Source organism: Mustelus asterias, chromosome 25, assembly GCF_964213995.1.
Source record: "Mustelus asterias chromosome 25, sMusAst1.hap1.1, whole genome shotgun sequence".
NCBI lineage: Eukaryota > Metazoa > Chordata > Chondrichthyes > Carcharhiniformes > Triakidae > Mustelus > Mustelus asterias.
Window position 1 is genome coordinate 57,718,965 of NC_135825.1, and position 72,089 is coordinate 57,791,053.

General features: G+C 45.8%; 1 protein-coding gene across 1 annotated transcript; it reads left to right on the top strand.

The window, feature by feature from the left end:
• The first annotated feature begins 18,294 nt into the window (after positions 1–18,294).
• On the top strand, positions 18,295–40,779 carry LOC144511682 (adenosine receptor A1-like). The gene is made up of 2 exons (XM_078241917.1): positions 18,295–19,169; positions 39,731–40,779. Exons 1-2 carry the CDS (start codon positions 18,820–18,822, stop codon positions 40,371–40,373), a joined length of 993 nt encoding a protein of 330 aa, XP_078098043.1. The 5' UTR covers positions 18,295–18,819; the 3' UTR covers positions 40,374–40,779.
• Positions 40,780–72,089: the final 31,310 nt, after the last annotated feature.

Below are 72,089 nucleotides of genomic sequence, written 5' to 3' on the forward strand. Positions count from 1 at the left end.
AAAGTTCTGCCTGAAATCCTGATCTTATGTTGCATGAAAATGTGAATCCAGATACGATCGTACCATTCTGTTGTGTAGTGATTTGCATTATTTTATTCAGGTGGACCTCAAACAAGATAGTGGGTTGTCGAATTGTGCTGCTTTACACTGTAAAAATAAAACGCATTTGATTGAGAATCCAACACCTTTTTTCTCCCACTCTAACATCTCTAATGGGTTACTCACGCATGAATCTGAAGCTGTTGTTTCCTTTGTCACTATCAGTGATCTCTTACTGAGAAAGCGAGAGCATCAGTCTGCCCTCTCACTGAGCTGGCGCTGAAAATTGAGAAAAAGAATCAATAAATGCGAGAATTCCACCAATAAACAAGTAAATGTGTAACTAGAACATATATGACCCCCAAAGGCACAATTTGACACTGATATCCTCGGTATTGCTGAAAAAAACCATTTTGTCAAAGCTTTTCATCTCACACTTATCAGGCCAATCACCAGAGTACAAATGTCAGGGAAAACATCAACCTTATATTGAATGAGAAGTGAGTACTGATTGGTTGACAAGTGGACTCTGATTGGTAGAGGCGTTGTCATGGGGAATGCCACCAGTTGATGGTGACTGACAGTTACCTGCCAAGCAGGCAGTTTAACTCTGATCAGTCAAAGCTTTGCCCTGAGGAATGAACCAAATAATGGCTGTCAGTTATTTTGTTTAGCTGAAATAGATGCAATGTGTGCACGTGTTCTTTCTGTCTGCAAAGGAGAGGACCCTGTGTATTAATATATCTAGCTTCCAGTACACACAAACACGCTACATTGTGAGCATGACTGGCAATTTTAAATAGCTGATACTCTGAGCAAACTGATGGTTATTCAGCAAATGTTGTCCAATTGTTGAGTCACATCTAATATTAGACACTGTGTTTTGAGTGTTACAAGCACGGGCTGGTTGGGTACTGTCTGTAGGTTGCCTATTGCAAACAGCCAAAGTGACAGGCTATTTGACATGTTCCAACGGTATTTGAGATGTACAGCCTACATAGCTAGCATCACACTAGCACTGAAATCCGTATACCACATTATTTATTTGTGTGATAGGCAGAACTTATTTTTGTTTTGGAGACAGCATCCTGTTAGTGGCCAATACCACTTGCTATTGCATCGTATCAGCGTGAAACAGCGAGTTCCACCTGTTGCTCAGATGTTTCACATACTTTTAGATACTTTACATATTAGAACCAGAGGCACAACCTCAGCTAAAAGGATGATACTTTAAAACAGAGATGAGGAGGAACTTCTTCAGCCAGAGAGTGGTGAATCTGTGGAACTCTTTGCCGCAGAAGGCTGTGGACGCCAGGTCATTGAGTGTCTTTAAAACAGAGATAGATAGGTTCTTGATTAATAAGGGGATCAGGGGTTATGGGGAAAAGGCAGGAGAATGGGGATGAGAAAAATATCAGTCAAGATTGAATGGCGGAGCAGACTCGATGGGCCGAGTGGCCTCATTCTGCTCCAACACATCTTATGGTCTTATGGTCTTTGCTGTTCGATATGAGCAGCACAGTGACACATGGGTGGCATGGTGGCACAGTGGTTAGCATTGCTGCCTCACAGCGCCAGGGACCCAGGTTCAATCCTGGTTTCGGGTGACTGCCTCTGTGGAGTTTTCACATTATCCCCGTGTCTGCGTGGACTTCCGCTGGGTGCTCCGGTTTCCTCCCACAGTTACAAAGTCGTGCAGGATAGGTTGATTGGCCATGCTAAATTGCCTTTAGTGCCAGGGGGATTAGCAGGGTAAATACCTGTGAATATGGGGATAGGCCCTAGGTGGGATTGTTGTTGGTTTAGGCTTGATGGGCTGAATGGCCTCCTTCTGCACTGTAGAGATTCTAAAAGAGTAATCTAAGGTAAACTGGACACTTTTCAGATCCACGTGCAATGACCTTAGATCCAGTCATGAGTTTGTATGATACACAATGCGAAATGATCTGATCAACGAAGCCGTTATCCCACAGGATGCCTTTGATGTGCCCCATTGCAGCATCAACGTTGCATGGTGAACAAATGTGGTGTGTGAAGCTGCTAGAATCTGAACACATGTATTGAGCAGTGAAAGTCAGCTTGCTGTAGACTGTGGTACAGAACCCCTGGCAGATTTCTGACACTGACACATCAAGGAAGCGGAGTTCATATGGCAGCTCCCTTTCAATGGTGAATTTCAGTACAGGATGGAACCCATTGAGACATGTGAGGGATCTATCGCATACCACTACGGATTTAAATATAGGAAACTGTTGTGGTCAAAGATTGAAATCACTCAAATTGGATCCCCAAAACCAACCCACTCGTGACAGTATTCCTGACCTCTGACCTGTCCTTGCAGCCACTGTGTTTCTGTGATGAGTCCAGTTGAGTTTCTGGTCAAGGATGTTGACAGTGGGGGATTCAGTGATAGTAACAGCATGCCAAGGGGTGGTGGTTCGATTGCCTCTCACTGGTGATCATTGCCTGGCATCTGTGTGGGTGAATCTTACTTGCCGGTCCTCTGCTCTCAGCATCCAATCCGATGCCGGTGTCCAACGTTGTGAGGATCCTGCCGATTGTGCCAAACTCTTGTGGTGAAAGAGTGAAACCACTCAAGACTCTGGGTTGCAGTAGCACAGACTTTTTGTACAAACATGCTTGGGAGACACAACCTGCTCCAACATGGGGTGGAATTTTACGAGATGTTTTCCAAGTGTCCAGCCGGCATGAAAATGGGAGAGTTTCTGATCCATTTTTTGGGCGAGTTTTCACTCCCAATCTTATGCATTCTGTCTCTGAAATTTTGGGCTAGACTATTTCTAGCCACTGGAGGCAGTGGGCGGGGCTAAACTCGCCAGACAGTCGGCAGCTCAGATCGGAGCCTCAAACTGCACATGCGCAGGAAAAGTGAAAAATAAAGCCGCTGTCCTGGCAGATCCCTCTCGGGCCAGATACAGCCTCCCCCTCTCCACCATGGACATCGGAGCCCCTCCCAACATGACTGACCCCCACACCCCACCACACACTCCACTGGACCCCTTTGCACATGGCCCCCTCATCAGCCCCCTGCCCTGCTGGCTGACTGATATGACCCTCTCTCTCCCCTACCCCCGATCATCACAGAGGCACAAATCTGACCCCCCCCTCCCCATTTCCCCTCCCCCCCCTCCCCATTCCCTCCCCCCCCCCCCTCCCCCCACCCCCCCCACCCCCACCGCCCATCAGCACACTAAGTGCTGACTTGGCTTCTGCTCCACGGTAACAAGGCAAACTGCATTGAACTTGCTGGAACGCTCTAACGGGTGCGTGACTCGCCCAAACTGCCTGCAGCTGATCTGCCCGAACAAGGGAGAGCTCCATAAAACCCCCAAGGATGGACAGACAGGCAGTGCAGGAAGAAATGGCCTCCAGGAGGACAGCTCCCCGTTTTTCAGATGCTGACCTGGCCAGGTCGCTGGAGGCGATGGAGGCAAGGTGGGACACCCTCTTCCCCCCAGCAGGAGGTTGTCCCAGGGGAAGGGATGGAAACGCAGCCTGGGAGTCGGTGGCAGCGTGGGTTAGTGCCAGGACTCTGGCCAGGAGAACCGGGAAGCAGTGCCGCAAAAAACTGAATGACCTCATCCGGGCAGCAAGGGTGAGTGTTTCACCGCATCGAGCATCTTCCCCCTCAATGACCCCCAGATTCCCCCACCCCCAGCACCCTGCATCCTTCCAGCCCCTGAGCCCCCAAGCACCTCCCTTCTCCCGCCCAAGTGTATCACAACCCTTGCCCTCTGGGAGCCACCCACTGATACCCCGCAGGACTCATGCCATCCGATTTTTTATGCCGCCTTCTGTCCCCACAGGAGAAGAATGCCCATAATCACCGGGAGAGGGTGAAGACAGAGGGTGCTGAGCCTCACCCCCTTTGGGGAGTGGCCGCTGGAGCTTGTGGGAGACAAGGGGATTTGTACCATTACTGACAGCATCATTGGGCTGGAGCAGAGAAGTGTGCACCTACCAATCCTCCGCTCGTTGGAGAAATCTCAAGTAAATTGCATGCAGCCTAGATTCCTCTCCCTCCCTTGCACTGAACCTCGTGCCCTGTGTTGCAGGAAGGGTCCCTGACGTGCCCGGACCATCTGGCATTGCGATTCCCACTGCCGCTCCCGTCCATCCTGCCCCTGACAGCTCGGAGGACTCCACGGAGGAAGCTGGTGAAGGGACCTCCGAGGCCGGCTCCAGTTTTGTGTCAGCCTCCACATCGCAATTCACTATCCCAAAGACTCTGACATCAGTGGGTCAAGTTAGTGGCGAGGCTTCTGGGTCACTCTCTGGTGCACACGACACATCTGCTGATATACATCGAGTGGAGGAGGGAACGTCCGAGGCCTCTGGCATGCGGGGGCCTGCCGGCAGCGTGGACTCAGCTGGCCCCAGGCTACATGCTGGGCCTCTGAGATCACTTCTCCCTCAGCTGCTTGAGATGCAGCAACAGAGCCAGGGAATGCAGGAGGGGCTGACGGCCACACTGGACCAACTGCGAGGCTGCTGGGAGGAGTCCCAAAGCTTTCAGGCGGACCAGCTATTGCCTGTCGTGCGTGCTTCCCAGGCCAACACTGCAAGGGTGGCGTCTGCAGTGGAAAGCCTGGGGCAGGGAATCCTCACCATGAGTGCAGGCTCCAAACAATGGCCGAGTTATAGCAGGCCACAGCAGAGTCCCAGAGGGCCACGGCTGAGTCACGGCAGACCACAGCAAAGGGACTCAACAGGATTCTCAAGATTCTGCGGCCAATGGCTGAGAGGCTCGAGAGCTTGCAGAAGACCCAGCGGGACAGCGCTCAGACACAGTGGGCTACGGCAGCAGCCCGTGAGAACGTGGCCTAGTCTCAGAGGGCCCCAGCTGAGGGGTTGCAGAGTGTGGCCCAGTCTCAGAGGGTACTTGCTGCGGACATTGAGAGGCGGCCATCACAGAGGGCTCGACCACCATGGAGGACCACCTGCGTCCTATCCAGGACTGGCAGCGCCAGGTGACGCTGGAGCTTCTGGAGCTCACTGCAGAAGCACCGCCCTCCCATGGAGTGACCCAGGGGCCCACAGGAACCCCAAGGGAGGAGGAAGAGTTCGAGCCCACGACGGGGCCTTCCAGCCAGGAGACTGTGGCTGTGGCTCCACCTTCTGACTCCCCCCTTCTTGACACTGGGGCATCTCAGGGGTAGGCGGATGAAGATGTGTCATGGATATGTCCCAGTGTGGTAAACCACTGTTAGCTCATTGCCTGTGTGTGTGTGACATGCCTGGACATGCCTCTGCCGGCCCTGCCTGGGACTCCTCCCCCCCCCGGTCCAGGTATAAAGGTGACTGCTCCCAACCCCCCTGCCTCAGTCACCGGACCAGTTCATCGGCATGGGTGTGCTCCAAGTCTTTTGCGAATAAAAGCCTATTTGTTCTTGCATACAAACTAGTCTTTGCTTGATTGATCGTGCATCACCCAGGCACCTGGAAGCCAGCCAGGGCCTTCAAATTCCAGACCCTCCGGAGTGCGATTGCCAAGGGCATCACAGGTAATGGGGCACAGTTGGCAGCTGGCTCCCTCCACCTCCAATGTACATCCTGGGGAGACACTGAGATGTAGCAGTAGGCCGTGTAAAGTTAAGAAGCTGTAGTGACACTAAGATAGCACGGGTGAAGGGCAGCACGAGGGCGATAGAATATTTAGGCCCTTTGAAGTCTCATGTTTACATGTTTTTATATTATCACTTATCATTAAGGCACATTTATTGACACCAATAAATGTTATTTCACCACCAACCTGTGACTAATTTGTCTCTGTTTAGCCTCTAACAAGAATGTATTTACCCCGATGGTCGCTGGAGGGACCCTGCATGTTGATATCAGCAGGGGAGGCCCCTCAACACTCGGTCATTGAGAAAATGAAGGCACTCAAATAAATCACTGACTACAGTGGGTAGCATGCATTGGCAGCAACTTACATCATCTGTCGTGGCATCCCCAGAACCCACAAGAGAATCCCTCCACCCCTCCCACCCCAGCCACCCTGGGCCCTGCATGGGGGTTTAGTGATCCCTTATCCAACACCCAGACGTGGGCCCAGGTGCCAGTGTGCATGTGGAGCTTTCGTCGGAGTCAGACTAGTTTGCACCGAGGCATCACATAATGGTGCATAGCGAGTCGTCATCACCCTCCTGCCTGCCAAAGAAACTCACCAACACAGCGTAGCCAGGCCCACCACTCTGGCAATGTTGCAGGAGATTGTAGGACTCCAGAGCCAAGGGGCGGTGGAGGGGGGGAGAGGGGGGTGGGGCGGGTGTCGGTGGGGGGTGGTGGGGGGGAGTGAGTGGTGCAGCAACACAGGCCCCTAGTCACCACAGTGCTTGGTGATCAGGATCTCCCTTGCTGCCCTCACATGCCTGACCCTTGCTGCTGCCAGTCCTCCAGCACCTGGGAGATGTTGCTTTTCCTCTTCTTCCTCCTCCTCCTCCTGCTGGTCACCCTCCCCAGCAACGCCCCGGCTGGTCAGCCTCCACGTCCTCTCCTCCAAAACGCCTCCTGGCTGCGGTGCCAGGTTGTGTAGGGCACAGCACCACCACAATGCGGGACGATATCAGGGTTCTATATGGTAGGGCCAGAGTGATCCAGGTATCTGAACCGTATTTTGAGGAGCCCTACGCGCCGCTCCACTATCGCGCGGGTGGCTACCTGGGTCTCATTATATCAGGCCTCCGCCTCAGTCTCAGGCCTCCACACAGGCATCACCATCCAAGTCCGAAGCAGGTACCCCCTGTCCCCCACAAGCCATCCCTGCACCTTGGGCTCTTCCTCAAAGACCAGGATTGAACACTATATTCCAAGTGCGGCCTAACTAAGGTTCTGTAAAGCTGCAACATAAGTCTCTGCTTGTTACTTTCCCACACCATCATGTTAAGAAGGGGCTCTAATAACGATTCTTTGAAAGCTGCTGAGGCTCCTAACTCTATCTGCCTACTTTAAAGCTACTGATGTTTAATGTCAAATTATTTTGATTACCCCACTTCAAAACTTATCATCAGAATTTCTGGTGTGCAAGACAAAGAACAAAGAAAATTACAGCACAGGAACAGGCCCTTCGGCCCTTCGCGCCTGTACCGACCATGCTGCCCGAGTAAACTAAAACCCCCTACCCTTCTGGGGACCATATCCCTCAATTCCCATCCTATTCATGTATTTGTCCAGCCGCCCCTTAAAAGTCGCCACGGTATCTGCTTCCACTCCCTCCCCCAGCAGCGGGTTCCAGGCACCCACCACCCTCTGTGTAAAAAAACTTGCCTCATACATCTCCTTTAAACCTTATCCCTCACTGGCCAGGCCAGCATTTATTGCCCATCCCTAATTGGACTGAGTGGCTTGCAAGGCCATATCAGAGGGGCAGATAAGAGTCCCTGCTGTGGGTCTGGAGTTACATGTAGGCCAGACCACGTCAGGATGGCAGATTCCTCCCCTAAAGGACTTTAGTGAACCAGATGGGCTTTTACAACAATCAACAATGGTTCCATGGTTGGGTACTTATTGACTTCAAATTCCACCATCTGCTGTGGTTGGATTTGGGTCCCCAGAACATTCTGCTGGGTCACTGGATTACTAGTCCAGTGACAATACCACTACCTCACCACCATTGTATGTCTGTGAGCAACTCATCTGACCCAGTAAACACAACCCCAATCTCCCATTCACCAATCTCCATCACTGGACAACTATAAACCAAGAAAAGTAAGAGGAATTTACCACAGTAAATCCTGAGAGGCTGAAATGTTCCTGCTTTTTTACACAGTATACAAGCTGCTGACCTCCCAAATTTGGAGGAAAGTTATTTTTGATATTTATTTTCTATGCCCTCTACAATACATCAGCTATTTATGGGTATTATATTCAACAGATAAGTCTCGAAAATACTTGACAAAGGTCACATTTGACGATAAAAATGAATAGGAAGGAAGTGAAATTACGTCATCAACTGTAAAGGAGCAACACGAGCAGATTCTGTTGGGGAAATGCAATAACTTCACGGAGGCGAATGTCCCATCACCAAGTTACTTTATTTACACCATACATCTGTCCACAGCCAGCTCTCCAGTGGCTCTCTGCTGAATGCAGGCTGGGAGTCTGACACACCTGCTTTAAATAGGGAGCATGAGACTCCCTGATTTAACCAGCAATTAGGACTCATCAGGTATTTCTTTTCATACCAACCAAATAAACTAACTCAAATTAACATAGGGGCAAATTAAAAGGGGGCAGCTCCCCAAAAGGAGGGGGAAGACTCCAGCAAGCTAACCTCATTAGCCTGGCTGAAGTCATCACAGGAAAGATGGCCAAAGCAACCAAAAACAGACTAGAAAGTTATGGATTATGTGGAAGCTGTTGTCATTGTTTAGACTACTTGGCCTTTTTCTGTGCAGTAAAGCTCAATGTCTTTATGACTTATGTGGTTCAAAATATTGCACAGTATCCCATTATACATTTGTAGATCTTAGATAGGACTACATAAAACTCCCACTCTATCTGACAAGTTGGATTAATTGCACACCGGGCAGGAGCTTAGTTTGTTTGTCTTATTTTTTTAATTGGTGGGACATGGATGTCGCTGGTTGGCCAGTATTTATTGCCCATCCCTAGTTGCCCTTGAGAAGGTTTACTTTCCCTTCACAGTTGAATGCATCTCAAGGACTTGCTTTTGATCCTTCCTGCAATGTTTATAAACAGTCTTGTTCTGATTGGCAGGCTGGATCAATTACACACTATGCAGGAGGCTCCACCTCTTTTCCAATCACGATGTTTGTAAACAAAGCAAGCACTTAAGACTGGGACTTTTTTCTCTGGAGCGTAGGAGGCTGAGGGATGATCTTATGGAGGTCTATAAAATAATGAGGGGCACAGATCAGCTAGATAGTCAATATCTTTTCCTAAAGGTAAGGGAGTCTAAAACTAGAGGGTATAGGTTTAAGGTGAGAGGAGAGAGATACAAAAGTGTTCAGAGGGACAGTTTTTTCACAGAGGGTGGTGAGTGTCTGGAACAAGCTGCCAGAAGTAGTAGTAGAGGCGGGTATAATTTTGTCTTTTAAAAAGCATTTAGACAGTTACGTGGGTAAGATGGGTATAGAGGGATATGGGCCAAATGCGGGCAATTGGGATTAGCTTAGGGGTTTAAAAAAAAGGGCGGCATGGACAAGTTGGGCCGAAGGGCTTGTTTCCATGCTGTAAACTTCTATGACTCTATGCATTCAAGGGAGAGTCCCAAGGGCGGCACGGTGGCACAGTGGTTAGCACTGCTGTTTCACAGCTCCAGGGACCTAGGTTTGATTCCCAGCTTGGGTCACTGTCTGTGTGGAGTTTGCACATTCTCCTCGTGTCTGTGTGGGTTTCCTCCGGGTGCTCCGGTTTCCTCCCACAGGCCAAAGATCTGCGAGTTAGGTCGATTGGCCGTGCTAAAATTACCCCTTAGTGTCCTGAGATGCGTAGGTTAGAGGGATTAGTGGGTAAATATGTGGGGATGTGGGGATAGGGCCTGGGTGGAATTGTGGTCGGTGCAGACTCGATGGGCCCAATGGCCTCTTTCTGCGCCGTAGGGTTTCTATGATGATGATTCATGGTCAACCTATTTCCCTCCCCCCCCCAGCCCGAGCCCACCCAACACCCTTGGGGAACTCTCCCTCTGCAGCTTGGCAGTGGCAGAGGGGCACATGGGCAAAGCACTTACCTCTTTGCCACCCCCTTGGAGTGAGGAACCAGGGCAGGGTGTCACTGCCAGGGTGACGGGGCAGCGCAAGGTTGGTATTACCAAGGTGCGGGGCCCGAAGGGTGCCTTAGAGGGTGGGGCCTGAGAGTACCCTATCCTGGAATGTTTCTCTCTTGTTGGGGTTGGGGGGTGGGTTGCGTCACCCTCATGACTGTGTGTTTGGAAGGGGGGGGGCATTCTTTTAGTGCTGGGGGGAGGATGTCCCTCTGCACTGAGGAGTTGGGGGGCTGCTCCCCTTGTCAATGGAAGGTTGCCTTGTCGTGGTGGAGGAGGAGGAGGCCTGATTCTGAATGCAAGATGGCGTCTCGACCTCTGTGAAGCCGAGATGGCCGGTGTATTGTGCACTATGTATATTTTTACAGACTAAAAGTGGGTGAATTCCACCTGACACGCACTGCTGACACCAACAGGAAGCATTCTGGTTTTCCTGCTGGCGGGAGCGTTTCCAGTGTAAATGGGAGAATCGCCCTCGCTTCCACCTGCCATATTCTTGTCCTGTTGTTTAACTGTTTCTATCCCTTTGCAGTCTCTTTATGTCATCCTCACAGCTTAGGCCCCCATCAGTATTCTAGGATACACGATATATGTTTGGTAAGGATTATAAATAACTGAGACCCCAGCATTGATCTGACTGCCCTATCAGAAAATGCTACATTTCTTCCCCCTGCCCATGTTTATCTTCAGGCCAGGCTACAATATTACCCCCAAGCTCATCATCTCCTAGTGTGTAAAATAACCTTGTGTAGAACAGTATTGAAACAAAACATTTCATCCCAATAAACACCATCCGGTTGTCAAATTCTGTCCTTTGGTATATTTAGATTTAGGGATCGCTTTTCTAGGAATAAATCATGGTAGTTTTAAAATGATTATGACTTTTCACTCAAGTGGTAAAAGGTTTTCTTTCCTTTCAAGCATGTTTTGAATTTGATCTTTTTCTTGCTCCGTTCCTCTGCACCATCGATGTCAATCATAAAACCAGTTCCTGCTGTACAAATAGATGCTTTTGCAACCATCTAAACTTTGCAAAAACTCAAATCAATCTGAAATGGAATAAAACCCAAAGTACATTAGGAAATGACTCTCAATATTATCTCAAAGGCCATCATTCTGGGGCCTGACTGTCCAGCAGTGACATCAGCCGGGATTGGAACATTGGAGATTTTACAAATATATTTTTTTGATTTTCTTTCTGTCAATTTTACCTCTTTCTCTCTCTCTCAAACCCATCATTATTTTCCTCCTTTTATTTTGCCTTCTGTACATGATTTAACATTAAATTAGCCAGGTTGACATACACTTTGGGTTTAGACTTGATGGACCAGTCCACCAGCTGATGGGAATCCCACTGCGCTGCTCCTGGGTGCCTCAAAGTAATTTCAATCCAACCAGGACTTACTTATCGGCCACCATAACTCCTAGAGGTTTCAGGATAGATGTCTCAGCTCCAATGACTGCCAGCCAATTGGACGGTGGCAGCAGTTCAGTACCAGGAGTGTTACTGTGAATGCTGGGCACTGCTGCTACTGTAGGAGGTCAGGGAGGAAAAACAGTGATGGAGGCCTTGGAATCTGGCTGGGGGTAGGGGCTGCTTCATCAGGGTTGGTCAGGTAAGTGGGTACAGGGCAGCTTGAAGATTGTGGGGGGCAAGGGGGTGGTGCATTTCCATGGGGGTAACCCTTGCCACCAGTGGGGCCTTCCATTGGGCACTAAGTGTGGAATCCAGAAGATGTGCCCAGCCCATAGGCAGGCTGGCATGACATTACCTGGCAGCCTGTCAACCTTGTGTGGCTGCCAGCAATGGTGAGATGAGACTCTTAAGTAGCCATTAATTGGCTGCATTTGGGTTTCAATTGGCCTAAGGGTGAGAAGGCCAACCTCAACATTTTATGCTCTTCACTTAATTGAGGGAAGTTGGAAAGACGATAGGCTCTCAATTCCATGCCATCCCACCCCATTAAGCAGCAAACCCACCAATCAGCCCATATTGTGAGGACATTAAATTCCTGCCAATGTGTCTTACTAAGATTGGTTACAGTGACACGCTGTTACTTGGCCTATTCACATAAGTCTCAGATCTCCTCTAGAGGGTATTTTGCTCTTATAGAATCCTAGAATCCCTACAGTAAAGAAGGAGGCCATTCAGCCCTTCGTGTCTGTACCAGGCCCTATTCCTGTAACCCTCATTTATCCTGCTAATCCTCCTGACACTAGGGTAAATTCAGCATGGCCAATCCACCTAACCAGCACATCTTTGGACTGTGGTAGGAAACCGGAGCACCCGGAGGAAACCCACGCAGACACAGGGAGAATGTGCGAATTCCACACAGACAGTGACCCGAGGCTGGGATTGAACCGAGGTCCCTGGCACAGTGAGGCAACAGTGTTAACCACCTAGAGTTCCCTAATAATTCATGTTCCAGTGGAGAAGCCCACAGAAAGTTTGCGGGAAAGTGTAAGGATAATGAATGACTCGTGCAAAATCTGGGCGAATGCTGTAAACAGAATATAAAAGTAATGAGCAGAAAGACCAAAGGAAATGGATGGATTTCTAGATGTTGGTCACTTTCCAAGATTTAGAAATGATTTTTGGGAGTCCAGATCAAAACATCTAAAATTAAACAGTTATTTATAGAGGAGGATCCAACACAAGTTGCAGGAACATAGGATCAGGAAGAGGCCCTTTACCTCCTTGAGTCTGTTCCAGTATTCAATGAGATCATGGCTGATCTGCAACCCAAATCCACACTTGCCTTTGCCCCATATCCCTTGGCTAATAATGTCTACCAAACACTGCCTTTAATCACCATTTATGGAAGAAAGTTTCAAGATTCTAACACCTTTTGCATGAAGAAATTGTTTTGTACTTTTGCTTTTGAAAAGCCTGGCTATAGGCTTTTTCAACTATACACCCTAGAAACCCTTGAATTAGCGGAAATAGTTTCTACTAATCTCCCTCTCTTTTCCCCATAAACTTCATCCCCTAAATTCTGAATTCGAGGGAATATAGCCTTGGTTTGAGTAGGCTCCCTCATAATCAAGGAGACCAGGTACCATTCTAATAAATTTAAACTGCATTCCCCCCAAGTCCAATATGTCTTTCCCAAAGTATGGTGCCTAGAATTGCCCACAGTACTCCATGTGTGGTCTGACTGGGACTTTGTGTAGCTGAAGTATGCCTTCAATCCCTTGTGTCCTATTCTTCCAGATGTAAAGGCCAACTTTCTTCTTGCCTGTTTGATTATTTTTAGGTACAGTCCGTACAATTTCCAACAAGCAAAAGGATTAATTCATACCAAGATTTATTTAGAATAGCCGCACTCAGTCAATTCAATCCCCGTGGGTCCATGCAATATTAGTTAACCTTGATCAAATATCTCAGGCACTCGCGGTAGGTGTTTGAAGATAATTGTGGTTACAAACTGCAGGTGGCCAGAAGAGTGGCTCTGTCTAATAGGGGTGCAAAATGTGTACTGACAGCTGACTATTGCAGAGAAAAGATTGCTGAGCTTTGATCAGTCAGACTGTGTTCCAATTGACAACTAGCTTTTATCTTTTGGCTGAACTTCATGGCTAAGTGGTTTGAGTGATGCACTTGAACCCATGCAAAACACATACTTAGCTGTCCTGAATCATTAATCAGAACAGATAACCAGAAAGACAGATTGATTGCTCACCCATAGCTCCAATGTCTTTGGCCACTTGATGAATTTTCTGGATTGATAAACTCACTGCAAGGTGAAAACATTCAGCTACAACTATTGGTCTGGTTTGTTTAGTATTAATTCTCTCCTCATGTTCTACCATTGAAAATGTTCATCCTCCCCTGCTCTATGAGGAGGTTTTCTGTAGGAATTTACCAATTTGCTCAATTTTCAGCCATCGAGGATTTCCAGGTGCCATAAATTGTGCTCTTTTATTTTTGTTAATTTTTTTTCAATAAAACAGTTTGACAGTTTTGATAATTCAGCATTTTGTTATTTTCTGGGTTGTTTTAATGAACAAATTCTATTTTTATCACATGGGTTTAACAAGCAGCAATGTATGATTACAGATTGACTCATAGTGATAGGATAATATCACAAAATCACAGAATCTTTACAATGCAGAAGGAGGCCATTTGGCCCATTAAGTTTGCACTGGCTCTTTGAAAGAGCATTCTACATATCATCCAAATCCCCTGCCTTATCCCAGTAGCCAGTATATAATAGGAAGAACAGGGGTCCGAACACTGATCCCTGGGGATCTCCACTACCAACTTTCCCCCAGTCTGAAAAACAATCATTTATCACTGCTCTCCGTTTCCTGTCACTCAGCTAATCCCTTATCCAAGTGCCTTCTTTCCCTTTTATTCCGTGTGCTAGAATTTTGCTCACAAGTCTGTTGCACAGCACTGCATTAAATACCTTCTGAAAATCCATATACATCGCATCAACAGCATTACCCTTAGCAACCTTCCCTGTTACCTCATCAAACAAATCCAGTGAGTTACTTAAGTATGATTTTCCCTTCATGAATACATGCTGGTTTTCCTTAATTATCCTGCATTTGTCTGAATGGCTATTGAATTTGTCCTAAACTACAATTTCGAGAAGGTTCCCTACCACTAAAGCCAAACTCACTGGTCTGTCATTTCTGGCTTTATCTTTGCAGCCTTTTGTCATCACATTTGACAACATTTCCATTCTTCATATCATCTGAAAATTTTGAAATCATGCCCTGAACACCACAATATATGTCAGGAAGAGCAAGGGTCCCAACACTGATCCCTAGTGGGACAGGGACCAATTCTCAGTTTCCACTTGGATTGTCTTTCCATGAACCCAAATGACTGAATAATATTAGTTTTTGGTGCTGCTTCATCCGCATTACTTTTATATTCCAGTAACTTCATGGTTGCCTCCCCTGGAACCCACTGAAAGAACTGCCTTTAAACCCCACCCACCAGTACCTTACTTTATTTCGCAAATTGTTAACACGATGTGGACGTCACTGGCTGGGCCAGCATTTTATTGCCCATCCTGAACTGCCCTCCCTTTCACAGAGCATTTGAGAGTCAACCACTTTGTTTGTGAATCTGGAGTCATGTGTAAGCCAGACTGGGTAAGGATGGTAGATTTTCTTCTCTAAAGGACATTAGTGAACCAGATGGGTTTTTATAAAAATTGACAATGGTTCCAAGGTCATCATTAGACATTTAATTTCAGAATTTTAAAAATTAAACTCAAATTTCACCATCTGCCTTGGTAGGATTTGAATGCCGGTCCCCAGAGCATTACGCTAGGTTCCTCGATTATGAGTCCAGTTACAATACCACTAGGCTACTGCCTCCCCTAAGGGTGGTGATGAAATGCAGCACGTTATTCCCAGTTTCCTCCCTTCAAAATTCAGATGATTCAGGTTACTTTTTTTCTTTACCCTTTCGTGGGTTGTAAGAGTCAGCATTTGTTGCCCATCCTTAATTGTCCTTGAACTGAGGGTCTTGCTAGGCCATTTGAGAGTTAACCATATTGTCATGGGTATACAGTCACAGGTCAGCCAGACGAGGTATGGGTGACAGACTTTCTTCCCTAAAAGACATGAGTGAACCTGACATGTTTTCACAGCAATTGATGATAGATCCATAGAGACTAATTTTCAATTCCAGATTTTGTGAATTGAATTTAAATTCCACCAGCTGCCCTGGTGGGATTGGAACCCATATCACCAGACCATTAGCCTGGGCCTTAGGATTATGAATCCAATGACATTACCACTATGCCACCATCCCCTCCAGCTGCAGAATTTGTCCCCATTCCACATCTACACATTTGTATTTCAATGTGTTCTTTCAGAAAATATTACTTTTTGAGTTCAAGATCTTAGCAGAAAATATATGCATTAAACTAAAAGGTTCAACATTTTCCCTCAACCATTGACTTTCATAGAATCATAGAATATGTGGTCATTCGGCCAATTGCGTGTGCTGCTTCCTTCCAACAGCAATCCAGATAGCACTGTTTATTTTAAGTTTATTTACTAATGTCACAAGTCGGCTTACATTAACACTGCAATGAAGGTACTGTGAAAATCCCTTAGTCGCCACACTCCAGCGCCTGTTCGGGTACAATAAGGGAGAATTTAGCATGGCCAATGCACCTGACCAGCACGTCTTTCAGACTGTGGGAGGAAACTGGAGCACCCATTACTTAGTTAATGGTAGGGCGCTGGGGAGAGGTACAGAACAAAGTGATCTAGGGGTACATGTTCATAGCTCCTTGAAAGTGGAGTCACAGGTGGACAGAGTGGTGAAGAAGGCATTCGGCATGCTTGGTTTCATTGGTCAGAACATTGAATACAGGAGTTGGGACATCTTGTTGAAGTTGTACAAGACATTGGTAAGGCCACACTTGGAATACTGTGTGCAATTCTGGTCAACCTATTATAGAAAGGATATTATTAAACTAGAAAGAGTGCAGAAAAGATTTACTAGGATGCTACCGGGACTTAATGGATTGAGTTATAAGGAGAGGCTGAATAGACTGGGACTTTTTTCGCTGGAGCGTAGGAGGCTGAGGAGTGACCTTATAGAGGTCTATAAAATAATGAGGGACACAGATCAGCTAGATAGTCAATATCTTTTCCCAAAGGTAGGGGAGTCTAAAACTAGAGGGCATAGGTTTAAGGTGAGAGGGGAGAGATACAAAAGTGTCCAGAGGGGCAATTTCTTCACACAGAGGGGGGTGAGTGTCTGGAACGAGCTGCCAGAGGTAGTAGTAGAGGCGGGTAAAATTTTATCTTTGAAAAAGCATTTAGATAGTTACATGGGTACGATGGGTATAGAGGGATATGGGCCAAATGCGGGCAATTGGGATTAGCTTAGGGGTTTAAAAAAAAGGGCGGCATATCCGAGGTAGGTTCTTTACTCAGAGGGTGGTTGGGGTGTGGAATGGACTGCCTGCTGTGATAGTGGAGTCGGACACTTTAGGAACTTTCAAGCGGTTATTGGATAGGCACATGGAGCACACCAGGATGATAGGGAGTGGGATAGCTTGATCTTGGTTTCGGACAAAGCTCGGCACAACATCGAGGGCTAAAGGGCCTGTACTGTGCTGTACCGTTCTATGGACAAGTTGGGCCGAAGGGCCTGTTTCCATGCTGTAAACCTCTCTGACTCTATGACACCCGAAGGAAATCCATGCATAAACAGGGAGAACGTGCAGACTCTGCATAGACAGTGACCCAAGCTGGGAAGTGAATCCAGGTCCCTGATACTGTGAGGCAGCAGTGCTAACCACTGTGCTACTGTGTCACCCCTTCTAACAGAAATCACTGAGAATGTGGCATCAGGATTCAAAACAGCTCCCACCCAGATGGAGGAACACCACAATGTATGTCAGGAAGAGTAAGGGTCCTAACACTGATCTGGTGTAACATTTGCAATTCTCCAGTCGTCTGGCATCACCTCTTTGTCTAAGGAAAACTGGAAGATTATCACTGAATACACTGAAAAAGAGGGATAAGGCAAGTTCCAGAACTTTGAAGACTCTTGCCTTGAGAGATTCAAAAACAACAAACATGTGTTCATTCCTAACCCCACAAAAAAGATCTACTCGGTTTCATTATTGGAAAATTACTCAGCACTTTACTGAGAACTCTGCTTTGAGAACTCTGCCATTTGGACACAGCTCACAGTGATGTCATTTACCCATGCAAATTAAACAACTTCTTTTTTAAAAAATCGAATGAACCTTTTTATCATGGCACGGTGCTGAACGATAATAAAAACCGCAGCTCACAATGTGTGGCGATGACAGTTAACAGAAACCAAATTAATTTGAAAACATATCGATAAAAAATTTAGAACTAGGCAGCATGGTGGCACAGTGGTTAGCACTGCTGCCTCACAGTGCCAGGGACCCGGGTTCGATTCCTGGCTTGGGACACTGTCTGTGTGGAGCCTGCACGTTCCCCCCGTGTCTGCGTGGGTTTCCTGCCACAGTTCAAGATGTGCAGGTTACATGGATTGGCCATGATAAATTGTCCCTCAGGGGGATTAGTGAGGGTAAATGCTAATGCTTATGGGGATAGGGCCTGGGTGGGATTGTAGTTGGTGCAGACTCGATGGGCTGAATGGCCTCCTTCTGCGCTGTCGGGATTCTATGATAGTTTGGTTTCAACTTTAGTTTTTGGAGAATTGGTAGATTTGGAATCCTCCGGTGTTCCCGACAATTACCCCTCCCCTTCTCCCCACCAGCCTCCCTTCAGAACACCATTTATTTCTGTGCAACTTTGCACACAGCGGGGCTGAATTAGATTCATGGAATGACCCCCTTTTGGTAACTGAAGGGATGAAATCTGCGGAACTTTTTTGACGTGATTGTACAATTTTAAAACACCCACTGAATACACTAAACACAGGAACAGCACAAGTCCCTCCCACATGGACTAGAAACCTCACAAGAGAAGTGGAAACAGATGAAGAGGACTCTCTGCCAAAGTGTGAGAGGCACACACACACACACACACACACACAGAAAAGAGCTCCAAACAATCCACCGGCTGGGAAGGAGGCACCTTCTGATGGTGATATTAATTTGGTGATGGTTGCGCTGAGATGTGGCACTCTACAATAAACCTGCCGGTTCAGAGATAAAGACATGAGATCGCAGAGGACATTTCAAGGGAGAGTTTAGAATTTTGCTTCCACACTCGAACGGGGACAACTTGGCTGCTGGTGACACAGGAATCTTCACAGCGAGGAGTGGGAAGCTGCTGGGAATTTACTGGCTCACAGTTGCGAGCATGAATGGGGTAGGATTCTGGAATGCCCCAAATAAAGATGATGGGGTCGTGGGGAAAGTGCGAGTTGTGGAGGTCGCAATGAACACAGCGTTCTGGCCAACCGGGAAATAAATATTAAAATATCACGCTGCAAGAGTGAATAACCGAGTTTATTTCCCCCCAGAGGAGACACCAGTTTCTGTTTGGGGTGGAGTGGTGGGGTGACCAGTTGGAGAGCAGGAAGGGGTAAAGTCTCTGGCAGTATGTCAGACTCGGCTGCCTCCTGGGATGTGCTGGATGTGGTCTACATTGCTGTGGAGGTGCTGATCGCAGTGGCCTCGGTGCTGGGCAATGTGCTGGTGTGCTGGGCAGTCAGGATAAACCGAGCCCTCAGGGACACTACCTTCTGCTTCATCGTGTCCCTGGCCCTGGCTGACATCGGCGTGGGGGCTTTGGCCATCCCCGTGGCCATCACCATCAGCCTGGGTTTGAGGACCCATTTCTACAGCTGCCTCTTTATAACCTGCATCCTAATAACATTGACGCAAAGCTCCATCCTCTCCCTCTTGGCTATTGCTGTGGATCGTTACCTGCGAGCCAGGATCCCTACCAGGTAAAGATTTCATTCCTCCACCTCCTCTGTCAATCACCCTGTCTTTCTGAAAATGGAACATGTCGGTATATCAAATCATCCAACCAGGTTCTAACTGGAACACATACTGTATTTATTCTTTCACTGGATGTGAGTCATAAGAACATAAGAACTAGGAGCAGGAGTGGGCCATCTGTCCCCTCGAGCCTGCTCCGCCATTCAATAAGATCATGGCTGATCTTTTTGTGGACTCAGCTCCACTTACCCGCCCGCTCACCATAACCCTTAATTCCTTTACTGTTCAAAAATTTATCTATCCTTGCCTTAAAAACATTCAATGAGGTAGCCTCAACTGCTTCACTGGGCAGGGAATTCCACAGATTCACAACCCTTTGTGTGAAGAAGTTCCTCCTCAACTCAGTCCTAAATCTGCTTCCCCTTATTTTGAGGCTATGCCCCCTAGTTCTAGTTTCACCCACCAGTGGAAACAACTTTCCTGTTTCTATCTTATCTATTTCCTTCATAATCTTATATGTTTCTATAAGATTTCCCCTCATTCTTCTGAATTCCAATGAGTATAGACCCAGTCTACTCAGTCCCTCCTCATAAGCCAACCCTCTCAACTCCGGAATCAACCTAGTGAATCTCCTCTGCACCCCCTCCAGTGCCAGTATATCCTTTCTCAAGTAAGGAGACCAAAACTGTACACAGTACTCCAGGTGTGGCCTCACCAGCACCTTATACAGCTGCAACATAACCTCGCTGTTTTTAAACTCCATCCCTCTAGCGATGAAGGACAAAATTCCATTTGCTTTCTTAATTACCTGCTGCACCTGCAAACCAACTCCTTGAGATTCCTGCACAAGGACACCCAGGTCCCTCTGCATAACAGCGTGCTGCAATTTTTTACCATTTAAATAATAGGCCATTTTGCTGTTATTCCTACCAAAATGGATGACCTCACATTTACCAACATTGTACTCCATCTGCCAGACCCTCGCCCACTCACTTAGATTATCTATATCCCTTTGCAGACTTTCAGCGTCCTCTGCAAACTTTGCTCTTCCACCCATCTTAGTGTCATCTACGAATTTTGACAAGTATTCCGCTTTGGATGTGGTTGAGAGGGATGACATACCAGTGGTGAGCCGCAGTGGGCAGATCTCCAGCACTGAGTCCCACCCTGTGGCTCGGGAGGGTAAGGGGCAGAGCGGGAGGGCAATAGTTATTGGGGACCCGATAGTTAGAGGGATAGATAGGAGGTTCTGTGGCAGCAAAAGAGACTCACGGATGGTATGTTGCCTACTGGATGCCAGGGGGTCCGTGACGTCTCGGACCGTGTTTTCCGGATTCTTAAGGGGGAGGGGGAACAGTCACAAGTCGTGGTACACATTGGTACCAACGACATAGGTAAGAGAAGGGACGGGGATTTAAAACAGGAATTTAGGGAGCTGGGCAGGAAGCTGAGAGCCAAGACAAAACATGTGGTCATCTCTGGTACGTTGCCGGTGCCACGCGATAGCGAGTTGAGGAACAGGGAGAGAGTGCAGTTAAACATGTGGTTGCAGGGATGGTGTAGGAGGGAGGGTTTCAGCTACGTGGATAATTGGAACCCATTCTGGGGAAGGTGGGACCTGTACAAACAGGACGGGGTGCACCTGAACCAGAGGGGCACCAATATCCTGGGAGGGAAATTTGCTACGGCTCTTCAGGGGGGTTTAAACTAATTTGTCAGGGGGGTGGGAAAAGGAGTTGTAGTCCGGAAGTCAGTGTTGAGGGTAGTGAGGTATTGGGGAAGGTATCAGGGTCAAGGGTGGGTACCAGTAGAAAGGAAGGTGGGTTGAAGCGTGTCTACTTCAATGCAAGGAGCATCCGGAACAAGGTAGATGAACTTGGGGCGTGGATTGGTACTTGGGACTATGATGTTGTGGCCATTACGGAGACATGGGTAGAACAAGGAAAGGAATGGTTGTTGGACGTTCCGGGGTATAGATGTTTCAGTAAGTGTAGGGAAGCTGGTAAAAGAGGTGGAGGAGTAGCATTGTTAATCAAGGATAGTCTAACGGCAGCGGAAAGGCACTTCGAGGGGGATCTGCACACTGAGGTAATATGGGCTGAGGTTAGAAATAGGAAAGGAGCGGTCACGTTGTTAGGAGTTTACTATAGGCCCCCAAATAATAAGAGAGATGTGGAGGAAGAAATTGCTAAGCAGATTATGGATAGGTGTGGGGGTCACAGGGTAGTTGTCATGGGGGACTTTAACTTTCCAAATATTGATTGGAACCTTTGTAGGTCGATTAGTTCGGATGGGGCAGTTTTTGTGCAGTGTGTGCAGGAGGGTTTCCTGACACAATATGTGGATAGGCTGACAAGAGGTGAGGCCACATTGGATTTGGTACTGGGAAATGAACCGGGCCAAGTGTTAGATTTGGTTGTGGGAGAGCACTTTGGAGATAGTGACCACAATTCGGTGTCTTTCATTATTGCAATGGAGAGGGATAGGGCCATATGGCAGGGCAAGGTTTATAATTGGGGGAGAGGTAATTATGATGCGATTAGGCAAGAATTAGGGAGCATAAGATGGGAACAGAAACTGTCAGGGAAAGGCACTCATGAAAAGTGGAACTTTTTCAAGGAACAAGTACTATGTGTCCTTGATAGGTATGTCCCTGTCAGGCAGGGAGGAAATGGCCGAGTGAGGGAACCATGGTTCACAAAAGAGGTGGAATGTCTTGTAAAAAGGAAGAGGGAAGCTTATGTAGGGATGAGGAAACAAGGTTCAGATGGCTGGATTGAGGGTTACAAGTTAGCAAGGAATGAGCTGAAAAAGGGGCTTAGGAGAGCTAGGAGGGAACATGAGAAGTCCTTGGCGGGTCGGATCAAGGAAAACCCCAAGGCTTTTTACTCTTATGTGAGGAATAAAAGAATGACCGGGGTGAGGTTAGGGCCGGTCAAGGACAGTAGTGGGAATTTGTGTATGGAGTCAGTAGAGATAGGAGGTGATGAATGAATATTTTACTTCAGTGTTCACCAAGGAGAGGGGCCATGTTTTTGAGGAAGAGAAGGTGTTACAGGCTAATAGGCTGGAGGAAGTAGTTGTTCGGAGGGAGGATGTACTGGCAGTTTTGAATAAACTGAAGGTCGATGAAATATATCCTCGGATTCTTTGGGAGGCAAAGGATGAGATTGCAGAGCCTTTGGCTTTGATCTTTGGGTCCTCACTGTCCATGGGGATGGTGCCAGAGGACTGGAGAGTGGCGAATGTTGTTCCTCTGTTTAAGAAAGGGAATAGAAATGACCCTGGTAATTATAGGCCAGTTAGTCTTACTTCGGTGGTTGGTAAGTTGATGGAAAAGGTCCTTAGGGATGGGATTTACGACCATTTAGAAAGATGCGGATTAATCCGGGATAGTCAGCACGGATTTGTGAAGGGCAAGTCATGCCTCACAAATTTGATAGAATTTTTTGAGGAGGTAACTAAGTGTGTTGATGAAGGTAGGGAAGTTGATGTCATATACATGGATTTTAGTGAGGCGTTTGATAAGGTCCCCCATGGTCGGCTTATGATGAAAGTAAGGAGGTGTGGGATAGAGGGAAAGTTGGCTGATTGGATAGGTAACTGGCTATCTGATCGAAGACAGAGGGTGGTGGTGGATGGAGAATTTTCGGACTGGAGGCAGGTTGCTAGGGGAGTGCCACAGGGATCAGTGCTTGGTCCTCTGCTATTTGTGATTTTTATTCATGACTTAGAGGAGGGGGCTGAAGGGTGGATCTGTAAATTTGCTGATGACACCAAGATTGGTGGAGTAGTGGATGAGGTGGAGGGCTGTTGTAGACTGCAAAGAGACATAGATGGGATGCAAAGCTGGGCTGAAAAATGGCAGATGGAGTTTAACCCTGATAAATGTGAGGTGATTCATTTTGGTAGGACAAATTTAAACGTGGATTACAGGGTCAAAGGTAGGGTTCTGAAGACTGTGGAGGAACAGAGAGATCTTGGGGTCCATATCCACAGATCTCTGAAGGCTGCCACTCAAGTGGATAGAGCTGTGAAGAAGGCCTATAGTGTGTTAGCTTTTATTAACAGGGGGTTGGAATTTAAGAGCCGTGGGGTTATGCTGCAACTGTACAGGACCTTGGTGAGATCACATTTGGAATATTGTGTGCAGTTCTGGTCACCTCACTATAAGAAGGATGTGGAAGCGCTGGAAAGAGTGCAGAGGAGATTTACCAGGATGCTACCTGGTTTAGAGGGTAGGTCTTATGAGGAAAGGTTGAGGGAGCTAGGGCTTTTCTCTCTGGAGCGGAGGAGGTTGAGGGGAGACTTAATGGAGGTTTATAAAATGATGAAGGGGATAGGTAGAGTGAACGTTCAAAGACTATTTCCTCGGGTGGATGGAGCTATTACAAGGGGGCATAACTATAGGGTTCATGGTGGGAGACATAGGAAGGATGTCCGAGGTAGGTTCTTTACTCAGAGAGTGGTTGGGGTGTGGAATGGACTGCCTGCAGTGATAGTGGAGTCAGACACTTTAGGAACATTTAAGCGGTTATTGGATAGGCACATGGAGCACACCAGGATGATAGGGAGTGGGATAGCTTGATCTTGGTTTCAGATAAAGCTCGGCGCAACATCGTGGGCCGAAGGGCCTGTTCTGTGCTGTACTGTTCTATGTTCTATGTTCACCCCAGAATCCAGCGAATTTTGGTAAATTATCACTTGTGCATTTGCTATTTCCCCCGCCATCTCTTTTAGTACCCTGGGATGCATTCCATCAGCACCAGGAGACTTGTCTACCTTTAGCCCCATTAACTTGCCCAACACGACCTCTTTCGTGATAATGATAGTTTCTAGGTCCTCACTTGACATAGCCTTCCTGTCATCAATTTTTGGCATCTTATTTGTGTCTTCCACTGTGAAGACCGACACAAAATACCTGTTCAATGCCTCAGCCATTTTCTCATTTCCAGTTATTACATCCCCCTTCTCATCCTCTAAAGGACCAATGTTTATTTTAGCCACCTTTTTTGGTTTTATATATTTGTGGAAACTTTTGCTATCTGTTTTTATATTCTGAGCTCTCATAATTCATCTTACTTTTCTTTATAGCTTTTTTTGTGGCTTTCAGTTACCCTTTAAAGATTTCCCAATCCTCTAGTTTCCCACTAATCTTTGCCACTTTGTATGCATTTTCTTTCCTTATTTCCTTAGATATCCATGGCTGATTATCTCTTTTTCTACAGTCCTTCCTTATCACTGGTATATACTTTTGTTGAGCACTGTGAAAGATCGCTTTGAAAGTCCTCCACTGTTCCTCAATTGTCCCACCATAAAGTTTTTGCTCCCAGTCTACCTTAGCCAACTCCTCCCTCATCCCTTTGTAGTCTCCTTTGTTTCAGCACAAGACACTGGTATTGGATTTTACCTTCTCACGCTCCATCTGTATTTTAAATTCAACCATACTGTGATAGCTTCTTCCGAGAGGATCCCCAACTGCAAGATCATTAATTATTCCTGTCTCATTACACAGGGAGAGTTTTTCATCTGGCTGAAGTGTGTAGTCTGACAAGTTGACAATGGACTTCCCTGCAGTGGTACTGTTTTCTACTGTGGTACCGGGGAAGGCTTGGTTGCTGCTGGTGGTGATGCTGAGTTTCTCGAGTTTCCTGTTCTTGGTGTGCATGTAGATGGCGTAGTTCCTTTGTCTCGTCTGCTTGGCAGAGTTTCGCAGCTGGTCTGCGTCCTGAGCGCAAGTTGAGAAGTTCACCCCAGTCCAACGCCGGCATCTCCACATCATCATTACATAGGACCAGATCTAGGGTAACTTGCTCCCTCGGAGGTTCCATTACATACTGTTCAAGAAAGCTATCGCGGATACATTCTATGAACGCCTCCTCGTGGCTGCCTTGACCGACTTGGTTTGACCAATTGATCTATAGATTAAAATCCCCCGTGATAATTGCTGTACTATTTTTACATGCATCAGTTATTTCTCTGTTTATTTCTCACCCCACCGTGATGTCATTATTTGTTGGCCTATAGACTACGCCTATCAGTGACTTTTTCTCCTTACTATTTCTAATTTCCACCCAAATGGATTCAACCTTTTTTTTTCAGAGAACCTATATCATCTCCCACTACCGCTCTGATGCCATTCTTAAATATCAGAACTACACCACCTCCCTTACCTTCCTGTCGGTCCCTCCGAACAGTCTGATACCCCTGGATATTTAACTCCCAGTCGTGACCATCCTGCAACCATGTCTCTGTAATGGCCACCAAACCATACTCATTCGCAATGATTTGTGCTGTCAACTAATTTACCTTGTTTCGAATGCTACGAGCATTCAGATAAAGTGCCCTTATGCTAGTTTTTATACCTTCTTTTTGAATTCTAACACTTCCATTAATAACATCTCCTGAGTTCTCCTTCCTTTTAACTTTTTTCCTGATTTTTGATGTAGTTGGAGCCTTCTCCCCACATTTTGTCCTTGCTCCCTCCTTCTCGGACTCCTTCATGAGTCACTGCAGTCCATGTGGTATAGGAACATCCACAGTGCTATTAGGGGGGGAGTTCCAGGAATTTAATCCAGCAATATAGCCCTGGATCAGGATGGTGTATGAATTGGAGAGGGACTTGCAGGTGGTGGTGTTCCCATGTATCTGTATCCTTCTGCTGAATTGGCTAATTGTGTTGGAGCTGCACACTCCCAGGTAAGTAGAAAGGATTCCATTACACTGTTGACATTGCCTTGTATATTTAGATTTCGAGTCAGTTTCTGATCAATGGCAGCTCTTGATAGTGGGGAATTCAGGGTGGTAACACTATTGAATGTTAAGGGGAGATAGTTAGATTCTCTCTTGTTGGAGATAGTCATTGCCTGGCAGCCAAATGACACAAATATCACCTGCTGCTTATCAACCCAAGTCTAAATGTAGTCCAGGTCTTGCTGCATATGGTCACGGACTGATTCAGCATTTGAGGAGTCATGAATTGTGCTGAACATTGTGCAACCATCAGCAAACATCCCCATTTCTATCCATGTGATAGATAGAGTGGAGGTCATTGATGAAGCAGCTGAAGATGGTTGGGCTGAGGACACTAACCCTGAGGGACTCCAGGTGCGATGTCCTGGAGCTGAGATGACTGACCTCCAACCTCCACAACCATCTTCCTTTGTGCCGGGTATGACTCCAACCAATGGAGAGATTTCCCTCTGATTCCCATTGACTTTAGTTTTGCTGGGGCTCCTTGATGCCACACTCGGTCAAATGCTGCCTTGATGTTGCTCTCACTTTACCTCTTGAGTTCAGCTCTTTTGTCCATGTTTGGACCAATACTATAATGAAGTCAGGAGCTGTGTGGCCCTGTCAGAACATGAACTGAGCATCAGTGAGCAGGTTATTGCTGAGTAAGTGCCACTTGGTAGCACTGTCAAACAAACTGTTCCATCACATTGCTGATGATAAAGAATCAACCGGCAGGACAGTCATTGACCAAGTTGGATTTGTCGTGTTTTTTGTGGACAAGACAAACCTGGGCAATTTTCAACATTGCCAGCAAGAGGCCAGTGTTGTATCTGTACTGGAACAGTTCGGTGTTGTGTCTGTACTGGAACAGTTCAGTGTTGTATCTGTACTGGAACAGTTCAGTGTTGTATCTGTACTGGAACAGTTCAGTGTTATATCAGTACTGGAACAGTTCAGTGTTGTATCTGTACTGGAACAGTTCAGTGTTGTATCTGTACTGGAACAGTTCAGTGTTGTATCTGTACTGGAACAGTTTGGTGTTGTGTCTGTACTGGAACAGTTCAGTGTTGTATCTGTACTGGAACAGTTCAGTGTTATATCAGTACTGGAACAGTTCAGTGTTGTATCTGTACTGGAACAGTTCAGTGTTGTATCTGTACTGGAACAGTTCAGTGTTGTGTCTGTACTGGAACAGTTCAGTGTTGTATCTGTACTGGAACAGTTCAGTGTTGTATCTGTACTGGAACAGTTCAGTGTTGTGTCTGTACTGGAACAGTTCAGTGTTGTATCTGTACTGGAACAGTTCAGTGTTGTATCTGTACTGGAACAGTTCAGTGTTGTATCTGTACTGGAACAGTTCAGTGTTGTATCTGTACTGGAACAGTTCAGTGTTGTATCTGTACTGGAACAGTTCAGTGTTGTATCTGTACTGGAACAGTTCAGTGTTGTATCTGTACTGGAACAGTTCAGTGTTGTATCTGTACTGGAACAGTTCAGTGTTGTATCTGTACTGGAACAGTTCAGTGTTGTATCTGTACTGGAACAGTTCAGTGTTGTGTCTGTACTGGAACAGTTCAGTGTTGTATCTGTACTGGAACAGTTCAGTGTTGTGTCTGTACTGGAACAGTTCGGTGTTGTATCTGTACTGGAACAGTTCGGTGTTGTGCCTGTACTGAAACAGTTCGGTGTTGTATCTGTACTGGAACAGTTCAGTGTTGTATCTGTACTGGAACAGTTCAGTGTTGTATCTGTACTGGAACAGTTCAGAGTTGTGTCTGTACTGGAACAGTTCAGTGTTGTATCTGTACTGGAACAGTTCAGTGTTGTATCTGTACTGGAACAGTTCAGTGTTGTATCTGTACTGGAACAGTTCAGAGTTGTGTCTGTACTGGAACAGTTCAGTGGTGTATCTGTACTGGAACAGTTCAGTGGTGTATCTGTACTGGAACAGTTCAGTGTTGTATCTGTACTGGAACAGTTCAGTGTTTTATCTGTACTGGAACAGTTTAGTGTTGTGTCTGTACTGGAACAGTTCAGTGTTGTGTCTGTACTGTAACAGTTCAGTGTTGTGTCTGTACTGGAACAGTTCAGTGTTGTATCTGTACTGGAACAGTTCAGTGTTGTATCTGTACTGGAACAGTTCAGTGTTGTATCTGTACTGGAACAGTTCAGTGTTGTATCTGTACTGGAACAGTTCAGTGTTTTATCTGTACTGGCACAGTTCAGTGTTGTATCTGTACTGGAACAGTTCAGTGTTGTGTCTGTACTGTAACAGTTCAGTGTTGTGTCTGTACTGGAACAGTTCAGTGTTGTATCTGTACTGGAACAGTTCAGTGTTGTATCTGTACTGGAACAGTTCAGTGTTGTGTCTGTACTGGAACAGTTCAGTGTTGTGTCTGTACTGTAACAGTTCAGTGTTGTGTCTGTACTGGAACAGTTCAGTGGTGTATCTGTACTGGAACAGTTCAGTGTTGTATCTGTACTGGAACAGTTCAGTGTTTTATCTGTACTGGAACAGTTCAGTGTTGTATCTGTACTGGTACAGTTCGGTGTTGTATCTGTACTGAAACAGTTCAGTGTTGTATCTGTACTGGAACAGTTCAGTGTTGTATCTGTACTGGAACAGTTCAGTGTTGTATCTGTACTGGAACAGTTCGGTGTTGTGTCTGTACTGGAACAGTTCAGTGTTGTATCTGTACTGGAACAGTTCAGTGTTGTATCTGTACTGGAACAGTTCAGTGTTTTATCTGTACTGGAACAGTTCAGTGTTGTATCTGTACTGGAACAGTTCAGTGTTTTATCTGTACTGGCACAGTTCAGTGTTGTATCTGTACTGGAACAGTTCAGTGTTGTGTCTGTACTGTAACAGTTCAGTGTTGTGTCTGTACTGGAACAGTTCAGTGTTGTATCTGTACTGGAACAGTTCAGTGTTGTATCTGTACTGGAACAGTTCAGTGTTGTGTCTGTACTGGAACAGTTCAGTGTTGTGTCTGTACTGGAACAGTTCAGTGTTGTGTCTGTACTGGAACAGTTCAGTGTTGTGTCTGTACTGGAACAGTTCAGTGTTGTGTCTGTACTGGAACAGTTCAGTGGTGTATCTGTACTGGAACAGTTCAGTGTTGTATCTGTACTGGAACAGTTCAGTGTTTTATCTGTACTGGAACAGTTCAGTGTTGTATCTGTACTGGTACAGTTCGGTGTTGTATCTGTACTGAAACAGTTCAGTGTTGTATCTGTACTGGAACAGTTCAGTGTTGTATCTGTACTGGAACAGTTCAGTGTTGTATCTGTACTGGAACAGTTCGGTGTTGTGTCTGTACTGGAACAGTTCAGTGTTGTATCTGTACTGGAACAGTTCAGTGTTGTATCTGTACTGGAACAGTTCAGTGTTTTATCTGTACTGGAACAGTTCAGTGTTGTATCTGTACTGGAACAGTTCAGTGTTGTGTCTGTACTGGAACAGTTCAGTGTTGTATCTGTACTGGTACAGTTCGGTGTTGTATCTGTACTGAAACAGTTCAGTGTTGTATCTGTACTGGAACAGTTCGGTGTTGTATCTGTACTGGAACAGTTCGGTGTTGTATCTGTACTGGAACAGTTCGGTGTTGTGTCTGTACTGGAACAGTTCAGTGTTGTATCTGTACTGGAACAGTTCAGTGTTTTATCTGTACTGGAACAGTTCAGTGTTGTGTCTGTACTGGAACAGTTCAGTGTTGTGTCTGTACTGGAACAGTTCAGTGTTGTGTCTGTACTGGAACAGTTCAGTGTTGTATCTGTACTGGTACAGTTCGGTGTTGTATCTGTACTGAAACAGTTCAGTGTTGTATCTGTACTGGAACAGTTCGGTGTTGTATCTGTACTGGAACAGTTCGGTGTTGTATCTGTACTGGAACAGTTCGGTGTTGTATCTGTACTGGAACAGTTCGGTGTTGTGTTGTACTGGAACAGTTCAGTGTTGTGCTGTACTGGAACAGTTCAGTGTTGTATCTGTACTGGAACAGTTCAGTGTTGTATCTGTACTGGAACAGTTCAGTGTTGTATCTGTACTGGAACAGTTCAGTGTTGTATCTGTACTGGCACAGTTCAGTGTTGTGTCTGTACTGGAACATTTCAGTGTTGTATCTGTACTGGTACAGTTCGGTGTTGTATCTGTACTGAAACAGTTCAGTGTTGTATCTGTACTGGAACAGTTCGGTGTTGTATCTGTACTGGAACAGTTCGGTGTTGTATCTGTACTGGAACAGTTCGGTGTTGTGCCTGTACTGGAACAGTTCAGTGTTGTATCTGTACTGGAACAGTTCAGTGTTGTGTCTGTACTGGAACAGTTCAGTGTTGTGTCTGTACTGGAACAGTTCAGTGTTGTGTCTGTACTGGAACAGTTCAGTGTTGTGTCTGTACTGGAACAGTTCAGTGTTGTATCTGTACTGGTACAGTTCGGTGTTGTATCTGTACTGAAACAGTTCAGTGTTGTATCTGTACTGGAACAGTTCGGTGTTGTATCTGTACTGGAACAGTTCGGTGTTGTATCTGTACTGGAACAGTTCGGTGTTGTATCTGTACTGGAACAGTTCGGTGTTGTGCTGTACTGGAACAGTTCAGTGTTGTGTCTGTACTGGAACAGTTCAGTGTTGTATCTGTACTGGAACAGTTCAGTGTTGTATCTGTACTGGAACAGTTCGGTGTTGTGTCTGTACTGGAACAGTTCAGTGTTGTATCTGTACTGGAACAGTTCAGTGTTGTGTCTGTACTGGAACAGTTCAGTGTTGTATCTGTACTGGAACAGTTCAGTGTTGTATCTGTACTGGAACAGTTCAGTGTTGTATCTGTACTGGCACAGTTCAGTGTTGTATCTGTACTGGAACAGTTCAGTGTTGTATCTGTACTGGAACAGTTCAGTGTTGTATCTGTACTGGCACAGTTCAGTGTTGTATCTGTACTGGAACAGTTCAGTGTTGTATCTGTACTGGAACAGTTCAGTGTTGTATCTGTACTGGAACAGTTCAGTGTTGTGTCTGTACTGGAACAGTTCAGTGTTGTATCTGTACTGGAACAGTTCAGTGTTGTATCTGTACTGGAACAGTTCAGTGTTGTATCTGTACTGGAACAGTTCGGTGTTGTGCCTGTACTGGAACAGTTCAGTGTTGTATCTGTACTGGAACAGTTCAGTGTTGTGTCTGTACTGGAACAGTTCAGTGTTGTGTCTGTACTGGAACAGTTCAGTGTTGTGTCTGTACTGGAACAGTTCAGTGTTGTGTCTGTACTGGAACAGTTCAGTGTTGTATCTGTACTGGTACAGTTCGGTGTTGTATCTGTACTGAAACAGTTCAGTGTTGTACCTGTACTGGAACAGTTCGGTGTTGTATCTGTACTGGAACAGTTCGGTGTTGTATCTGTACTGGAACAGTTCGGTGTTGTATCTGTACTGGAACAGTTCGGTGTTGTGCTGTACTGGAACAGTTCAGTGTTGTATCTGTACTGGAACAGTTCAGTGTTGTGCTGTACTGGAACAGTTCAGTGTTGTATCTGTACTGGAACAGTTCAGTGGTGTATCTGTACTGGAACAGTTCGGTGTTGTGTCTGTACTGGAACAGTTCAGTGTTGTATCTGTACTGGAACAGTTCAGTGTTGTGTCTGTACTGGAACAGTTCAGTGTTGTATCTGTACTGGAACAGTTCAGTGTTGTATCTGTACTGGAACAGTTCAGTGTTGTATCTGTACTGGCACAGTTCAGTGTTGTATCTGTACTGGCACAGTTCAGTGTTGTATCTGTACTGGAACAGTTCAGTGTTGTATCTGTACTGGCACAGTTCAGTGTTGTATCTGTACTGGAACAGTTCAGTGTTGTGTCTGTACTGGAACAGTTCAGTGTTGTATCTGTACTGGAACAGTTCAGTGTTGTGTCTGTACTGGAACAGTTCAGTGTTGTATCTGTACTGGAACAGTTCAGTGTTGTATCTGTACTGGAACAGTTCAGTGTTGTATCTGTACTGGAACAGTTCACTGTTGTATCTGTACTGGCACAGTTCAGTGTTGTGTCTGTACTGGAACAGTTCAGTGTTGTGTCTGTACTGGAACAGTTCAGTGTTGTATCTGTACTGGAACAGTTCAGTGTTGTATCTGTACTGGAACAGTTCAGTGTTGTATCTGTACTGGAACAGTTCGGTGTTGTATCTGTACTGGAACAGTTCAGTGTTGTATCTGTACTGGAACAGTTCAGTGTTGTATCTGTACTGGCACAGTTCAGTGTTGTGTCAGTACTGGAACAGTTCAGTGTTGTATCTGTACTGGAACAGTTCAGTGTTGTATCTGTACTGGAACAGTTCAGTGTTGTATCTGTACTGGAACAGTTCAGTGTTGTATCTGTACTGGAACAGTTCGGTGTTGTATCTGTACTGGAACAGTTCAGTGTTGTATCTGTACTGGAACAGTTCAGTGTTGTATCTGTACTGGCACAGTTCAGTGTTGTATCTGTACTGGAACAGTTCAGTGTTGTATCTGTACTGGCACAGTTCAGTGTTGTATCTGTACTGGAACAGTTCAGTGTTGTATCTGTACTGGAACAGTTCAGTGTTGTATCTGTACTGGCACAGTTCAGTGTTGTATCTGTACTGGAACAGTTCAGTGTTGTATCTGTACTGGAACAGTTCAGTGTTGTATCTGTACTGGAACAGTTCAGTGTTGTATCTGTACTGGAACAGTTCAGTGTTGTATCTGTACTGGCACAGTTCAGTGTTGTATCTGTACTGGAACAGTTCAGTGTTGTATCTGTACTGGCACAGTTCAGTGTTGTGTCTGTTCTGGAACAGTTCAGTGTTGTATCTGTACTGGAACAGTTCAGTGTTGTATCTGTACTGGAACAGTTCGGTGTTGTGTCTGTACTGGAACAGTTCAGTGTTGTGTCTGTTCTGGAACAGTTCAGTGTTGTATCTGTACTGGAACAGTTCAGTGTTGTGTCTGTTCTGGAACAGTTCAGTGTTGTATCTGTACTGGAACAGTTCAGTGTTGTATCTGTACTGGAACAGTTCAGTGTTGTGTCTGTACTGGAACAGTTCAGTGGTGTATCTGTACTGGAACAGTTCAGTGTTGTATCTGTACTGGAACAGTTCAGTGTTTTATCTGTACTGGAACAGTTCAGTGTTGTATCTGTACTGGAACAGTTCAGTGTTGTATCTGTTCTGGAACAGTTCGTTGTTGTATCTGTACTGGAACAGTTCAGTGGTGTATCTGTACTGGAACAGTTCAGTGTTGTATCTGTTCTGGAACAGTTCAGTGTTGTATCTGTACTGGAACAGTTCAGTGTTGTATCTGTACTGGAACAGTTCAGTGTTGTATCTGTTCTGGAACAGTTCAGTGTTGTGTCTGTACTGGAACAGTTCAGTGTTGTATCTGTACTGGAACAGTTCAGTGTTGTATCTGTACTGGAACAGTTCAGTGTTGTATCTGTAGTGGAACAGTTCAGTGTTGTATCTGTACTGGAACAGTTCAGTGTTGTATCTGTAGTGGAACAGTTCAGTGTTGTATCTGTACTGGAACAATTCAGTGTTGTATCTGTACTGGAACAGTTCAGTGTTGTATCTGTACTGGAACAGTTCAGTGTTGTATCTGTACTGGAACAGTTCAGTGTTGTATCTGTACTGGCACAGTTCAGTGTTGTATCTGTACTGGCACAGTTCAGTGTTGTATCTGTACTGGAACAGTTCAGTGTTGTATCTGTACTGGCACAGTTCAGTGTTGTATCTGTACTGGCACAGTTCAGTGTTGTGTCTGTACTGGAACAGTTCAGTGTTGTATCTGTACTGGAACAGTTCAGTGTTGTATCTGTACTGGCACAGTTCAGTGTTGTATCTGTACTGGCACAGTTCAGTGTTGTGTCTGTACTGGAACAGTTCAGTGTTGTATCTGTACTGGCACAGTTCAGTGTTGTGTCTGTACTGGAACAGTTCAGTGTTGTATCTGTACTGGAACAGTTCAGTGTTGTATCTGTACTGGAACAGTTCAGTGTTGTGTCTGTACTGGCACAGTTCAGTGTTGTATCTGTACTGGAACAGTTCAGTGGTGTATCTGTACTGGAACAGTTCAGTGTTGTATCTGTACTGGAACAGTTCAGTGTTGTGTCTGTACTGGCACAGTTCAGTGTTGTATCTGTACTGGAACAGTTCAGTGTTGTGTCTGTACTGGCACAGTTCAGTGTTGTATCTGTACTGGCACTGAGCTCCCCCATCATTCAGAATAGAGATATTTGTGGAGCATCCTCCTCCAGTGATTTGTCTAATTGTTCACCACCTAATTGTTCAAGACTGGATGTGGCAGGGTTGCTGGTCTGTTGGTTGTAGGATCATTTAGCTCTGTCTATCACATGCTGCTTCTGCTGTTGGCATATAAGTAGTTCTGTGCTGAAGTTTCACCAGTTGACATCTGATTTTTAGGTATGCCTGGTGCTGCTACTGCCATGCATCCTGCATACCTCATTGAACCAGCGTTGATGTCCTGGCTTGGTGGTAATGGTAGAGTGGGAGATATGCCATGCCCTTAGTTACAGGTTGTGATTGAGTACAATTCTGGTGGCCTGCAGTGTCAAATGGATGCCCAGTTATGAGCTGCTAGATCTGTTCTGTATCTATCCCATTTTACACAGTGATAATGCCACACCAAATGATGGATCTTAAGTGTGAAGACAGGACTTGTCATTGGCAGATGCACTTTTGTTTTACTCTTTCATGGAATATTGGTGTCACTGGCATTTGAACTCAATGACTTGCTACCCATTTCAAAGGAGAGTTCATGAGAGTTCATTTGTCACATGTAGTCCAGACCAGTTAAGGACAGCAGATTTCCTTCTCTAAAGGACATTGGTAAACCAGGTGTGTTTTTGTGCCAAACAGATGGCTTCATGACAGTATTAAATCCAGAACTTTGATTCATCCATTGAATTTACAGTGAAATCTCTTATGCAGCACCCTGCCAAACAGAATTCTCTATTAACTGCGATTCTGTGTGAAGGTCTATTGGGTCTGTTTTTGACTGAATCTGTCTAAGTTGCAGATCATTGTTATCAGTGACCTGTCTTTGCTGCGGTCTCAGTCTCCCACTATTGGCCCTCAACACTCCTCATTCGATGCCTACGTTCCTGCACCTCTTGTGAGATGTCAACACCCATGTGATCACCTGGAGCTTTCTGATTGGATGAAAATACAGGACTTAACTTACATCTTAGTTAACCATCATATTTGATTAATTCCCATTCCTGGAGTATACCAGATAACAGAGATTTTTATGCATTAATTAATTGAATTCACTTCCACCAGCTACTATGGTGAGTTTCAAACACGGGTCCCCAGGTTAGCTCCAGTGACATTACCACCATGCCACCATCTCACTGATGACAGGTAAGTTGGTGAGGATGAGTTCAAATGGCATGAATGGCAGGTCAGATCGTGCCGGGAATGTAAGTTAGAATAATTAATTCAATAACAAATTCAATAACAAACCATGCGCAGAAAGTGAATTAAAGCGAAGGAAAGGAAACTGGGATTAAGATAGACTGATTAAAGAGCTAAAGTTACATTTTTAACTTTTAGATTTTCCAACAATAATTAAAATCTGAAGAAATGCGACTGGAGATGTTGTGACAGCCATGAAGGTCACGAGGAATCATCAGTAGATCTCCCAGTGAGCTTCATGGAGTGCGAGAGGAGGCTCACCCGGTGGGAAGTGGTCAGTGGGGTTTTTAAACCTGTTACTCCACCCCAGTTATTGTTGTGGGTCCCGAGGTGAAGACTAGCTGACTCTAAGCTGCAGCTGTGGCCCTTTCCTTTGCTGCACAATAATGGGTGTTGGTGACGGGAAACTGATGTTTGCCTGAATTACGACACGAGACTTTTAAAACTTTCAGTGTCTGATAGAATTATTTTGTCAAAGATTGTGACTTGTCATGCTGTTCAAAATTTACCAACTCTGGATTGGACCTTTTCTGGTGAGTTTAGCAGATATCTATCACAAAAGTTCAACTTTGTGCATTTCAATACTAATTATCAGGACAATAATCTTTTTATAGCAAAATCTCTGGAAGAGCAAGGCAACCAGGGTAACAACCCCCTGATTTTCACATTTCACACAGTTGCTGCCCAATTTATACTTCTGTCTTCATGTCCTCACTTTTATTTCAACCACAAAATCTGGACCAATATATTTACATAAACACACACAAACACATATCTCAACACATTGAACCTGAGCAGAACCTTTCCAGTGTCTCTAGCCTGCACTATGTAGAAGTGTTATTAGGTTGGTCATGTGTTTTCCTTGTTGGAGGATAATGTGAAGATGGATAGTTACAAATAAACAAAAGGAAACAAATGAATAAATATTGCAATGTGAAATTAAGTTTGGTGACATGCAAACTCATTTGTATTTTTGTGCTGTTATCAAAATGCATTATTTTTATCTGGTTGGATTCAATTTGGCATAATATCCGGTTCGAACAAAATAATATAAAAACATTAAACTGACAATGACTAAGTAGATATATCGGAAAGTATCACAAATTGCTTGAATATAATCAATCACATGAGTATGTTAACAGCCATTGACTCAATCCAATAGCCTCCGCTTCCTCTTGTAAAGGTCCTGGTATAAGCTGGAGCATTATTCCATTGCCACCATCACCTCTCTAGTAGTAATTCTTCTGGTGTGAACTGCATTAGTATCAGCAGAGTACTGAATCCACAGTCAAACCTGATCATGTCTTCACCTAAACCCTGCAATACATAGTTTCCAGTTCACGGTGGTAATTGGATTAGAATGGGAACTCTGGTTGAATTTTGCCTTCAGCAAAGCCTGGAACCCTGAGGCCAATTGCAGTGCCCTTGGCTGAGATCAATTAACTCTACATGAGCAAGGAATTTCCCTGTTACATTTCCTCATCAATGTGGTTGAGTACCATGTTATACATTTATTCACTGGACCATTAACGGAGATAAATTACTTAAGCAAGAGTTAATTGAGCTTTGTATGTGTGAAGCAATTAGAAATTCAGTGCTGTGAATAAAGGCTGGAGGGAAGTATCCTTTAGATGCACTTGGAGTGAGTTGGCAACAAGATGGCAGATATATGCTGAAAATCTCTGACCCCTTGCTGGGATTCTCTGCTGCCGCTGCAGTGAATGGAGTTTTGCCTGAGTGCCAAATTCTTCATTCTTGCTGGCAGTGGGGCAGGTACAGACGAGCTTGGAGAATCCCGCCCATGGAGTATAATGTGGTTAAGTGTGAGAATATTCACCTTGGCAATTAGAATGGAAAAACAAAATAATTTCTAGGAAACTTTCAACTGTTGGTGTTCAGTGTTGATGTTCAGTGTTGATGTTCAGTGTTGATGATCAGTGTTGATGTTCAGTGTTGATGATCAGTGTTGATGTTCAGTGTTGATGTTCAGTGTTGATGTTCAGTGTTTTGTGTACACTTGTACAGGGAACACAAAGTTTAGCAAGCGATTAAAAACCAAAAGGAAAATGTGCTTGTCATATAAAGGCAACCGATCACAGCTCAATGGGTGAGGGAGGTGGTGGCTCAATGGTATTGTCATTAGAATATTAATCCAGAGACCCAGGGTAAAGTTCTAGAGATCTGGGTTCAAATCCCACCATGGAAGGTGGTGAAATTTGAATTCAATAAAAATACTGGAATTAAATGCTTAAAGATGACCATGAAACCATTGTCATAAAAACCCACCTGGTTCACTGATGACCTTTACGGAAGGGCATTCTTACCTATATGGCCTACATGTGACTCCAGACCCACATCGAGTTGACTCTTAAATGCCTTCTGAAATTGTCTACCGAGCAGCTCAGTTCAAAGGCAACTTGGGATGGGTAATAAATATGGGCCCAGCCAGCGATGGCCACATCCTATGAATGAATTTTTACAAAGCTGACTGAGCTGATAAAGAGGACAACAGATGGAATAATTCCAGATGTCTGCTCTCATTGCTGCGTAGAAGTCACAATTGAAGCAGAAAAGAGAGGCCATTGATGGGGCGGCACGGTAGCACAGTGGTTAGCACTGCTGCTTCACAGCTTCAGGGTCCCGGGTTCGATTCCCGGCTTGGGTCACTGTCTGTGTGGAGTTTGCACATTCTCCTCGTGTCTGCATGGGTTTCCTCCGGGTGCTCCGGTTTCCTCCCACAGTCCAAAGATGTGCGGGTTAGGTTGATTGGTCATGCTAAAATTGCCCTTAGTGTCCTGGGATGCATAGGTTAGAGGGATTAGTGGATAAATATGTAGGGATATGGGGGTAGGGCCTGGGTGGGATTGTGGTTGGTGCAGACTCGATGGGCCGAATGGCCTCTTTCTGCGCTGTAGGGTTTCTAAGACTCTAAGAAAGTACATGGCCTAGCTATGAAAATGTAAACCACGCAAGGAAGCTTTTAAAATAAGATTAATGAAGTCTAAGCCATCTCCTGCTTGTCTGATAAAAGCCTCTGTGGCTGACAGCACAAGCAATATTCCTCACCGCAGGAAGGATTTTCCAGCCGCGCTCACCCCAAGGTTGGAAAATCCCGCCCGAGGCCAATGGACCTTTGCATGGTTCATGTCCCGCCCGCTGTGATTCCCGTGACGGGTGGGACGGGAAACTTCTGCCCATCGGACAACAGGAAGAGTTGCAGCACTGAAGGACAAGCGTATGGCCCATTATGCTTTGCAAGCAATAATGTAGCTTATATTGTTAACTCACAGAGCTGGCAAACAGAACTACACTACAAAACCTAGCGAACTTATCTCGTTCATTAAAATTCACTCAACTACATTAAGCGGCTGCAGAATAATCGTCAAGCTGCTTGGTGGTTTGCTGAGAAGCTGTTTGACTGAATGCAGTGTAGAAATAAGAAAAAATCAACCTCCTCCTTTACCCCGCTTTGCCGCTGTCCCCATCCCTGCAATCTGTGTTATCATCATTGTGGCTCTTAGATGGACTTTGTCGTGGTCTTGCCTTATGGACACTGCTGAAGGCAAGGCAATGTTGATAAATTCTACCAGTTATTAAACATTATACTGTGTACAATACAGACTTTGAGGTTTTACATAGAACTCCATCTCTCCATGCTCTGTGGCCATAACATCATACATCACTGATGATGTAGACTAAGGGTGGCATGGTGGCACAGCGGTTAATACTGCTGCCTCACAATGCCAGGGACCCGGGTTCAATTCCCGGCTTGGATTATTGTGCAGAGTCTGCACATTCTCCCCATGTCTACATGGGTTTCCTCCGGGTGCTCTGGCTTCCTCCCACAGTCCAAAAGATGTGCTGGTCAGGTGCACAGGCCATGGTAAATTCTCCCACAGTGTACGTATCCTGACGCCGGAGTGTGGCGACTCGGGGATTTTTACAGTAACTTCATGTCAGCCTACTGTGACACTAATAAATAAACTTAAAACTATTCTCATATTTAACATTAGCCCTTTATACCAGACAATTTCCCCCTCCCACTCACCAAATGCCCATTCCTCTTTGATCTCTTGTGTATTCCTCCTCCTACCTGAATCACTATCTCCACCTGCCTGGTCCCACATCCTAAAATTCTCTCACACTCTCCGTCTACTCCTCTTAAATCTTCCTGAGAATCCATCCCTTTTACAAAGCACTTGGTCACCCGTCCTCATGCATCTGCTTTTGTTCAATGTCCATGAGCATTGCGCCAATGAAGCACTTTGGGATATTCTGTACATTATAAGTGCTAAATAACTGACATTGTTTATAACTCAATGAAAATTCATATTAATCACAGTCTCAGCCTTATTTCTACATTGAAAAATATTGTTTATGTTCTTCAACAGGTATAGGATTATTGTTACACAAAAGAGAGCTTGGATTGCTGTTGGAATCTGCTGGTTTGCATCAATATTGATTGGGCTAACTCCAATGTTTGGCTGGCACAACAGAAGCAATGGCGTGGTGCAAAAGGAGGAAGTGAATTCCAGCTACAAGTACATCAAATGCAATTTTACAAAGGTGATCAGAATGGATTACATGGTGTTCTTTAATTTCTTTGGGTGGGTGCTCTTGCCTTTGGTCATCATGTTTGGCCTGTATATTGAAATATTTTGTATAATTAGGAAGCAACTGAATAAGACTACCAATGCTACGGACTCGAGAAGATATTTCGGGAAAGAGCTCAAACTCGCAAAATCCCTGGCTTTAGTTTTATTCCTGTTTGCTGCCTGCTGGATCCCTTTGCACATTCTAAATGTTATTTGGTATTTTTACCCCCAGTATAATGTCCCAAAACTTGCTTTGTGCATTGGAATATTTATGTCCCATGCAAATTCAGCAGTGAATCCAGTGATATATGCTTTTAAGATAAAGAAATTCAGGAAATCATTCCTTCAGATTTGGAATAAATATGTTTTATGCAAAAAAGACAATCTAAACATGTATAGTTTGGATGGTCATTTCACTGAAAACAATGGCAGCATTTGATTATAATTCTGAGGGCAAAACTTTCAGATTTTTAATATAAAGCAATGGGCAACTATCTCATCAAGGAAAGTTGCAATAGAATTCTATCACATAGCCCTATTCTAATTACACTAGATACTGCACTGCAAAATATAAGGAAAATTAGGACTTTTATATGGTGAATTATAGTAATTTTCTGCATGTGCATATTGAAAAAGGGACTTCATCCACAAAGTACATAGGACAACAATACATCGGAGATATTCTGTTTCGCTGCATCATTGATTACTGGAACATACTCATTTCACATTTATTGACTAGACCATTCATGTTTCCGCTCTTTACAGACTATTCTCTGGAGAATGCGGTCATTAATCTTTCAAATTTATTGAAGCCTTTTAGTGGAAAATGTACAGCTGAAGTTGGACAGTGATGGTTCTTCTAATTGTCTGATGATATAATGGGGGGAGACTTCTCATCCCGCCCATCACTGGAACCACAGCAGATGGGGGTGGGGGGGGCGGTGCGGAGGGGCAGACCATGCAAAGGCCCGTTGACCTCGGGTGGGATTTTCCAGTTTTGGGGCGAGTGCGGCTGGAAAATCCCACCCAGTGGGCAGAATTCTCCAGCCGCGCTGGTCTAAAAGCTGGAAATTCCCACCTGAATGTCAATGGGGTTTCACATTGTCCGCAAACTGCCCGCTAAAATTCCAATGGCGGGCGGAATGGGAGAATTCCGGCCAATATGTTTTGATATGTAGCAAAAACAAAGGCCGGAATTTCTTTGGCCGCTCACAGTGGTGGGATTCTCTGGTCTCACTGGCTTCACAATCCCTGCTGTGGGTTTCCAAGGGATGTGGGGGTGGCTTCAATGGGAACTTCCATTGACAGCAGTGGATCCAGAAGATCTCACTGCCAGCGAATGGTATACTGTCTCTCATCGCCGAGAAAAACACTCGGGGAGGCTAAAGAATCTTGCCCAAAATCATTGGTAATTTCTGCAAGGGAAATTAGATACCATCTAATTGGATTCTTTATTTACTTGCTCTCCATGCCCTTAGCCTCACCTTTCAGCAAGAATTGTGGTCACTGATTGTCTGTAATTTAACTAATGCGGGACACACTTTCATTATGGTAGTCATAGATTTCGCTCAGCCAAAGGTATCCATTGAAAATTGTTCCAGGATTTCATTAAGACCATACTATAATCAATTTAGTTTGTAACAAATGCTCTATTCATAATGATGTGCAAATTGCACTAGACTCACTTACTCGAGCAAAATTTTGACATCAGCTTTGTGATTGGCAACTAGAAATACATTGAACACGTGAAAAGGGCACTCAGTAGAGCACATACCTTTGCCAACTTTACCTCCGACAATTCCTCCAGTCTTCTTTGAGTCGTTTCCCCTGCTTGGTTGATGTTCTGTAACTACACAGCTGAAAAAAGAGTTTCCAATCTCATTGAGAAGGCTTCAGGCCAATCAACATCCAACAGTCTCCTCTGAAAACCCCATATTTTGACAGCTGTGACAAATTCTGAGGCAGCAGCTGAGACGATCCACGACATTCTAAATCCGGAACATTTTAAAATGTTTTAAAATTTTAAAATGAGAGGCAATTGCTGAGTGATATTATCGCGAGGCTATTAATCCAGAAACTCAGCTGATGTTCTGGGGACCCGGGTTCGAATCCCGCATCGGCAGATGGTGCAATTTGAATTCAATAAAAAATATGTGGAATTAAGAATGTACTGATGACCATGAAATCATTGTCGGAAAAACCCATCTGGTTCACTAATGTCCTTTCGGAAAGGAAATCTGCCGTCCTTACCCGGTCTGGCCTACATGTGACTCCAGAGCCACAGCAATGCGCTTGAGTCTCAACTGCCTTCGGGCAACCATGGATGGGCAATAAATGCTGGCCAGCCAGCGACGCCCATACCCCAGGAATGAATAAAAAAAATAAAGTGTATTCTCCCTATCTTCCAATGTTAACTGGTCAATCCTTGTAAAAATTCCAGGTTCAGATCCATATTTCACCAAAAATAAATAAATTCTTCCCTCGGCTTTATGTTATCTGTGTATAATGTTTTATTGAAATACAGCCATTAGTTTTTGAGATATATTGTATACAGGCAAACAGACTAACAGGGGAGAAAATATTGTGGGTGGGATTTTACAGCGTTGCTCGTTCTGAAACCGTAAAATCCCGCCCGAGGTCAACAGACCTTTCCATGGTCCGCCCCTCGTCCGCTCCGATTCCCGTGGCGGACGGAATGGTAAAATTCCGGCCTTTCTCTGTCACTCTTAGTGGTCGAGGTAATTAAAGCACAGCTTTCATTTTTAACCAGATTCATACTGAAATATGTTCTTTGTTCAATTTTATGTCCTTTATTTCTAAAATATATTCTTTAAGATTGTTTATTTTTCTCTCTGTTTTTTCTTTGTGACTAATTCAGAATAAATAAATGATAAATAAATGAACAAAGCAATAAACTGCTGTATATGAATTTGTACAATTGATCCAACATTATTTCCTGTGTCTGTAGTTTATTTAAGCAACTTACACAATGATTTGTTACTCATTCATGTGTTGGCTAGTTAGTTACTTTTATCATGTATCTGTAAAAACTGTACCTCATTTTGAAATTTTAGCTAATTTTGAATTTTAATGACGTCCAGGTTACATGTGAAGCAGAACCTTTATAGAATCATAGAATCCCTACAGTGCAGAAGGAGGCCATTCGGCCCATCGAGTTTGCACCAGCCACTATCCCACCCAGGGCCCTATCCCCATAATACCAAGCATTTACCCGACCTGGTCCCCCACACTAAGGGGCAATTTAGCATGGCCAATCCACCGAACCCACACATCGCAGTGAACAGCGATTTGGCTGGCCACCAAATGCTCCGACTTCGCTGCAGTGGGAGCGCGGCGTGAATGGCAGGTAAGATTGCGGCCCATATGTATCCTACTTCGCTGGTCTTTTATAGTTGTGGGGAACGGAGCAACTTCTCAGGCACTGGTACCAGAAACTTCACTGAGCTCAATATGGATCAGAGAGAAATGCTATTATCAGAGGTATCGGCATGGTCACTGAATTTAGTGCAGGTCCTCTATTATACAGCTATGTTCCATCTTTAACTATGAATAATAGATCATTTTATCGAGAGGATTATCATTGCCAAATGCATGTTGTTAAAGGTTCTTGATTAGGTCATAAACTAACCTACTTAATTTTTGATGGTTTGTTATTAACAGATCGCTTATGCCATAAAATTTTATGTCCAATTCGAGTTTCATCAATACAACACAATCTGAAACAGAATTGAAAACTCCATTTGGAAGAAATGGGTTGTTGAACAGTTTACACTTGAAAGGAATCCGTTTAGAATAATGTACAAAGTTAAATTGACTGGAAGGCAATACTCTTCATTTCACTGTTGACTATTGGGATAATGCCAATTTTTTGATTGTCAGTAGAAATTGGAAACTAATGTGCTGAACCCAAGTTTTAAAATTCTTTCATGGGATGTGGGCATCGTCACTGGTTAGGCCAGAATGTATTGCCCATCCCTAACTGCCTTTGGGAGGTGGTGGTGAACTGCTTTCTTGAATTGCTGCAGTCCAGGTGATGTAGGTTGCTACAGAGAGAATTCCAGGATTTTAACCCAGCGATAGTGAAGGAATGGCGATACAGTTGCAAGTCAGGATTATGTGTGACTTTAGAGGGGAACTTGCAAGTGGTGGTGTTTCCAGGCATTGACTGCCATTGTCATTCAAAATGATAATGTTACTGGCCACTTATCACCCAAGCCTGAATGTTGCCAACGTCTTGCTGCCTATGGAAAGGAACAACTTTATTATCCAAGAATTCATGTCTGATAGTGAACATTGTAAAATCACCAGCGAACATTCCCACTTCTGACCTTCTGATGGAATGTTTCCTAACTTTATGAGAAACTGGAAATGAATAGAGAGGAGATATATCTGATGTATTGATTGGTAGCATGAAGCTTGTGTTTCAAAAGCCTGAGAACACAAGAAGGAAGGAAAGTCCGTGGCCAGGAGTTTTTGGATGGTGATGTTTTCTGTCTTGCCACCAGTAGAGTCAGCGGCAAGTTCATCCCCACCAATCCCAGCCACTCCACAGCCACATGATGCTCTGGCGGTGCAAGTTCTGCCCCTCATCAGGAGGAAGTCCCATCTCAGAGAGCTGCCAGAGATCTGATTGGCTGGCAGTTGAGTGTCAAAAGTGGTCGTGGTTGCTGCTGGGACTACGAGCAGCCCCCAGAGTCTGAGTGCCAGGGTGGAATTTTCCCACTTTTCGGCAGAGAAGTGCAGTAGATGGGAAAAATGGTGTCTTTCTCAGCCATATCGCTCGGCTGATAGCCAAGGCAAGGGGTGGGCCCCACAATGTAGCACCAGAAAATCCCGCCCTACCAGCGGCTTAGGTTTAAAGTTCATGGCGCTACGATACATAACATTAAAAACAGAATACTTCCCCGCACTGACCTATCCCCCCACAATCCTGTGGAACACCTCCCACTTCCCCACTGTGGAATCGCCCCCTGCCCCATGCTACATCCCGCAACCCCTGATGGAACACCATCCACCCCCAGAACAGCAACTCCCCCCCTCCTCTCAGCCTGAACACCACTCCCTTCCCAAAGCCTCCTCCCCATGGAATATGGTTCCTCACAACAGCCCACACCACAGAAAAGCTGCCCTCACAGAACATCCCTGCACATCCCCCCTCCCTCCCCACAAACATCCAACACCTCACATGACAACCTGCCCTGGAACACCCCCTCCCCAGAACATCAGCCCTTCTCCCCCAAAAAGAACAACCCCATCATGTAACGCCCCCCACCATACAGATCCCTCATGACACACCACCCTGATATTGCCCCCTGGCACTGCTTGGGCATTGCCCCAGTTGTGCTAAGGGACACTGCACACCCAATGTCAGGGCAGTGCCCAGGCATGACCCTCTGCCCCTTGAATGAAGGACTCACCCGAACCCCTCTGGCAGGTTCTGCTCAACAGGTGCAAACTGTGGGAGGCCTGGCATGAGTCACATCATATACCCTGAATAGAAGGTTGAGTATGAAATGGTCCATAATGTCCTTAATTGCTCACAGACGTCTGGACGGCAGAGGGAGGTGGGAAGGACATCCAGGAAATTTTATCCCCCCCCCTCCCCCCCTCCCCGGCCCTCCACAACTTCCCCTGCTGGCAAGATCGCCAATGGAAGACTATTACATTCTCCTCCAAAATTTATTGTATAAAAATCAGAAAATACAACGCCCCAGATTTTAATTTATAATGTCAAAACTGTCAGCATTCTGATAAGGGTGGCCCGGTGGCACAGTGGTTAGCATTGCTGCCTCACAACGCCAGGGACCTGGGTTCAATTCCAGCCTCGGGTCACTGTGTGGAGTTTGCACGTTCTTCCAAGTCTGTATATTCTGCTCTGGTGTCATCCTCCAGTCATGATGTGGAGATGCTGGCGTTGGACTGGAGTAAACACATTAAGGAGTCCAACAACACCAGGTTAAAGTCCAACAGGTTTACTTGGTAGCCAACGCCACTAGCTTTCGGAGCGCTGCTCCTTCGTCAGGTGAGTGGAAGATCTCCCACTGACGAAGGAGCAGCGCTCCGAAAGCTAGTGGCATTTGCTACCAAATAAACCTGTTGGACTTTAACCTGGTGTTGTTAGACTCCTCACTGTGTCATCCTACAGTCCAAAGATGTACAGGTTAGGTGGATTGGTCATGCTAAATTGTCCCTTAGTATCAGGAGGACTAGTGGGGTAAATACGTGGGGTTATGGGGATGGGGCATGGATGAGATTGTTGTTGGTGCAGACTCAATAGACCGAATGGCTTCCTTTTGCACAGTAGGGATTCTATGATTCTCTGCAATTACCCTGTGTAACTGACAGCAGCATCTGGTATCATAGAATTTCATAGAAACCCTACAGTGCAGAAGGAGGCCATTCGGCCCATCGAGTCTGCACCGACCACAATCCCACCCAGGCCCTACCCCCACATATTTACCCGCTAATCCCTCTAACCTACGCATCTCAGGATGCTAAGGGGCAATTTTTAACCTGGCCAATCAACCTAACCTGCACATCTTTGGACTGTGGGAGGAAACCGGAGCACCCGGAGGAAACCCACGCAGACACGAGGAGAATGTGCAAACTCCACATAGACAGTGACCCGAGCCGGGAATCGAACCCAGGTCCCTGGAGCTGTGAAGCAGCAGTGCTAACCACTGTGCTACCGTGCCCCCCCATACCGTATCCTCCACACATTGCATTGAAATCTGGAAATTCAGAAATTGCTGTCAGTAATTCCCCATGGTCCTCACAGATGGGAATCATTTGATTTAATGTGAACTTCCACTTTTTATGTGATCAGTCTCTCTGTAAGAGCCCTGAAAAAGTTACATCTCTGGAATGAGGTGTCGCAGGGTTTTTAATGGTGCCACTAAGAGTTGCAAGTATCTAACTCATGTTTCATTTGTTTTAGGATATAACTTTTAGTTTGGGAATTAAAGTTTTAATTGTAGAAAATGGGGGTCAAATACAATCAAACAAGCACGGAGTTCATTACATTTGACATTAAAAAAGTCAGCTGAAAAGGCAAGATTATAAAACAGCAGGTGGGCTTCCTGAAGAAAGAACTGGAGACATTGGAGGTAATTTTCCCATTCTGCTCGCCACGGGAATCGGAGCGGACCGTGGAAAGGGCCGCTGACCTCGGATGGAAATTTCCAGTTTTGGGGTGAGCGTGGCAAGAAAATCCCGCCCATGATGTTTGCAATCATAAAATCATAGAATCTCTACAGTGCAGAAGGAGGCCATTTGGCCCATCGAGTCTGCACCGACCACAATCCCACCCAGGCCCTATCCCCATAACCCCATGCATCTACCCTAACTAGTCCCCCTGACACTAAGGGGCAATTTAGCATGGCCAATCCGCCTAACCCACACATCTTTGGATCCTTGCAGTAAAGGGCAATGCAGAGAGAAGATTCTGTTTTGTAAATCGGTGTTAGCTTAGCTTAAAAGCATTCAGTAAATCCTGAAAGAGTGTAAAATCCAAAGAACAAAGAAAATTACAGCACAAGAACAGGCCCTTCGGCCCTCCAAGCCTGCACCGACCATGCTGCCCGACTGAACTAAAACCCCTACCCTTCCAGGGACCTTATCCCTCTATTCCCATCCTATTCATGTATTTGTCCAGATGCCCCTTAAAACTCACTATCGTATCTGTGGGATTATTTTTGTCTTTAGATCAAAGAAGGAATTTTAACTGACTGATACTTAAAATCTAACTGTTGGTTTGAGGGCAACCCAGAACATGCTACATTGTCCTCGAGATGGATTGCACCAAGGGAGATTCCCTGGTTTCAGTTTATCGGGGTGTTTGCTGAGTGTGTCGCTTGCAGCTTGGACCAGGTGAAGAGAATTTGCAGCTCACTAAGAGGAGACAACCAAAGCAAATAACATTAGTTGTCCTCCAGTGTAAAGTGGGAAAAGGCCAATTTCATCAGTTGTCACCTGGAATTAGGGTGGGGCTTAATCTGAGTTAAGATTTTGTGAAGGAAACATCGCTGTAAGGGCTTGAAGCTAGTGGAGAAAATCTACAGTGGTCCCCATAGATTCTTGCGCCAAAAGAATGCAATCATCAGATTAGCATGGAAGCTATTGGGAGGCAACCAAAACAAAGGACTGAGGTAGTTCCAGTTAAGATGTTGTAAATAGAAGTCTTACCTTTGAGAATAGCTGGAACTGAAGAAAATTCATGTGGTTTCCAGAGGACTGTGGCACACTGTAGGGTGCCCTGACACAAAGAAATAACTCTTCATGTATCATAAACTATAAGAGAATTCTTGGAGGAAGTAAGAATAACTAAGTGCAAAGCTTTAACCCATTTTATTAAGTTAATAGTGCTTGTTTTAAGTTATTTATTTACAATAAAGTTTGCTTTTGTTCAACAATGTGAATGTTTAGTTCTATTTGTTAAAACAAAATGTTCAGGGGTGGGATTCTCTCAGGAGCACACTGGCACTGCCCAACAGGCACTGGGCAGTATCGAGGGGCAGGACCAGAGGGAGTGGGGCATTCTGGAGGTAGGGCCTATTGGAGGTTACGATCAGTGGCGGGGGTTAAGACCTGCTGCCACTCTGCAAATGGGATCAGCACGAGAGAGAGTGAAGGGGTAATCGAGGCTGATCATGGAGTGGGGAGGGGTGTGGTGTGGGGGGTGGTGCCATTGGGCTGGCAATGGTGGGGGGTCAGGGCTGGCCTTCGGGAGGGGGGGGAGGGAGGGCCAGGTCAGGCCATTGGTGGGGGTTTGGGGGGGGGGGGTAAATCGAGGCTGGCCCTGGGGGAGAGATTGGGGCATCAAGAAGGCCAGCAATTGAGGAGGAGGGGTTTTGAAGGCTGATGATCGAGGGATTCTGGGGAAGAAATCGGGGAAGGCCAGTGATCGGAGGCCATCGATCTGGAAGTCGGGGATGGCCGGGGGAAGGGGGGGTGGGGGGGGAGCAGTGCAGAAGCGCCGGTCTCTGCACTAACAGACCAGCATGTGCAGTGGCCCACTCAGCGCTATGTTGTTGGCCTCCCGGGCAGGATGAGGCCCTACCCTGTATTTTCACTCTGAGGCACTCTGAGATGCACAGAGTGTTGGAGATTCATTCTGGGAAGCACGCCCAAAAAACGGGCGGGAAATCTCCCATTTTCCTACCCGTTGGGAGAATCCCAGCCCGATTTCTCTTTAGATGTTAACAATCTCTCACTGGATCATAACATAAGTTATAGTTACTACTGAACCATTTCCCTTGCCTGAAAATCTAATTTAATGTATGTGGTATGTCTGCTATTGTCATAGATATTTAAAATAATAAAAATATATTTGCATTTTGCTTGGAATTTATCCCATGTTTTTGTTTCAATTTTTAATTCGTTCTCTGCAAAAATGGCTGAAAAGTGAAGTCAATCTGTACACTTTGACATGTTGTTCCCGAGAACCCCGAGTGTTTGATTGCTTAGCCAGCTTGGTGTCATCACTGTTGCTGGATGTTATAGACCGAACTGAAGCCAAAATGACATCATCAGGAAAAGCAAAAGCCAAACTACAAAGGGTTGTGAATGTAGTCCAGTCCATCACGCATACCAGCCTCCCATCCATTGACTCTGTCTACACTTCCCGCTGCCTCGGAAAAGTAACCGGCATAATCAAGGACCCCACGCACCCCGGACATTCTCTCTTCCACCTTCTTCCTTCAGGAAAAAGATACAAAAGTCTGAGGTCACGTACCAACCGACTCAAGAACAGCTTCTTCCCTGCTGCTGTCAGACTTTTGAATGGACCTACCTTGCATTAAGTTGATCTTTCTCTACACACTAGCTATGACTGTAACACTACATTCTGTGCTCTCTCCTTTCCTTTGAACAGTTTGCTTTGTCTGTATAGCACTCAAGAAACAATACTTTTCACTGTATACGAATACATGTGACAATAATAAATCAAATCAAATCGAGATTGCTCTATATTTGTAAACACTTTCTTTGAGGACAATGGTGTCACTTCTATACTGACTACACATTTTGCACCGTTTATCTTGCTTATTTTTCAATCTTGGAACAGCAGGAATTTCTGTTAAAACATTTGTTTTGTTCCACAAGTAGAAACAGATGAATCGAAAAGGAATGTCTGACTGAAGTGTAAAATTAGTTCCATGTATGAGACTTTTCTAATGGGTTTTGTGTTCTAATTTATCTTGCATTTTCTGTTCTGTTTCAATCATTTTACGCCAATGTTAACCAGTGCTTTTTACATTTAACTCTTCCCTGCATTTCTTCTTTGTTATGTCACAGAAGTTCAGGATGCATGGAAGGATTGTCTGTCCTGCCAGGGATATTTTCAAAGATTGCCCAAACCTGTCCTCACCCCACGAGTGATTGAAAATCCGATGCCATATTCCGTCAGTACTTTGGGCAGCGCCAAGGTAGATTGGCTTGCAAGTTTTATGACTACTTCATATCCTTCCTTAGTCTTTCTTCTGATCAGAGCCGAAAGTCCTGAAAGTACCTTTGTTGTTCTTACCCGTGCCTCGACAATCTATCAAGGGCCTTGGTAAGTTCAGGTGGCTAAATTTATACACGGTCGTCCAACTACAGCTTCTTGAATCATCTATTTAGAAGCTAAAGCAACGTGTGTGTGTTTCTTTAATCAAATTCCGTCAAGATGCATTTGATTGATTAACATTGCTAGCAATGGGTTCACATTATTTGGAAATCGTGAATCATAGAAATTATAACCTGGGTGAAAATTACAAAGGGTTCATCATGCAATCGTTGCTTCTCATTAACCGGAGCTATCTGTGACAATCTCATTTTCTGTCTCAGTAATCACTTTTTTGCAATCGACCAATCCTATCTTTGTTAACAGCTACGCCTTCATGATGTACTGGTTTTAAGTTCCATTATGCAATACCTTATAATTATTCAAATTAAAAAGTGCACTTAACCACCGAGAACCATAGAACCATAGAAAATTACAGCTCAGAAACAGGCCTTTTGGCCCTTCTTGTCTGTGCCGAACCATTTTTTGCCTAGTCCCACTGACCTGCACTTGGACCATATCCCTCCACACCCCTCTCATCCATGAACCCGTCCGAGTTTTTCTTAAATGTTAAAAGTGACCCCGCATTTACCACTTTATCCGGCAGCTCATTCCACACTCCCACCACTCTCTGCGTGAAGAAGCCCCCCCTAATATTCCCTTTAAACTTTTCTCCTCTCACCCTTAACCCATGCCCTCTGTTTTTTTTCTCCCCTAGCCTCAGCGGAAAAAGCCTGCTTGCATTCACTCTATCTATACCCATCAAAATCTTATACACCTCTATCAAATCTCCCCTCAATCTTCTACGCTCCAGGGAATAAAGTCCCAACCTATTCAATCTCTCTCTGTAACTCAGCTTCTCAAGTCCTGGCAACATCCTTGTGAACCTTCTCTGCACTCTTTCAATCTTATTTACATCCTTCCTGTAACTAGGTGACCAAAACTGTACACAATACTCCAAATTTGGCCTCACCAATGCCTTATACAACCTTACCATAACACTCCAACTTTTATACTCGATACTCCGATTTACAAAGGCCAATGTACCAAAGGCACTCTTTACGACCCTATCCACCTGTGACGTCACTTTTAGGGAATTCTGTACCTGTATTCCCAGATCCCTCTGTTCAACTGCACTCTTCAGAGTCCTACCATTTACCCTTTGGTTTGTCCTTCTTTGGTTCCAAAGTGCAATATCTCACACTCGTCTGCATTAAATTCCATTTGCCATTTTTCAGCCCATTTTTCTAGTTGGTCCAAATCCCTCTGCAAGCTTTGAAAACCTTCCTCACTGTCCACTACAACTCCAATCGTTGTATCATCAGCAAACTTGCTGATCCAATTTACCACATTATCATCCAGATCATTGATATAGATGACAAACAATAATGGACCCAACACCGATCCCTGCAGTACACCACTAGTCACAGGCCTCCACTCAGAGAAGCAATCCTCCACAACCACTCTCTGGCTTCTTCCATTGAGCCAGTGTCTAATCCAATTTACTACCTCCCCATGTATACCTAGCGACTGAACCTTCCTAACTAACCTCCCATGAGGGATCTTGTCAAAGGCCTTGCTGAAATCCAGGTAGACAACATCCACCGCCTTCCCTTCATCCACTTTCCTGGTAACCTCCTCGAAAAACTCTAATAGATTGGTCAAACATGACCGACCACGCACAAAGCCATGTTGACTCTCCCTAATAAGTCCCTGTCTATCCAAATATTTGTAGATTCTATCCCTTATCACACCTTCCAATAACTTGCCCACCACCGACGTCAAACTTACTGGCCTATCATTTCCCGGATTTCTTTTGGAACCCTTTTTAAACAACGGAACAACATGAGCCACCCTCCAATCATCCGGCACCTCCCCCGTGAATACTGACATTTTAAATATGTCTGCCAGGGCCCCTGAAAGTTCAACATTAGCTTCCCTCAAGGTCTGTGGGAATACCCTGTCCGGTCCTGGGGATTTATCCACTCTAATTTGCCTCAAGACAGCGAGCACCTCCTCCCCTTTAATCTGTAAAGGTTCCATGACCTCCCTATCTGTTTGCCCTATTTCCGTAGACTCCATGCCCGTTTCCTCAGTAAATACGGATGCAAAAAAACCATTTAGTATCTCCCCCATCTCTTTTGGTTCTATACACAGTCTACCACTCTGGTCTTCAAGAGGACCAATTTTATCTCTCACTATCCTTTTGCTCCTAACATACCTATAGAAGCTCTTTGGATTTTCCTTCACTCTGTCTGCCAAAGCAACCTCATGTCTTCTTTTAACCCTCCTGATTTCCCTCTTAAGTAGCTTCTTGCACTTTTTATACTCCTCGAGCATCTGATGTGTTCCTTGCTGCCTGTACATTTCATACAACTCTCTCTTCCTCTTAATCAGTGTTACAATCTCCCTCGAGAACCAAGGTTCCTTATTCCGATTTACTTTGCCTTTAATCCTGACAGGAACATACAAACTCTGCACTCTCAAAATTTCTCCTTTGAAGGCCTCCCACTTTCCATTTACATCCTTACCAGAGAACAGCCTGTGCCAATCCACACTTCCCAGATCCCTTCTCATTTCATCAAATTTGGCCTTTTTCCAGTTCAGAACTTCAACCCGAGGACCAGATCTATCCTTATCCACGATCAGGTTGAAACTAATGGCATTATGATCACTGGATCCAAAGTGTTCCCTCACACTCACATCCATCACCTGCCCTAACTCATTTCCCAATAGGAGATCCAATATCGCATCCTCTCTAGTTGGCACCTCCATTTACTGATGTAGAAAATTCTCCTGAACACATTTTACAAACCCTACCCCATCTAAACTTTTAACAGTATGCGAGTCCCAATCTACATGTGGAAAATTAAAATCCCCTACTATCACAACTTTGTGTTTCTTGCAGTTGTCAGCGATCTCTCCGCTGATTTGCTCCTCCAATTCTCGCTGACTATTGGGTGGTCTATAATACAACCCCATTAATGTGGTCATACCTTTCTTGTTTCTCAGCTCCACCCATAGGGCCTCTGTAGACAAGCTCCCTAATCTATCCTGCCTGAGTACCGCTGTAACATTTTCCCTGACCAACAATGCCACCCCCCCACCTTTTATCCCTCTGCCTCTATCCCGCCTGAAACATTGGAACCCTGGAACATTGAGCTGCCAGTCCTGCCCCTCCTGTAGCCAAGTTTCACTAATGGCTATAATGTCATATTTCCATGTGTCTATCCACGCCTTCAGCTCATCTGCCTTCCCCACAATACTCCCGGCATTGAAATAGACACACCTCAAAATATTATTTCCACCACACTCTACCCTTCCATTTGTGATTTTGCTTGAACGAACCTGTCTTTTTACCCCTGCTCCACTATCTGCTCTGGCACTCTGGTTCCCATCCCCCTGCAAATCTAGTTTAAACGCTCTCCAATAACAGTAGCAAACCTCCCTGCAAGTATATTGGTCCCCTTGTAGTTTAGGTGTAACCCATCTCTCTTGTACAGGTCCCACCTGCCCCAGAAGAGGTCCCAATGATCCAAGAATTGGAAACCCTGCCCCCTGCACCAGTTCCTCAGCCACGTGTTCATCCGCCCAAGCATCCTACTCCTGCCCTCACTGGCATGTGGCTCAGGTAGCAATCCTGAGATTACTACCCTCGGGGTCCTGCTTTTTAACTTCCTTCCAAGCTCTTTGTACTCACTCTTTAGGACCTCCTCACTCTTCCTTCCCACGTCATTGGTACCGATGTGTACCATGACATCTGGCTGATCACCTTCCCACTTTAGAATGCTGTGCACGCGATCAGAGACATCGCTGACCTTGGCACCTGGGAGGCAACAAACCATGCGGGAGTCTCTGTCCCGACCACAGAACCTCCTGTCCGTACCTCTGACCGTTGAGTCCCCTATCACTACTGCTCTCCTCTTCTTCATCCCACCCTTTTGCGCTGTAGAACTAGACGCAGTATCAGAGTTCCGGCTGTCGCAGCTTGTCCCAGGTAAAGCATCTCCCACAACAGTATCCAATTCAGTATACCTGTTGTGGAGGGGTATGGCCACAGGGGAACCCTGCTCTGCCTGTCCTTTCACACTGCCATTTCCTCTCCTTACAGTAACCCAATTTCCTGTGCTCTGCTGCTTAGGTGTAACTATCTCCCTAAAGCTACTGTCTATAAACTCCTCATTCTCCCGAATTAGATGGAGGTCATCAAGCTCCTTCTCCAGTTCCCTAACACGCTTTGCTAGCAGCTGCAGCTGGATGCATCTTTTGCAGGTGCTGTCATCAGGGATATCGGAGGTCTCCCTGATCTCCCACATCCTGCAAGAGGAGCATTCCAACATCTTGCCTGGCATTTTTTTTGAAAGAAAAAACCTACTCTCGCCTCTGCCTGTTCTTGCCGAAGCCCGTTTTGAGCCAAAGCCCTTCAGCTCTCACTCTGCCCCCTGCTCACTCTGCTGCCCGCTAACAACGCTGCCCGCTCAAAGTTGCGGCCTACTTTTAAAGCCTCCAAAACCTTCCCAGGCTGCTGCTGGGCCTACTTCCTGTTTTGAAAAAAAACCTCCGATTTTTTTCACTAATTTAACTGAAAAATAAATAAATAAAATGCACAAACAAGCTCCCTTACCCTCAGCCTGCTCCTGTTTTTAAAAACCTATTTTTAAAAAGTTACTTATATGGGATGTGGACATTGCTGGTTAGGTTCGCACTTATTGCTTGTCCCTAACTGCCCTCCATTTCAGAGGGCAGTTGAGAGTCACCCACATTGCTGTGGCTTTGGAAATTCAGCTAACTTTAGCAACCTGGGTTCAAATCCCGCTGTGGCAGGTGGTGGAATTTGAATTCAAGAAAATAAAACTGGAATTAAGAATCTACTGATGACCATGAAACCATTGTCGATTGTCGGAAAAACCCATCTGGTTCACTCATGTCCTTTAGGAAAGAAATCTGCCGTCCTTACCTGGTCTGGCCTACATGTGACTCCAGAGCCACAGCAATGTGGTTGACTCTCAACTGCCCTCCAGGGGCAACTAGGGATGGGCAATAAATGCTGGCCCAGCCAGCGACGCCCATGTCCCACAAATGAATAAAACAACTTGTGCCAATGTCTTGCTGCTTTCAACTCACTCTCTGCACCACTGAAGCCAGATGATTTAGCATTCCTTAAACATGTTCAGTGATGCCTATTTTTTATGTCCATGGCTTATAGCTCACAGCCCCCTCTTTGTGGTTCTTTGTGTCCATTTCTTATCAGATTTATTGGAAAATGAAGTTTTACCCAAGTTTGAAATTTTCATCAAAGCAAAATGCAGCTTTGAAGTATGGATGTTTATTGGCTTGAATCCACTTTTATGACCCCCAGAGCTCTTGCTAAACATTCCATGGTTTTGAAAATGGTGTTTTTTGTCATAGAACAGTGATCCTTGCTTTTTGGCTTTTGCTATGCATATTGGTAAAGGTCAGTTCATTTCTGTACACCTGTCGACAGCAAACAGCAGTCTGTATTTCATTTAAACTATTGATGCTCCTTGTCAGTTTAAATTACAGTTTTAATTAAAGTAATATTATTGTTTTTAACAGTTTGTCCTTTTATCAATCTAAAGTAAAGTTTATTTATTAGTCGCAAGTAGGCTTACATTAACACTGAACTGAAGTTACTGTGAAAATCCCCAAGTCGCCACACTCCTGTGCCTGTTCGGGTACACTGAGGGAGAATTTAGCACGGCCAATCCACCTAACCAGCAGGTCTTTTGGACTGTGGGAGGAAACCGGAGCACCCGGAGGAAACCCACGCAGACACAGGGAGAACGTGCAGACTCCGCACAGACAGTGACCCAAGCCAGGAATCGAACCTGGGTCCCTGGAGCTGTGAGGCTGCAGTGCTAACCACTGTGCCACTGTCCCCGGGTCCCTGACGCTGTGAGGCCGCAGTGCTAACCACTGTGTCACTGTCCCCGGGTCCCTGACGCTGTGAGGCCGCAGGGCTAACCACTGTGCCACCATGCTGCCCGAGTGATTGCTGAGCCATCAATTTTGCACACTCCGCTCTCACAACAAAGTTTATTTCTGCACACAGCCATCCTTCCCACGTTTCATCTGTACAAAAAAATCCTCGCTATTCAAAATAAGCCAGTTCCTTTTTTTGTACACACCATTCACTGAAGGGAAGGCTTTGTGAGAGCAAGTGTACTTTGATGTTCCGAATGTTTCACTCTGGCCTGCACGTACCGCTCTTCTCTGAAGCAGTGATACTGCTACCAATACAGAGTAAAATAAATATTCCTGCAAGTGTGCTCCATCATCCTGTGTGGCTGGAATCTTTATGGTGTCAAAATGAATGCAAAATAGCACAGGGACATTGTTGCCTGGATTCACTCCCTCAGTTACTGCCCCCTGAAAACTAAACCTGCGAAAGCAGGACACATTTGTCATTGCTGAGGCTTTGGCAGAATGCAAAGCATTATTGATGACATGTACATAGCTTCACTGGCCTCGAGTCCATAGCCTTCATAAACAGAATGAAAATGCCACTGACCAGTGGGGACTATGCATGTGAATATCTATCCTAAACATTCAGGACACCTTTATTATGGGGCATTCCGTGGTGATAGTATTAATTGGACAAGCAAGAAGATGAATGGTGTATCCTCATGTATGGCCCTCTTTCTGAGCCCTCCCCCATAGCTGTGAGGACACAGTACCTCCAGGAACTGCTTTATTCACCCTGACTTGTGAAGCACAGTTGTGCTCACTGTACCATACCCAGTTATGATAGTGTGTCTACCTGGCTGCACCTGTCCCAACTCATGCTCCCACTCAGTGGTGGCTGTGTTTGGAGCGGAGGTGTGTTAGTTATTTATTATCTGTGTATAGCCTCTTCGGCAGGATGTGCTTCTTTAGCTGCTTCCACCACATCTGATGCAACAGATAGAGCCCAGTTTTGAATTCACTCTGGTGATTTGCAGATTATTTGAGCAAAGTATCTCAGTGTGATAGAGGTGGTGTTACCCTGAGAAGCTGCTCCATTATCCTATCATTTCTCATCTCCTGGCCAATTCCTTGGCATGACCTTTGGGCAGCGGAGAGATCCGGACATGTGAGGGACAGGTTTCACCCGGTTAGTGACATAAGAGAGCAGGGAGTTGGAGGCCTTCAGTCAAATTTAGGCAGCGGAGAGCACGCTTTACCGAGCCCTGCGTGGGACACGCTTTACCGGGACCCGCGAGGGACACGCTTTACCGGGACCCGTGAGGGACACGCTTTACCAGGACCTGTGAGGGACACGCTTTACCAGGACCTGTGAGGGACACGCTTTACCGGGACCCGTGAGGGACACGCTTTACCGGGACCCGTGAGGGACACGCTTTACCGGGACCCGCGAGGGACACGCTTTACCGGGACCCGCGAGGGACACGCTTTACCGGGACCCGTGAGGGACACGCTTTACCAGGACCTGTGAGGGACACGCTTTACCGGGACCCGTGAGGGACACGCTTTACCAGGACCCGCGAGGGACACGCTTTACCGGGACCCGTGAGGGACACGCTTTACCGAGACCTGCGTGGGACACGCTTCACCGGGACCTGTGAGGAACACGCTTTACCGGGACCTGTGAGGGACACGCTTTACCGGGACCTGTGAGGGACACGTTTTACTGGGACCTGTGAGGGACACGCTTTACCGGGACCTGTGAGGTCCCTCACAGCTCCCGGTGAAGCATGTCCCTCACAGGTCCCGGTGAAGCGTGTTCCTCACAGGTCCTGGTGAAGCGTGACTCTCACAGGTCCCGGTGAAGCGTGTTCCTCACAGGTCCCGGTGAAGCGTGTCTCTCACAGGTCCCGGTGAAGCGTGTTCCTCACAGGTCCCGGTGAAGTGTGTCCCTCACAGGCCCCGATGAAGCGTGTTCCTCACAGGTCCCGGTGAAGCGTGTCTCTCACAGGTCCCGGTGAAGCGTGTTCCTCACAGGTCATGGTGTAGCGTGTTCCTCACAGGTCTCGGTGTAGCATGTCCTCACAGGCCCCGGTGAAGCGTGTTCCTCACAAGCCCTGGTGAAGCGTGTTCCTCACAGTTCATGGTGCAGCGTGTTCCTCACAGTTCATGGTGCAGCGTGTTCCTCACAGGTCACGGTGTAGCGTGCTCCTCACAGGTCATGGTGAAGCGTGTTCCTCACAGGTCTCGGTGAAGCGTGTTTCTCGTAGGTCCCGGTGAAGCGTGTCCCTCACAGTCCCCGGTGAAGTGTGTCCCTCACAGGCCCTGGTGAAGCGTGTCCCTCACAGGTTTCAGTGAAGCATGTTCCTCATAGGTCTCAGTGAAGCGTGTCCCTCACAGGTCCCGGTGAAGCGTGTCCCTCACAGGTCCCGGTGAAGTGTGTCCCTCACAGGCCCTGGTGAAGCGTGTCCCTCACAGGTCCCGGTGAAGCGTGTCCCTCACAGGTCCCGGTGAAGTGTGTCCCTCACAGGCCCGGGTGAAGTGTGATCCTCACAGGCCCCGGTGAAGCGTGTTCCTCACAGGTCCCGGTGAAGCGTGTCCCAAACAGGCCCCGGTGAAGCGTGTCCCTCACAGGTCCCAGTGAAGCGCGTCCCTCACAGGTCCTGGTGAAGCGTGTTCCTCACAGGTCCCGGTGAAGCGCGTCCCTCACAGGTCCCGGTGAAGCATGTTCCGTACAGGCTGCAAGTGCAGCAAGCTATTCACAAGACTAATGGAATGTGAGCCTTTATCACAAGAGGATTTGAGTACAGGAGTAATGAAGTCAGTTGTATAGGAGCTTGGTTAGACAGCACCTGGAGTACCGTACGCAATTTACCTCAGAAAGAATATTATTGCCATAGAGGGAGTACAGTGAAGGTTCACCAGACTTGTGCAGGGGATGTCTTGTGAAGAGAGTTTGGGCAAAGGATGTGGAAATGATTGAAAGGGTGCTGAGGAGATTTACAAGGATGTTGCCTGGATTGAGTGGCATGCCTTATGAGGATAGGCTGAGGGAGCTCGGTCTTTTCTCCTTGGAGAGACGTAGGATGAGAGGAGACCTAATAGAGGTGTATAAGATGTTGAGAGGCATAGATCGGGTGGACTCTCAGAGGCTTTTCCCCAGGGTGGAAATGGCTGCTACGAGAGGACACAGGTTTAAGGTGCTGGGGGGTAGGTACAGGGGAAATGTGAGGGGGAAGTTTTTCACACAGAGGGTGGTGGGCGAGTGGAATCGGCTGCCGTCAGTGGTGGTGGAGGCAAACTCAATAGGGTCTTTTAAGAGACTCCTGAATGGGTACATGGAGCTTAATAGGATGGAGGGTTATAGGTAGGCCTAAAAGGTAGGGATATGTTCAGCACAACTTGTGGGGCCGAAGGGCCTGTTTGTGCTGTAGTTTTTCTATGTTTCTATGTTCTATGTTTCTAAACTAGGCCTGTATTCCCTAGAGTTTCGAAGAATGAGAGGTGATTTCATTGAAAGCTACAAAATACTTAAAGGAATAAGCAGAGTAGATGTAGGTAAGATCTTTCCCTTATTTGGGGAGTCTGGAACCAGAGAGCACAACTTCAAAATAAGGGGGCTGCCATTACGGACCAAGATGAGAGAGAAATTTATTTACACAGAGGGTTGTGGATGTTTGGAATTCTCTATCTCAGAGGGCCGTGGAAGATCAGTCATTGAGTGTGTTTAAAGCAAGAGATTGATAGATTTCTGATTAATAATAAGGTAAAGGTGATGAGGATAGTGGGTGTTAAAGATATTGGAGTGTCCAATTAGCCATGATTGTATGAAATGGCAGAGCAGGCTTGAATGGTCGAATGGCCCCTACTCCTGCCCCAATGTTCCAGCTTCAGTGGTGCTTCCAATGCTAAACTTCTCTTTGTTCCATTTCAAACATCAATTCAGCAGCTCATTATTATCATCCCACCCGGACTGAACCAGCTCTGTCCCCACGACAGTTACAGATGAAACCACAGTATCACTGCCTCAGCTGACCCAGCATTTTACATTGATGGAACTTCAACAAACTCTCCTTTTCCTCTTTAGTCATTCTTTTAACTCTACTTGGGGATTAATTTCCTGGCAGACAGTTTGTTTCGAACTCCTTGTCCCTTGCAGACAGTAAAACCCCACCAATAATAAACACATAATATAAATGGCAAACTGAAAATAACATCCAAGACAGGACCACAAAGAATTAAACAGCTTTAAAATATGTGCATAGAACGGATACACACTTAAACTCAAAGGAACAGTCCTTTTGAAAATCAGGAAATGACTGAACAAAACAAACCTGTTGTGCGCACAATATCTTAACCTTTGCAGTGGGTTTCTTTAACTTCCTTTCATCGGCTTCTGGTTTTCCACCAACGAAATGCGGCCGACCTGTCTCTGAAACGTAACGACATTCATTTCTTTATCTTGAACGGATAATCTTCCTGTGAATTTAACATCTCCATTATCTCTCATCTTGTATTCTGATTGTAGACTTTCTCCCTTCCAAAGAACCCCACGCCACCCCGGACATTCTCTCTTCCACCTGCTTCTGTTGGGAAAAAGATACAAAAGTCTGAGGTCACGTACCGACCGACTCAAGAACAGCTTCTTCCCTGCTGCTGCCGTCAGACTCCTGAATGGACCTATCATATATTAAGTTGATCTTTCTCTATGTCCTAGCTATGACTGTAACACTACATTCTGCACCCTGTCCTTTCCTTCTCTATGAACGGTATGCTTTGTCTGTATAGCGCGCAAGAAACAATACTTTTCACTGTATGTTAGTACATGTGACAATAATAAATCAAATCAAAATCAAATCAATAATTCCAATTTCTCCCGCTTTGGTTCTCTAACTTCTGTTTTTTTAAAGACTATTGTTCCTTCTGGTTTACCTCCTGCCTTATCAACTTCTAACTCTTTCCGAAGCAGTGTGATTTTTGAACAAACACAGCAACGTCTCAGATGGGACTCAGCTCCCAGAGTCTGTGTGAGTCAAATACTGTCGGGGAAGGGACAGCATTTCCTCAAACTGCGATTCTTTTCCAGCTCACCTACCATTCTCTGAATGAACTGAACTACCTTTATCAATGGAACTCACTTGTCATTGTCAACAAGACATTATAGCACGGCTGGTGGTAAATGCCAAGCGACCCAAATCCCAACTTGAAACAGCTGGCAAAACATTTTTTGGATTTTGTACATTATGAGGAGAGGTTCTAAAATCCAGAAATGAACAACTGCTTATAGATTTTAAAATCGATAGAATCCCAGTAATTTTACTACCCAGTGCCTTTGTTTTCTCTTGGGATGTCCTCTGAGGCTTGAGGTTTCTGGGAGTTCTGACCAGATATTTCAGCTGCCTTCTGAGAGGTCTTAGCCCTTCACCGAGACTCCTGCATTTCACTGAAAGTCTTCTTTGCCTCTGATCTCTCCATTGCTTCATCCAGGGGCCGATTTTACCATTGGGTCACGCCCGAAAACGGACGCCCGAAACGGGAATGGCTGTGATCCGATTGGTGCCTGAAACGGGTGCAACGGTGATTTAAATGTATTTGCATGTATTTAAATTGAATTAATGAACTGCCCGCCCAACTTTATCAGCATTTCCCCCTTTACCACCGTGTTCGCCGATCCGGAACCGCGCCGTAACGGACCTGCTGAATAAAAGTCTGAATCGGGTGCTCCAGCTGCTGAAGAGTGAGTTCCGAGCTTCCAACGGCTCCCTGACTCAGATCGATGGTGGGGGGGGGGGGGGGGGGGGGGGGGGGGGGGGAAGGGAGCGGGGTGGGGAGGCGGGTCAGATGTACCTCTGGGGGGGTGGGGGAGGTGGGTGGGGGGGGGGAAGGGAAGGAGTGAGGCCAGATAATTCTCTGGTAAGGGGGTGGGGAGGGAGGAGGAGGCGGGTCAGATGTACCTCTGGGGGAGGGGGGGAGTGGCGGGGGGGGTAGTGAGGCCGGATCATTCTCTGGTTTTGGGGGGGGGAGGAGGGAGGCGGGTCAGATGTATCTCTGGTGGGGTGGGGGAGGCCCGATCGCTCACTGGTGGTAGAGGGGGCGGGGGGGGCGGGGAGGGGAGGCTAGATGGATCTCTGGTGGGTGGGGGGGGGACGGGGGGGGCGCAGGGAGGGGCCGCAGGGGGGGGTCCGCTGCCACTCTGCAGGTGATCGGTGGGGGGGAAGGGGGCAGGGGGTCGCGATCGGTCTGGGTAGTTGGGGGGGGGGTTGGGTGGAGAAGGGGGACAGTTATGTTGTAGGGGTGGGGGTGATGTCTATGGGGGCCATCGCTCCCACTTTTCTCTCCTGGGCCACTTTAGCCGCTTTTTGCGGCTCGGGAGCGATGTGACAGGGGAACATTTTTCAATTTTTTTTCTAACTGCGCTTGCGCAGGTCAGAGCTCCGATCGTTTCGGGTGCGATAAGCCCCGCCCACAGCGCGATTCACACCTGCGTTTTTTTTTCGGCTGAGTGCGTATGGGGGGCGCCTGAAAGCAGATTTCCAACTGGGATCTGAATTGTGCCCAGATTCAGCAGTTAGAATGAAAATGGTAAAATCAGGCCCCCAGTCTCTTAGAGATGCTTTCTTCCCAGAACTGATTACATTCAAAGTTTAAAGTTTATTTATTAGTCACAAGTAGGCTGACATTAACACTGCAATGAAGTTACTGTGAAAATCCCCTAGTTGCCACACTCCGGCGCCTGTTCGGGAACACTGAGGGAGAATTTAGCATGGCCAATGCACCCTAACCAGCGCGTCTTTCAGACTGTGGGAGGAAACTGGAGCATCCGGAGGAAACCCACACAGACACGGAGAGAACGTACAGACTCCACACAGACAGTGACCCAAGCCGGGAATGATGTAAACTTACCCTAACTTTACTGACTTACATATTTTTTTACATATATTTACCTCTGAACCAAAACACTCCTGTTATTGCCTTATGTAAATATCTGATTAAATTTCCTCTGGGATCATTATCAAAACCACTTCTTCATGTGAATTTGAATTCTTGCAATCACCCTGTCTCTTACTCAAATTACAATAATCATAACCCCCCAACAGCTTGTCTTCTGGTATTTCAGAAATAAGACAATAACATCACCAAAAGAACAATATTACATTTATTTGTTTTCCTGACAATGTCCAGAACCTCCGTGGCAACATTGCCTCCTACTTACTCCAAACATTATCCAGTAATGGCTAATCAGCCGTTGCCACCCAGAAGATGTAACCCACTGGACAGGTTTTGTCTGTCGCTCCTTGTTTCCCCTGCAACGCGTGTGTCACTGGCCAAGGAGATAGTGCAAACAGAACCCGCACATCACACTCAAAGGCCTGGTTTGGAGTGGTCACTGTCCTGCTGTGGTCGCTATCCTTGGAAACATTTGAGAGAAATATTGGGGTTTTAACGACTCCTCGACCCCGCAGGTACGGACACTGAAGGTGGGATTTTCACAGGAATTCTGACAGGTGGGACAGGAAATTCAGTGGACCGTGCAAAGGTCCTTTGACCTCAGGCAGGAAGTTCCGGCCTTGGGGTGAGCGCGGCCAGAAAATCCCGCCCTCAGTGTTTAATTAGCAGTGCACAGTTTTTAATCTCAATTAATATACGCAAATCGATGCATAACAACAGTAACTGTGAGTGAACTCTCAGCCTTGCCCTCCAAAGTCACTGAGGAATTGTATTTTTTTGGAGGAAAAAACCAGGAATAAATCAGTTGGTTCAATTTGAAATATATATTATTTTAAAATGGCGAGTGAGATCTCCATTCCAGGGGCTGTCTCTGTATTTATCTTTGGAAAATATTGTCTTCTGGATGATGTTCCGTTGACTGTGGTCTCATCTTCTCTTGAGGTGTGCCGACAATATCTATGATTCTCTCCCTTTTACCTGTTCAGCGATGCCTCTCAAACTATAATACACTCTACGTTGTCTCTTGTCAGCATGATTGGGCCAAGATAAATTCATTACTGTCCAAGTTCAGTGTCTGGGTCAAGACGCAAGCCCCGACAGATGTTTTCCAGTTTCCCTTTTACAACCAGAGGCTCCCATATCTGCTGACATCAATTATTTTCTGCAATTTCACATTTTTGCCATCCCTAGTAATATCACTAGTTTAAACACAGAAACTAACAGCATATTTTCCAATATTGCCTCAAAGTTTACAATCCCTTCTTGAGTCAAACATTAATATCTTATCTTGCTTGAACATTCTAGGGCCTGAATTTGCGCTCGCCGAGCATGCGAAACACAAGAAGCTACCGGTGTGTTTGCACAGACACCTGGTGAGGGTGCTCAAACTCACACAATGTGCTTCTCCCTCAGAGGCACTGTCCCCAGGATGCACTTTGACCCTTGAGGCACCTACATCATATCCACTCTCTGCACCAAGCACAAGCACAGATACAAAGCATTTTGGTGGCTGTAGCAGGTTGGCTCAGTTTTGGATGCACGGTGGTGAGGGCATATCACGCTCACTGGAGGAGCTACGAAAGCAGAGAGTACCCAGGGCACTGGCAGTCAGAGACCAGGACCCATGCTGAGCGCTGACCAGCATCTGGAGTTGTCCTCCAGGTGGCAGATGCTGGATGCCCAGTAGAGTGCAGGGGGAGATCATAGGAGATCCCTGAGTGTCTGCGTGGTGTCTCTCATGGAGGAGTCCATGCGGAGCTTGAGCACTGTGTTGACCCTGAGCACTGCAAACTAGCGAGAAGCATAAAAGTGGATGGTAAAAGGTTCCTTAGGAAAAGACAAGTGTGGGTCCATTACTGAGAATTTATAATGGGGAATAAAGAAATGACAGAGAAACTAACAAATACTTTGTATCTGTCTTCACAGAGGAAGATACAAAAACACCTCCCAGGAACGGTGGGCATCACAATGGTGAGTGTCGCCAACTCACAGTGCCTGGTTCGAATCCAGCCTCGGGCCACTGTCTGTGTGCAGACTGCACATCCTCCCCATGTCTGCGTGGGTTTCCTCCGGGTGCTCCAAAGATGTGCAGGTTAGGTGGATTGGCCATGCTAAATTGAACCTTGGGTAAATGCAAAATACTACAGATGCTGGAATCTGAAACAGAAACAGGAGAATGCTGGAAAATCTCAGCAGGTCTGACAGCATCTGTGGAGAGAGAGTCGAACCAACATTTTGAGTCGAAATGTCCCTTCGGTAGAGCTCTGGCACATTAGGACACATGGAACTGGGGAAAATGTACTAGAATGGATTGAGGATTTATTACTGGACGGGAGACAGTCAGAATAAATAGGTCTTTTTCAAGTTGCTGTGGCCAGTGATCAGTGGATAGGTCAGGATCAGTGCTTGTGCCCCAGATATTCACAATATATACCAATGATTTGGAGGAGGGAACATAGAACATAGAACATAGAAAGCCACAGCACAAACAGGCCCTTCGGCCCACAAGTTGCGCCGATCACATCCCCACCTCTAGGCCTATCTATAGCCCTCAATCCCATTAAATCCCATGTACTCATCCAGAAGTCTCTTAAAAGACCCCAACGAGTTTGCCTCCACCACCACCGACGTCAGCCGATTCCACTCACCCACCACCCTCTGAGTGAAAAACTTACCCCTGACATCTCCTCTGTACCTACCCCCCAGCACCTTAAACCTGTGTCCTCTCGTAGCAACCATTTCAGCCCTTGGAAATAGCCTCTGAGAGTCTACCCTATCCAGACCTCTCAACATCTTGTAAACCTCTATCAGGTCACCTCTCATCCTTCGTCTCTCCAGGGAGAAGAGACCAAGCTCCCTCAACCTATCCTCATAAGGCATGCCCCCCAATCCAGGCAACATCCTTGTAAATCTCCTCTGCACCCTTTCAATGGCTTCAACATCTTTCCTGTAATGAGGTGACCAGAACTGCGCGCAGTACTCCAAGTGGGGTCTAACCAGGGTCCTATAAAGCTGCAGCATTATCTCCCGACTCCTAAACTCAATCCCTCGATTAATGAAGGCTAGTACGCCGTACGCCTTCTTGACCGCATCCTCCACCTGCGAGGCCGATTTAAGAGTCCTATGGACCCGGACCCCAAGGTCCTTCTGATCCTCTACACTGCTAAGAATGGTACCCTTCATATTATACTGCTGCTTCATCCCATTGGATCTGCCAAAATGGATCACCACACACTTATCCGGGTTGAAGTCCATCTGCCACTTCTCCGCCCAGTCTTGCATTCTATCTATGTCTCGCTGCAACTTCTGACATCCCTCCAAACTATCCACAACACCACCTACCTTGGTGTCGTCAGCAAACTTACCAACCCATCCCTCCACTTCCTCATCCAGGTCATTTATAAAAATGACAAACAGCAAGGGTCCCAGAACAGATCCCTAATGTCATATTTCCAAGTTTGCTGACGACACATGGGAATGTGAGTTGCGAGTGAGAAAAATGTCAAGGACCTGCGTGTCCTTGTTCATAAGTCACTGAAAGTTGACATACAGGTAGGGCAAGCAAGGCAGATAAACTCACTGCGGCTCACTGCGGGCGCCACCAATGTCACTCAGCTCCTGTCCTCATTGCATCCTTGGTTCAAACATGGACAAATGAGCTAAACTCCAGAGGTGAGGTGAGAGTGACTGCCCGTGACATTAAGGCCGCATTGAACTGAGTCTACCATCAAGGAGCCCTAGCAAAACTGGCAATCAGGGTGAAAACTCTCCACTGATTGGAGTCATATCTGGCACAGAAGAAGATGGTTGTTCTTGTTGGAGGTCAATTATCTCAGCTGAAGGACATCATTGCAGAGATTCTCAGGGTTAGTGTCCTCGGCCCAACCATCTTCTGCTGCTTCTTCAGTGACCTTCCCTCCATCATAAGGTCAGAAGTGGGGATGTTCGCCGATGGTTGCACAATGTTCAGCATCATTCACTACTCCTCAGATACTGAAGCAGTCCATGTTCAAATGCATCAAGACCTCAACAATATCCAGGCTTGGGCTATCAAGTGGCAAGCAACATTTGTGCCACACAAGTGCCAGGCAATGACCCTCTCCAGCAAGAGACAATTGAACAATTGCCCTTGACATTTAATGATATTACTATCACTGAATCCCCCACTATCAACATCCTGGGGGTTACCATTGGCCAGAGACTCAACTGGATTGTGGCTACCAGAGCAGGTCAAAGACTAGGAATTCTGCAATGAGTGACTCACATCCTGACTCCTCAAAGCCTGTCCATCATCTACAAGGTACAAGTCAGGAGTGTGATGGAATATTCTCCACTCACCTGGATGAGTGCAGCACCAACAATACTCAAGAAATTTGACATCATTCAGCACAAAGCAGCCCACTTGATTGGCAACTCCTCCACAAATATTCACTCCCTCCACCACCGATGCATTGAGGCAGCCATGTGTACCATCTAAAGATGCACTTCAGAAACTCACCAAGGCTCCTTAGACAGTACTTTCCCAACCCATGATCACTACCATCTAGAAGGACAAGGGCAGGAGATACATAGGAACGCCATCACCTTCATGTCACCCTCCAAGTCACTCACCATCCTAACTTGGAACTATATCGCTGTTCCTTCATTGTCACTGGGTCAAAATCCTGGAACTCTCCCGAACAGCACTGTGGGGTTTTCCTACACTAGATGGACTGCAGTGTTCCAAGAAGTTAACTCACTACCACCTTCTCATGGGCAAGTAGGAATGGGCAATAAATGCTGACCTAGCCAATGAAGCCCACATGAATGAAGAAAGTAAATGGTATATTGGCCTTCATTGCAAGAGAATTTGAGTGTAGGAGAGCAGAAATCAAGCTGCAAATGTATCAAACCTTTGTAAGACCATACCGGGAATACTGTGCACATTTTTTCCCCTTACCTAATGAAGGATACACTTATCACAGAGGGAGTGCAGCAGAGGTTCACCAGATTGATCCCTGGGCTGCCGGGATTGTTTAATGTGGAGAGATTGAGGAAATTAGGCCTGAATTCTCAAGGATTTAGAAGGATGAGAGATGATTTCATCAAAGCATGCAAAATTCTTATTAGGCTGGACAGGGTAGATGCAGGAAGGATGTTCCCCTTGCCTGGAGGGTGGGGGAAGTGAGCTCTAGAATCGAGGGACACAGTCTCAGAATGAAGGGCAGACCATCCAGCACTGAGAGGATTTTTGATTTTGATTTGATTTATTATTGTCGCATGTATTGGGATTCAGTGAAAAGTATTTTTCTTCTGCACTTTACAAAGCATACATTGGAGCAGGAGACTTGGGCGGAGTGATGGCAGATGGAGTTTAATGCGGACAAATGTGAGGTAATGCATTTTGGAAGGTCTAATACAGATAAGAAATATACAGTAAATGGCAGAACCCTTAAGAGTATTGATAGGCAGAGGGATCTGGGTGTAGAGGCTCACAGGTCACTGAAAGTGGCAATGCAGGTGGAGAAGGTAGTCAAGAAGGTATACGGCATGCTTGCCTTCATCGGCTGGGGCATTGAGTTTAAAAATTGGCAAGCCATGTTGCAGCTTTATAGAACCCTTAATTCGGCCACACTTGGAATATAGTGTTCAATTCTGGTCGCCACACTTCCAGAAGGATGTGGAGGCTTTGGAGAGGGTACAGAAAAGATTTACCGGGATGTTGCCTGGTATGGAGGGCATTAGCTATGAGGAGAGGTTGGAGAAACTTGATTTGTTCTCACTGGAACAACAGAGGTTGAGGGGAGACCTGATAGAAGTCTACAAGATTATGAAAGGCATGGACAGAGTGGATAGTCAGAAGCTTTTTCCCAGGGTGGAAGAGTCAATTACTAGGGGGCATAGGTTTAAGGTGCGAGGGGCAAGGTTTAAAGGAGATGTACGAGGCAGATGTTTTACCCAGAGAGTAGTGGGTGCCTGGAACTTGCTCCCGGGGGAGGTAGTGGAAGCGGATACGGTAGTGACTTTTAAGGGGCATCTTGACAAAGACATGAATAGGATGGGAATAGAGGGATATGGTCCCCGGAAGGGTCGGGGGTTTTCGTTAAGTCGGGCAGCATGTCGGTGCAGGTTTGGAGGGCCGAAGGGCCTGTTCCTGTGCTGTAATTTTCTTTGTTCTTTGTTCTTTGTTCATACCATTCATAGAGAACATAAGAAATAGGAGCAGGAGTAGGCCATCTAGCCCCTCGAGCCTGCCCCGCCATTCAATAAGATCATGGCTGATCTGAAGTGGATCAGTTCCACTTACCCGCCTGATCCCCATAACCCCTAATTCCCTTACCGATCAGGAATCCATCTATCCGTGATTTAAACATATTCAACGAGGTAGCCTCCACCACTTCAGTGGGCAGAGAATTCCAGAGATTCACCACCCTCTGAGAGAAGAAGTTCCTCCTCAACTCTGTCCTAAACTGACCCCCCTTTATTTTGAGGCTGTGCCCTCTCGTTCTAGCTTCCTTTCTAAGTGGAAAGAATCTCTCCACCTCTTCCCTATCCACCCCCTTCATTATCTTATAGGTCTCTATAAGATCCCCTCTCAGCCTTCCAAACTCCAACGAGTACAAACCCAATCTGCTCAGAAGAAAAGGAAAGGAGAGCAGGCTGGAGGGGCTGAAAGGCCTACTCCTGCTCCTATTTCCAACATCCTTATGTTCCTATCCATTTACTCTATCGATTTAGTGAATGAGAAACAAAAGGATTGACAGCGGTGAGGGTTGTAAAGTGCAGGATGGCAATCCATTGTCCTGCCTGTCCCTCTGCCATTGTCTGACTTTCAGGTCCTCGGAGTGCCTGCTGTCACGGAGATAACAGTAAAGCACAAACAGTGTTAAACAGTCACTTCTTCATCATCAATATCCACAACAGGAGAGCGAGATGAACATGTTGTCCCCAAGCACATTATATCCAGCCACAACTCACTTGGAGAATAAATCGAAAAGGAAGAGGCAATCTCGAGGGAAGGATGAAGAGTGCTTATAAATATTTATTGCTTTATAGTGATAGAAAAACCAGGAGTGCCATGAATGCAGAAGAGAAGGAGCTGCCTACTCGTCATCATGTCTGTGCAGTTATGTAGCACTGAACCAATGAAAGCAGGCATATCACCACGATATACAGCAACAGACATATCACCACGATATACAACAACAGGCATATCACCACGATATACAGCAACAGGCATATCACCACGATATACAACAACAGGCATATCACCACGATATACAGCAACAGGCATATCACCACGATATACAGCAACAGACATATCACCACGATATACAGCAACAGGCATATCACCACGATATACAGCAACAGGTATATCACCACGATATACAACAACAGGCATATCACCACGATATACAACAACAGGCATATCACCACGATATACAACAACAGGCATATCACCATGATATACAACAACAGGCATATCACCACGATATACAGCAACAGGCATATCACCACGATATACAACAACAGGCATATCACCACGATATACAGCAACAGGCATATCACCACGATATACAGCAACAGACATATCACCACGATATACAGCAACAGGCATATCACCACGATATACAACAACAGGCATATCACCACGATATACAGCAACAGGCATATCACCACGATATACAGCAACAGGCATATCACCACGATATACAGCAACAGGCATATCACCACGATATACAGCAACAGGCATATCACCACGATATACAGCAACAGGCATATCACCACGATATACAACAACAGGCATATCACCACGATATACAGCAACAGGCATATCACCACGATATACAGCAACAGGCATATCACCACGATATACAGCAACAGGTATATCACCACGATATACAGCAACAGGCATATCACCATGATATACAACAACAGGCATATCACCACGATATACAGCAACAGGCATATCACCACGATATACAGCAACAGGTATATCACCACGATATACAACAACAGGCATATCACCACGATATACAGCAACAGGTATATCACCACGATATACAACAACAGGCATATCACCATGATATACAACAACAGGCATATCACCATGATATACAGCAACAGGCATATCACCACGATATACAGCAACAGGTATATCACCACGATATACAGCAACAGGCATATCACCACGATATACAGCAACAGGCATATCACCACGATATACAGCAACAGGTATATCACCACGATATACAACAACAGGCATATCACCACGATATACAACAACAGGCATATCACCACGATATACAGCAACAGGTATATCACCACGATATACAGCAACAGGCATATCACCACGATATACAGCAACAGGCATATCACCACGATATACAGCAACAGGTATATCACCACGATATACAACAACAGGCATATCACCACGATATACAACAACAGGCATATCACCACGATATACAGCAACAGGTATATCACCACGATATACAGCAACAGGCATATCACCACGATATACAGCAACAGGCATATCACCACGATATACAACAACAGGCATATCACCACGATATACAACAACAGGCATATCACCATGATATACAACAACAGGCATATCACCACGATATACAACAACAGGCATATCACCACGATATACAACAACAGGCATATCACCATGATATACAACAACAGGCATATCACCACGATATACAACAACAGGCATATCACCACGATATACAA

What these genes read in the sequence shown, in the direction of transcription:
- LOC144511682 (XM_078241917.1), top strand. Translation starts at nt 18,820, where the DNA reads ATGTCAGACTCGGCTGCCTCCTGGGATGTGCTGGATGTGGTCTACATT. An exon ending in CGAGCCAGGATCCCTACCAG is followed by an intron (nt 19,170 to 39,730) that starts GTAAAGATTTCA and finishes GTTCTTCAACAG; the next exon opens with GTATAGGATTATTGTTACAC.